The 72,089-nt window shown below is 31.9% G+C and overlaps 1 protein-coding gene and 1 long non-coding RNA gene across 2 annotated transcripts; one reads left to right on the top strand and one right to left on the bottom strand.

Annotated features, from left to right (window-relative positions):
- Positions 1-13,326: 13,326 nt before the first annotated feature.
- On the bottom strand, positions 13,327-51,169 carry LOC134692732 (uncharacterized). Its single transcript, XM_063553237.1, has 8 exons — positions 51,068-51,169; positions 43,320-43,441; positions 40,851-41,972; positions 37,991-38,168; positions 27,129-27,219; positions 25,805-25,919; positions 15,450-16,082; positions 13,327-14,380 (listed from the first exon to the last, which is right to left on the bottom strand). The coding sequence occupies exons 2-8, from the start codon at positions 43,372-43,374 to the stop codon at positions 14,160-14,162; spliced, it is 2,415 nt and encodes an 804-aa protein (XP_063409307.1). The 5' UTR covers positions 43,375-43,441; positions 51,068-51,169; the 3' UTR covers positions 13,327-14,159.
- Positions 51,170-51,338: 169 nt separating this feature from the next.
- On the top strand, positions 51,339-69,611 carry LOC134692731 (uncharacterized). Its single transcript, XR_010102260.1, has 9 exons — positions 51,339-51,436; positions 55,628-55,797; positions 56,973-57,104; positions 61,338-61,503; positions 62,679-62,758; positions 63,073-63,124; positions 65,066-65,175; positions 66,236-66,454; positions 67,452-69,611. It is a non-coding gene; the product is annotated as an uncharacterized LOC134692731 (long non-coding RNA).
- Positions 69,612-72,089: the final 2,478 nt, after the last annotated feature.

Below are 72,089 nucleotides of genomic sequence, written 5' to 3'. Positions count from 1 at the left end.
TACTCTGGATAAAACTTTTTGGTAGTATTAAAAGTACAATTTATTTTTATTCCATTATAAACGAGAGAAAATTCTGATTCTAATGATATCTAGTTTTATACAAGTATTTTTATTAACATTAACACCACTAAGGGTCAATTATAAATGGTCCCTCAAAATATGACGTCATAGAAAAAAACTGTTGATTGCACCCTATGTAAAACCATATATTTTTGGAGTCAGCATCAAGTGACATTCGTCTCAACTCGGCCGATTCCGTACCGAGAGTAGCGGATTCTACCGATGATTGCCGAATGCGTCAAGTGAACTATAAGGCAATACCGGAAGTAACATATTTTGAACCGGATGTAGAAAAGTATCTCCCTTATTCATATCTTTTTGTAAAAAAAAACTTATATTTTTGGAATCAGCGTACAATAAGCTGTCATTTGACACTGAAGTTAGTATTTTAAAACCAAATTTTAATATTTTCATATCAAAATAGATCCTTACTAGTTTGAAAGACCTTCATTTGTTCTCTAAACAATTGGTTTTTATATACCTTATTTATTTTCTGAGACAAGTACCTATTACATTTCATTGTGATTGGTTGATTATCAACAAACGTTATAGCCGTGGAAATTCAACTATTCTTTTATTAACATAGAATGTGTCCAAAAAAAAAAGGATTTTCAAACTCATGACTAGTCTAAATATATTTTGCCTTCTAGAAAGGCTATTTTTGATTTTGCTAAAACGTGTTGAAGAAAGGCGTCCAATTTTTTTTCTCTCAAAAAGTCTTACTCAAACGACATTATTATTTGAACTAACTCATGACTAGCTCTAGTCCAAATAATAGTAACTAGCCTCCATCCTTTCTTCTTTCCTCTATATTTTCCTCCAATATTTGGAGTATCACAACCTTATTACTATGCAATGGTTAGTCACTACCTGACAGGGGAGGAGCCAGTCATTTTCAGAAGGGTAGGGGTTCTGGACCATGGATAAAAGGTGTGTGTGTGTGTGTGTGTGTGGTGGTGGTTTGGTGGGGGGGGGGGGGGTCGAAACAAATGTCTTCATTCAAATGTATGGATCGTTCCAAAAAGGGAAAAGGGGGGACCGAAAGGGGGGACCTTGGTCCCAATCATATGTTCACAGTGAACGTTAAAGCTCCAAAATCAAAATAATCAGGGATATAAACATTTGAACCCTTACAAAAAATTAGAATAACATATAGAATGAAAGTAAATACCCTGACATAATACTCCATCCTCAATGATTAATTTTAAATCCAATGTATATATACGTAGCATGTAGCATTATTCATGTTATAAAAACTTCAATAGGAAATATAACAAATCTAATTTGTTAAGAAAAAATATGACAAAAATTTCATACACGGCCATTTTATAACTCAGCAATATGTATAACCGAAACAAAACAGGGCCCGGCACACACAGTACATTGTAACGGGAGCACCTGATATGACAGTTAAGAACAGTGGAGTAGAACTGTATATCTATGACAACAGTTGGTGTACGGTTTGAAAGAAATGCCTATATCCAGCTAAGTTGAACTTCAGAAGCTATGTTGGAAATCATAGAGGATGTTGTTATTTTCAATTTTGTTCAATAAAGGCTTTGTTACTATGTGTTCAATCAACTTATAACAGATGCAAGATAATGAAATAAGTCTGTAATATACTGATTTATGTTTGCTGGAGATAAGTTGGTCTATTTCTAGTCTATCCGTTTGCATGATATGAACTGGATTTTTTTTCTTGCCTGGTTGTTTGAATGTCGGTCTGGTCCGTTTAAATATGTAATATGTCACAAACCATAGTTTCAATGTATTTACAGTCAACTTCCCTTTATTCTTTTTGTATCAACTTGCCATACTATTGAAAAGTAGATTAGTTAATTATCTTATAAGTTGAGGAAGTCTTGCAACAACCCTCAGGGCTCTAGATGTTGCCTGTAAAAATTTCTAGCCTATCGAACACACCATCCGATATAAAAGTAGCAATTCAATTGGTGTCCAATTCATTCTTGCCACCCTTACATAACCTACACGTCATGTTCTGCATGATTTGTGATTTGTTTCTGGTTGCTCATATATATGCATGCCACACTTGCAACAGAAAATTATGCAGGCACCGGTGAACAATCTACCAATCATGAAATTGTTCAACAATATAAGCAGAGTCGATGTTGCGATATTCTATTATGACATTTCGTAAATGAAATCAACATGAATGATACAATTGTTGCAAAAAAAAATGAAACATACGAACATTTAGTGGCTAGTTGTATGAGTAACCTTGGAAAAAAAGAATCGAAAGGTACCTGAAGAACATTCAAACCCAAAAGTTGAAAATAAGCTGACTTCGCCATGGTTATAAAGGAAAAATACAACAAGACAAATAATAGTATACAAAACACAACATAGAAAACGAAAGACTAAGCAACACGAACCAGATCAAGCATAAATATAAAAAATAGTTTTCTGTAATAATTTAATTATAGTCCGGCCAAAAATTATAAGAAACAAATAAACAGAGGTATAAAACCCACTGGGATCAGGTTAAAGAAATATTTCCATATTTAAAAAAAATATGCCTGCATACTTCAGTGCTTTATTATCTCAACCCCGACCAACCTAGATGTAGCGATAGTTAAATCATGATTTTCCTGATATATGTTTCGTTGTCCGTTTTCACTTTCTTTCAATCATTTAACTTGACGTATTTTTTTCTTTCTTTATATTATGTATAGATTCCTTGTCTCTGATTCTTAATACTGTAGTTGTGTCACATACAATCAAATCAATCTCTTTATTTGAATATGTTCAATGTACACTTTCACATAGCAAGACTGGATAAACATCCCAATGCCAGCCGTTAGTACTATGGGTTCTTTATTTCGTTTCTTTTTCGTATTTTAGTTACTTGGTTACAGAAGTAGTATTATCGATGAGTCCAGGACTTTTCAATTGATATTTATGGTCTATATTATACTGTGCTTTTACACCACTGTACTAGGTTATTAAGATGCGGGGCGGTGTTTTCTCGCTGTGTTGAAGTCCCTTTGGTGGACTTGTGCTGTTTTCTGCTCACGTATATAACGAAAAGGCCCCGTTATGACTAAAATGCAAATATGAAAAAGAACAAACTGACAGCCTAAATTCACTCAAAACAATGAGCGTAAAACAATTATGGACGGCTGAAAGCATGAAATCTTCTGTATAATACGCATATTGTGTGGGTGTTATGGGGTTCAACAATAAATTTGAGAGTGGAATTGGGAAATGTGTCAAAGAGATATTCAGCTCAGTGTTCAGCTCAGAAGGCGATACGGTGATAATTGACACATTTCCCAATTCCAATTTTTTCAAGACGAACATCGGATTGTCGATGACATTTTTACATGTTTGACACATCATTTTTAATTTTAGAAATATATATAAAAATCATTATATATATGCACAGGCACTTGTCTCAACCCCCCCCCCCCCCCCGTATACCTTAATATATATATTAAGGTATATAGGGGGAAACAAATTTGAGACAAGTGCCTGTGTATATATGTTATAAATTCAAATTCAAATTTCATTTTTTAATTTCTTAATCACAAGGCACTCTCGGACATTACAAAATTTCACACAATAATTCATACTACTATAATTCCAATCTTTTTCACTCCGCTCTCTCTCATAATGTTGCTCAGTTGATTATGCCTGCATAAATCACAAAATTCCATTCTTGAATAAAGAGGGATAACCCTATCTGATTGTTACAAGACGCATTTTCTTTTTAAACATGTATAGTGAGTACAGTTACATTATAAGCAATGAACAGCAAGATTGTCTGTGTTGATCGATTTCACACCTTTTCACAGCTTCTTGTACAAACTATCGTGGCTGTTTTCTTCTTCCGCTTCGGGATTACTCGCCTCAACTTGCATACTAAACATAAGAAATATATTAATATATAAGAATTAGTTCATTTAAAAACAAAAATGGTGAAAGAATATCATAGTGATTAACAAATATCCTGCAATCGCTATTATGTCAGCGTGTCTCTGAATAAAAGCATTGGTACAAGATTCAAATTTCATAAAGGAAAGGAAAAATAATGCTTAGTATACACAACTTCACTATAGGAAAAAATTGTCTGAAATAAACATGATTAAGATGATTGATTTTGTTTTCTCATTAAACGATCGGAACCAACTTCTCCTATCATCTTCCTGCCGACTAGATCTTTTATTCGAAAAAAGCAGATTTGATACAGTAATAAAAAATGGCAAGCATTATCCTTTTAACTTCATGTATACCTCTATGTAAATGATGTCCTTTCGATAAATAATTCAAAGTGTGGTGATGTTTGAGAACAAATTTAACGACAGAAGAGAAAATTTCAGCCTTCTAATTGTGAACTTTTCTCTCCTATTGTTATTGGACTTTTGAACATGAAAATATACATTTTGGAACAAATTACTTTTTCTAGTAAACGGGAGATAACCCAATTTAAACAAATCCATTTACATGTATCTATGATAGTACGTTTGGTTTCAATTATTGATGATCTTATTTCTCCGAAAGTTTATAACGAAATATCATTTTTTTTACCGGTCAAGTTTGGAAGCACAGCGTTGTTCGTAAAAATGTTTTGGTGTATGCTTGTTATTCCTCTCATTTTTGTTCTTGTCACGTTTTTACGATTTAAGCGTTACACATACGACACATGCATTACTCTGGTACGATTATATTGCTTCATGTTACCAACCTCCGTACCTGACACATAACCATTTTTTTGGTGTAAATAATGAACTTCTCTTAATTAATACTTGTATAGTATACAAAGTACTTGACCTAGCTTCTTTGTTATAAATCGCATTGGAAGAATGCTAAAATATCATAAGACGGAGAGTAATTTAACTTCGAACGTTGTCCACCGTGACCGTTCCAACATAATATTGAAAATTATTAGATATTAATGTTACTGAAAATTACCTGTATCTTAAAAGCATGCCAAAACAGTGGTCTTCCAACTTGGATGAAAATGGCACATTCAAGTCAAATGATAGTAAAAAATTTTCATCACTTTAATCAACCATACACTATAAACAAAACTGTGTCTCAGAGTTTTGATATAGGCCTCCAGTAAGAAGATGTATTGATTTAACTGCTGGGTGCCAAACCTCAATTCACCTTTCATCTTTGGACACCTATAAATTCATTTAGAAACAAATTATCCAAAAACTTGGACACGGTATTGTAGAAAATACACCCTTTAATCAAATATATCAAAGTCAAACCAAAAGGGGTACCCATGAAGTTTCAATTTTTGCTAACAATTCTCATGAAACTTTGTTCTGAGAAATGCCATAAAAACTGAATTTCCCCCTTTGAACCCCTATAAATGCATCATTAATACAAAAGTTCCACTGATAACACCCCAGGAGTGTTCTGGCAGGATTATTTTATCCATAAAACCACACACTTTGCGTCTTTGATGCTCTAGCTAGCTAATACTGTCAATTTTGAATTATATGTGCACTGACCAACACTAACTTGGCATTTGGCGGAAGTTTTATGTCACAGATTTGACCAACATCTGTGATGTAGTAATTAAATATTGACAAAGCTCCGCCTCTATCCAGACAGTCTCAGACAATAGAATAACAGGAATGACCAGCTGCATATAATCAATATTTAACATTGATCACTATTATCACTATAAAGAATGATTTTCATTTGTATTTTAAAAAGAAATATAAAATGAAATTAGCTAGAACATTAAAATTATGCAATAAAAGACATGTTCCAAAAAAGACCAAGACCATCATCCGTCTGAAAATAGACCGTCCCACATGAATTTTGAGTTTTATGGAAAAATATCAAATAAACTTATAATTGGTTTAAGTGCCTAAAACTGATAGCAGAAGACAGATTCAAAATCATATTCTTCTTGTTTGTAGTAAGAACCTTAAAAGTTTAAAATTTGTCAGAGGCTTTAAAAGATACTTTTACACTCTTATCCTTATACAAATATATAGTTTTGTTCATTTTGGTTAGATTTTTCCCCTTTAGATTTTCTCCTTTTAAATAACTTTTCCCTTTTCTCTGTTAAATTCAAAGTTATATAAATAACTTTTTGTTGCACTACACATGATGCAATAAGATAAGACCACACTATTTATCTTGTGGTCAGTGATTAACAGCTGGACACTGCAATCAACAGATGATTGACATATTAGCCCCTCCTAAATGCCTATATATATTTAGACGGTGCTTTGCTTTTGCGCCAATTGGCATTTCATTTGCGCCAAAAAAATCTTTCATTTGCGCCACAAACAATATTTCATTTATGCCAAAATAGAACCTTTCAATTGCGCCAATATTACAGTAAAATACAGGTAAATAGTATAAAACATATATATTTAAAAAAAAAAAGACTATTGATAATCAAAGTTTGTATCATTGTATTCATGTCTGGAAAATTTCTACTCTCAAGTGCATACCATATTGATAAAATATACTAGTAGTCCGTTTTTTCATGAACTGCAGTCCATTTCAGTTGTTATAATTGCTTTGCAAGGTTTATTTGTATTTTGGGTACAACTACACGACTTGGTCTCCATTTTTCAGAACGTAAGATCTGATATTAAACTAAAAGTGTGGTCATCAAATATTACACACTTTTAAATTATTCTCCTGTTTTATGTCTAAATTGAAAATGTCAAGATTCTCAATCTTGACAGCTCGAACATGTGAACACTATATATAATTATAAACCTTAGTGACTCTCGGCTTCAGAAATGAGTGTGGCATTGAACTCACCCCATTATCCAGAGAAATACTGAACCTTTTAGAGCAATGCATATTTAACGCTTCCGTTATTGCTTACCTGAATTACCTGAAAAATGGTGCAAATGAAGTTTTTATTTTTTGGCGCAAATGAAATATTACCTTGTGGCGCAAATGAAAGATTGTAATTTTCAAAAATTGGCGCAAATGCAAATGCAGAATAATACTTACTTCAAAATCATGTGATAAAAAAATATCTTAAAAAATCACTGTTAGACTGTAGTGCTACCTTAAAACTAGCTTCTGCTAACATCGAATACTCTCAAATCTGTACTTTATATGCTGTGGATTCATTATTATTCGTGGAATACCAATTTTCGTGGCTTTCGTGGTTACCGGTGAACCACGAAATTAATTGTTCAATGAATAACAAATTTTCTATAGGCTTGTATTTAGACTTCGGCAAGACCACGGAATTAAATATCCACGAACTTGCAAGTTTTCCATAATCCACGAAAATTGGTACCCACGAAAATAAATGAATCCACAGTACACTAGTTCATTACCGCTGAACTAGTATATATCTTTATTTAGGGTCCAGCTGTAAGACGCCTCCGGTTGCGGGAATTTCTCTCTGCATTAAAGACCTAGTGTGACCTTCTGCTGTTGTTTGCTATATGATCGGGTTGTTGTCTCTTTGACACATTCCCATTCTGTGATTGTTACATTTTAATGTTGACTGTGTCGTTTTCCTCTTATATTTAAAAGAGTTTCCCTCAGTTTTAGTTTGTTACCCCGATTTTGTTTTTTGCCTATGGATTTATGAGTTTTGAACAGCGGTATACTAAGTTGCCTTTATTTATGTGCTTGCATCAATCTGATGAGTAAAGAAGTTGTCAACTGACTTTCATAGTTTGTATGTGTGTTTGTTACACCACTGTCCAAGGTTCTCTGAGTGTCTAATATTCAGTACACGTGGTTTTCGTTTGTTACTGTATATTGCAATGCTTTATTTTTTTCTTTCGAATATTATTTTATTCTTTAATCTTGTAGTTATATTTCTCGCCTGAATTGTTATACATTTGTCATTTCGGGGTCTGAAATAGCTTTCTGTGCGATATTGGTTTAACTTATTTTTTAACGCCGACGGTGACATATATCTGTAAAGTTTGATCTCTGGTAGAGAGTTATCTCCATGCCATGGAAGACAATGTTGACATTTATTTCAGTCCTTGATCCTGATTTTGATATAGAAAATCATTAAGATTATCAAAGCCTTTATAAAAATCAGCATCGAGACTCTCTCTTTTTCTTGTCTAACATATGTAAAAGTAAGCATGAAAATAAAAGTAAAAATCTCTCATTATACATGTGTTTGTCTAACGAATGTCATTTATGCAGGACCAGTAGATTTTTCAGTCCTTTGGTCTGGCTGGCCAGTACACATAAAAGCTTAAAATCGACCCCTGCTCAGTGGTCCATGGTGTTCAGGTGGTCAACTATTCGGACCAATGTATCATTAGCTTGTCAACACTGCGATTTAGAGTTCGAATCTCGCACATGAGCAAGATTCCAATTGTCATTGACTAGGCTTGTCAGTTTGGCTTTCTAATGTCGATTGTTTTCTCTTGGCATAGTGGTTTTCACCGCCATTAAAAACTGACCGCCACGAAATAACACGCAAATACTGAAAGTAGCGTTAAACACCAATTCATACATCAATTTATAAATTATTGACAATCATACCACATCTTCATCGAAAAATTATTTGTCTGCTGGAAAAAAATATAAAAAATTGAAAAGTAAACAAATTTTGAAAAGAACACTGAATAAATTCATTTAAGTAGGTAGGCATAAACATGTAGAATACAAAACTATATGTAAATTAATTGACTTATTCAGCTTACCTTCCACAACGAGTTCCATGGTAAAGACCAAAACGTTTATATTTCCTTTCTTTTACCTCTAGTCAACCAATCATGCATACATTATATACTCATCGTTCAATAAACAGCACTATTAAACTTATTTTGTTTTACGAGTAAAAAGATAACTGTACGTAAAATCGTTTAAATGTTTGCTGAGTTGTACTGAGGGAGGAAAGTAACTGACATTCAATACATATATTGGACATTTTGATATAAAAGACGCATCACAAAATACCTGTACTATGTTGATCTTCATGTTTCCATTTGGAGAATTGTGATTTAACCAAATAAATCAAATGTACCGTCTTAGCAAGCATCCCCCTTATTCTGGTCTGACTTTCACTTATTCTGCTTTAAAACTAGTGTTCTTATTGGATGCAAATAAAAAAAAAACAGGCTCGGACGCTTGACATTTGTAAAGAGTCAGCTATTTACGTACAGTTATCAGATTCAGGCGTTTGCCTTCCAACTGTCAATCATCAAATTCTAATAACACTTTACATGTATATATATTTATTTAAAGGTAAGTTACAGGTCGATCCATACCATTACAATCTTACTCAAAAAGTGCAGACTTTTTACTTGAGATCAGTATATATTTATTCGATATACTATGTTATTTACCTGTATTGACAATCGATACTGCACATGTCATTCATTTTTATACTAAAAATGAAATGAAAGTAGACAAAACCTTGACAAAAGATAGTCATTTTGATGTCACTGGTTTTTTTAAACTAACCAACACATTTGCAGATTTGAACCTTTTCGCAAAAGAAAAATATATTTACACCTTTTGTAGCTAAACATTTCTTGTCATTTATTTAGCGCTAAAACTTGATGATTGACAAATGATTGCGTAACGTTGCATACTTTAAAGTATTAAAAGATTTCAAGAAAACCATGGGTTATTTTTAGAAATACTACAAATATTGAAAAAAGTGGTGTAAAATTGTTACGTAAAATGGTGGTAGATGTAGAATTTAGGAGATTTCCTTGTTTCTATGAAGATTATCTTGAAATAACATATGTAGGACATTGATGAAATCACCAATAAGAAATACGGATAACTAAGAATTGGTCGTTTGACACCCAGAAATGCGAGATTTTTTATTGCTATTTTTACAATTCTACAATACCGATATTTTAAGTTGAACAGGAAATAGTACCGTATGATAATTTAAGTTGTTTTATAAAATGGAAAAAATCGATGTGAAAATTATTTGGGAGCAGGGATTTCATATGTTGAGAAATGTCCATTGTGTATTGATAAAGCAAAACAAAGATTTTCATTACCGTGTAAGGTCAAAATCGATCATGCCCGCTTGGTTAGTACCTATATCCGGTGTACTGATGATACACGGTGTTCATAGACAGAAAAAATATTAGTCATTCCTTAAATGTATCAATATCTGTTTAGGATAAAACTATTAGAATCTAGTCTATGCTATTCCAAGTACTGACATCAAAAACTGTACTGTAAAACTGTTCAAAACATTTCTAGGTTAGAACAGGGACTTTCTATACTAACGGGACTGGTGACTTATAACGATATCTATACAAATTATCAAACTGATCTCGGCCGTAGCTGATGTCACATGACTTTACGGCAAATCATTTCACATTTAAAGTACTGTAAAGCAAAATATTGCCGTGTGAGATAGTGTCCCCTAATTCTGTCAATATACAAACTATAGCACATAGATGGATAGTATAAAATTTTGTCTAGTGAAGGGAAGGGAGGTTATCCAAGGTTATATATATTGTGTATATTGAGACTATATTTCATAGATAGATTTTTATGAGATTTTGTCTCATGAAAGGGAGGTTATAAACATTTAATATTTTGGATAATTCTATCATTTGAGTGTTTTAATTGAATGATTATAACAAACAAACTTACATATTCAATAATCGCAGCATTTTGTGGTTATACACATAATTTTCATGAAAAATATTTTGAAAATTCTAGAAATGCTCACAATTTCATTGCAGATAATTTCTTAGTGAAGATATTTAATTAAGATTAAGAAATATTTTCATAGACAGTAGTTTTCACAGTGAATAATGGTCATGGACAGAATTCCACGGTGGAATATTGTTGTATTGTGTATATTGAGACTATATTTCATAGATGGATTTTCATGAAATTTTGTCTTATAAAAGGGAGGTTATAAACATTTGATATTTTGTATAATTCTATCATTAAAGTGTTTTATTTGATTGATTATAACAAACAAACCTGCAAACCTAATTAAATGGGCATTCAAAAAATCAGAATGTGAATACATATGTTCAAACTCTTTTAGGTCATTTTTTAGTAGCAATAAACAAAAAAACTATGTTAATTGGACATGCTTTGATACTATATATGCCCTTGAATTTTTACTAGATAACATTTTTGTTCGCTTTGGGGATTCCGTATATCGTCAGATTATCGGAATTCCAATGGGGACTAACTGTGCAACACTTATTGAGGACCTCTTTTTGTATTGTTATGAGTTACAATTTATGACAAAAATAAGCAAAGACCCATCAAAACAACATCTGATAAACAAATTTAATAATACTTTTAGATATTTGGATGATATTTTGGCTCTCAATAATGACGACTTCAGTATGTATATTAATGAAATTTATCCTGCTGAACTTACTTTAAATAAAGCTAATACTAATAATGACCACTGCCCTTTCCTCGATCTTGATATCTATATCACTAACGGAAAGCTGAATACTAAAATTTATGATAAAAGGGATGATTTTTCATTTCCTATCGTTAATTATCCGTTTTTAGATGGTGACGTATCTCAACTTGTACGATTCGCTCGTGTTTGTAACAATGTTTTAGATTTTAACGAGAGAAATTTATGTATTACTGAAAAATTATTACACCAGGGTTTTCGATATCACAAACTAATCAAAACTTTTACTAAATTTTATCATCGGTATAAAGACATCATTCGTAAATATAGCTCAACATGCAGACTTTTTATACGTTCAGTTATTTCACATCCATTTTTTTATGGAAATATTCTTTATAAAGCACAAAGGTGTCAGTATTCACCTCAGAAACTTACAAAACCTTTAAATAGACTGATTAAGAAGAGATATAATTACGATACTGTTGTCAAGTCATTAAAGATTGCATATTTTGGCGTTAATATTGAGTCACTGATAATGTCTTTGCGTCGGAACTAAAGACATTTATTCTAAAAACAGTTGTTGGCATGACACGGGTTATGTGCTTCTCATATATGTTATGATGGTATGATACTAAACCCCTAACGGGAAGGATTGTGCCTGATGTTCATATGATGAAATCATAATCTTTCAGTCAGTTTAATTGAAGTCTGGAGCTGGCATGTCAGTTAACTGCTAGTAGTCTGTTGTTATTTATGTATTATTGTCATTTTGTTTATTTTCTTTGGTTACATCTTCTGACATCAGACTCGGACTTCTCTCGAACTGAATTTTAATATGCGTATTGTTATGCGTTTATTTTTCTACATTGGTTAGAGGTATAGGGGGAGGGTTGAGATCTCACAAACATGTTTAACCCCGCCGCATTTTTGCGCCTGTCCCAAGTCAGGAGCCTCTGGCCTTTGTTAGTCTTGTATTATTTTTATATTAGTTTCTTGTGTACAATTTGGAAATTAGTATGGCGTTCATTATCACTGAACTAGTATATATTTGTTTAGGGGCCAGCTGAAGGACGCCTCCGGGTGCGGGAATTTCTCGCTACATTGAAGACCTGTTGTTGACCTTCTGCTGTTGTTTTTTATTTGGTTGGGTTGTTGTCTCTTTGACACATTCCCCATTTCCATTCTCAATTTTATACTCAATGAATGCAGCAATTTTTGATTATACACATAATTTTCATGAAAAATATTTTGAAAATTCCAGAAACGCTTAAATAGTCAATGCGGATGATTTCTTAGGGAAGACATAATTAGATTAAATATTTTCATAGACAGTATTTCATAGTAAAATATTGTCATGGACAGAATTTCACAATGAAATATTCCCATGCACAGTATGTCATAGTAAAATGTTGTTATTGACAGTATTTAATAGTGAAATATTGTCCAGATGGAGATGACAAGATTTCATGAACAAGGACATTATTTAATGTTACAGTTAAAGGTGAAAAAAAGATGCAGTAATGATAGGAATGATTTTTCTTCTAAACTGCAAACAATGAAAACTAAAAATAAAATCTTTTCCAGATTAAAACTATCATTTGCCACAAATGACAATGTGCTTTTGAAATACACATTAAATCTTTTCAGATTATTTATTTTAAGTTAGAAGAGGGCCTGCCACTTTTCGACTTTTTCTGTTCAACAGTCTGCAAGATAAAATTTTAAACTAAGATTTAATCGATTATTTGACTACAATTTTCATAAAAGAATGCACATCTGAATACAATATATCTTGTACATGTACAAATAGAATATATTTACATTATCTAATAAAGTGATATCAGATATTCATAAATTTTCAAGAACATTGTCTTGTTATCTATAATTTAAAACTGTCAAGAAATTTTTGAAAGTTCAAAAGCATTTCAAATACAAATATAGTTTGATAGTACATGTACATGATGTAGTAAAAACGTTTCTTTCAAAACAGCACATTTGAAGACAAAACTTAATTTACATTTTGATGTAATAGAAGCCTGAAATCCTCACCAATCTAACACATATCTTGTATTACTGGTCATATTTTCTGTTCACAGTTTTCACCAATCTGTTTTAGTATTTAGATCAAAGTAAATCCTCGTTATAGGTCAAAAACTTGTAAAAGGAGTTTGATGAAGAAGTGAAATGAGGCAGAACAAGATATTCCCCAAATAATTCTCAGATTTATGTTCCCTCTTAAATTCACAATTAACACTTATGAATTCCCAACTGAAAACATTTAACTCTTCCTTATTCCAAATAAAAATATTAAGCACTTATCATCTCCCACTTTAAATATACAAACAAGAAATTATTTGAATCTGGAATAATTTTGAATTCTGGAAAATTGATAAGTAATGTATGATGAAAACTAACCCAACTTTTGTGTTCAAAGTTTCTTTAACTGATAATTCAGTATGAACTTACTAACCCCCTTAGCCATGCATGCATGGCTTGTCGTATTTAGTTTGGTTAGATTTCATCATACATTTCTTATCAATTTTCTAGAATTTAAATTAATGCTAGATTCAAATAATTCCTTGTTTTTAGCACTTTAGCACTTATTATATCCAACGTAATATGTTTAGCACTTATTATATCCAACTTAATATATTTAGCACTTATTATATCCCACTTTAAATATCTAGCACTTAAAATGCCTAAATCAAAATACATTAGCAGATAACAATGAAAATCACAACAGGAACATATATTAACTTAAATTTCTCATTTGATGTAAAATAATTCTGTATTATTATTCCTATTCTTTATTTTGACGCCTTCTACTTCTTTGAAAAGATGTAACTTGAGTTAAGCCTTGCTCTTTGTCTAATTGCTCTGCTATTGCATAAGCCATTCCCCATTCACTAGTGACAATAATGATCTCTTGGAAATTTAACCATGATGACTGTGTTGCTTTCATGATTTCAGCTGCCAGAACTGATGAAAAGATTGCATATGGGGTCTCAAGGCCATCAGTACCTGAAGAATATACAGACTAAATAATTTATTTTAAAACATACTGGATAAAATTAATAGCATTTTTAAAAACCAATAATCAATGCAACCTGCTATCATGGTATTAATAGTATTACCATTATTGAACTCTTTAGTAAAGAGGGCATGAAAAGTTTAGCATAATAGAGCCATGGCATCATATCCTCAATCTAAGCTAGAGGCTCTAAAGATCTCAGCCTGTGGTGCTCACTCCATCTTCAACAATGGCTACTTTCTAGTTAAAATTATCATTAAAGACAACGACAGTGGTTTTAAACACATTGACTACCCATGAGGGTCTTGCACGGTAGGTATCATTAAAGAGGAATAACTCTATTAAGAGTTTACAAATTCGTAGATCTTGCATTTTACACCTATGTTTTATTTTTAGCTATGTCTGCCATCTCTGTTGGCACGCAGGGTCATCAGTTATATTTTATTTCAAACTAGATACCAAAATGGTTATTGTGGTCAACTTTGATTAAATTTAGACCACTAGTTTCAGAGGAGAAGATTTTTGTAAAAGTTAACAGACGACAACAGATGAAAAAAGCTCATTAGGCTTTCGACCAGGTGACCTTAAAGTGAAAAAGAATTCCTTTGAATAAGTTCAACTGTAATATTATAATTATATTTTACTTTAAAAGCATGAAAAGAATTTCTTTTAATACCACTTGGTGAAAATGTATTTAGGTTTGTTTAGCAATAGATATTAAATATTGCAAAATATTTAGGGGCTGTTCCAGAATAAGACCCAAATAATCAATAAAAAAAAAAAGATCATTTAACTTATAATTCTTTACATAGTTCTAAGGAAAATGCAACCCCCAACATTTAATCAAATTGAGTGCCTCTCATCCTCCATCTGATATATTTTGGAACAACCCTAGCCACGTATTCATAGACATTATGAAAATAGAGGGACATGCAGCATGTTTTGTGGACGTTGTGCACACATCTATTTCAAAGCAAATTTTCAAAGGCATTTCCCATATCTTCTTTTCATATCATGCATTTTTAAATATCAATGTTTCATTGTAGTAAATAAACATACCTATACCGAGGACAGGCACTGCTACAGTACTGATGTCCTGTCTGTCGTTGGATAACTTTACTATATTCTGTAAGGTTATCTGTAGTTCTCTATTAAACTTGGAACTGTCCTTTGCTGAATTTTTGTCAAATCTTGGTGGTACTGTGTGAAGGACATACGTAAATGGCAGTGTTTTAGGGGATGCCTTACATAATCTGACCTCACATTTCTGTATCATTTTCATTCCAGTCACATCTCTTTTGTATACATTATCATTTACATTCTCTATGGCTCTTGCTATCATTCCTCTTGACTGACACTGTTCATCTTGTGGACACACAATGGCATCTACTCTCAATTTTGTAATATCGCCTTGCAAAATTTGAACTTTAAACCCTACTCTTGTCATGTATTGTTTGTTGAATGTTGATTCTTTTGTCTTTGGTGTTTGGCCTACTGGTTCTGCTGAAGGCTTCTGTTGAATACATGTTAAGTGCTTACTGAACTCTTGCTGTACCATTGCTATCATATCTTGGTCTTTGTCAATAAAATGTATCTCTTTCAATGAGGTTAACTTCCCTTGCTTTTTGCTGTAACTTATAACTGCCTGACAATACATTTGGCGGCATATTTCTTTTGGTACACCAAAAATACCTGCAAAAGAAATAGGTATTAGAAAGTCAATATAAATAAATGTGGTTATTCAAATTTCAAAACTTTTCAAGGCAGTTTTTGCTTTTGGTTTTGAAATATTGTGTTCCGCTGATTTGATAGTTTTTTTCAACTTTTCAAAGCGTATTTAGCTTTTGGTTTTGAAATCTAACTGTAGGGCTAGACTTTTTATAGCTGATTTCGCTATTGGTTTTGAAGGTTTTTGGGTTTTTTTTTGTGTATATGATCGTTTTTGGTATTTCAATAAACATTTCAAATCCTTTGAAGGTTGTATTAGCTTTTAGGTTTGATTTTTTTCAGACGTGAATAATATTGTATAAACCGTGATTTAAGAATCGTGTTTAGACATAAAGAATAAGACTTTTTAATTTGAGTGATAATAATCTGCGAATTTATATTCCTTTCGAAATACTACGAAAATAACAAACGAGAAGTTTGTAAGAAACAAATAAATTTTTCATTCAAAGTCGTTTCAAAATAGATATATAATTTCGACGTTCGTGTAAAAGTATACATTTGAATCAGAATGATGCTCAGAAGTCGTCAGTTACCTACTGTATGGTTGAAAGACCTAGAAGTTTATATGAACCAAGGAGTTGTTTAGGTTCAGAATCGGATTCATACATATTGAATAAAAATCGAGAAAAACGTACCACAAAATTCAGCAGCAAATGAAATTGAAACAATGACCTGTGTTTCGGCAGGTAATTCACCAATTTTCGCTGATGAAAGTACCATGCCAAGACAGAATGATAGTTATGAATGAAGAAGAAATAACCACAATGAGAAAATGGGATATAATTCCTAGATTAGAAATAAACAGAGAGGCTCATCAAAGTACTTTAAATACTAACAATTCAATTGACAATAGGTGACCAATAAATCAAAGTACAGAGAAAACTGTTCCATCTGAAAATAGAGGAACATATCAAAGTACTTGGAGTACTGGTCACTCAGATAACAGAAATGCATACCAAAGTGCAGGGAATACTGATCACTCCGACATGAGGGACAATCCAAGTACTTGGAGTACTGATAACTCTGGAGGACGATAATTAAACAGAACATCTGGTCAAAGCAATAAAGAACATCAAAGCACTCATAGTACTGTTGAAAGGAAGAGGTGTGAAAATGATTAGACACGAAGAACAGAGCATGGACTATTCTGAAGTGGGCAGATATCAGTATGTTGATACTTACCCTGATCATAGACAGTCGACATTTCGAAATTCTGATATTACGCATCATGAAAGATTTACGGAATACCCAGAAACTTACAAAAGATATTCACAATTTCTTAGAAATATGCCTGACTATACTCATACCAAAAGTAATTGTGCTGAACCTCAGACAAATTTTCCACCAGAAATTATACAAGCAGATTGAGGAACAGAATATCCAAGAGCAACTGCTGATAATATGTACTCGAGATATGATAGACATCGTTGACCAGAAAACACATATTCCAAGGTATCAAATATAGGTCGTATGTCATCAAATGAACCACAACATAGACTTCCTGTTTATAATGGCAAAACTGAATGGGAATCATTTTGGTGTCAATTCAAGTTCATTTCAAGAAGCTATGTTTGGGACAATCAGAAGCAAGCAACACAACTGTTATTATGTTTGCAAAATGAAGCTTTAAACTTTGCTTAAAGGATCCCAAATGCAGTACAGACAAATATTTTTAGTTTGTTTGTTGAGTTGAGGAAGAGGTTCGGTGACAATATTTTACCATCAAAACACAGAGCAGCACTCCAAGATCTTCACAAGCAGAACAAAGAAAGCCTACAAGAACTTGCTCATAGAGTTTTAAACCTGATAAGTAAAGCTTACCCAGAAATTAAAGGGACACAGCTATTCGAGGAATTGACTGTTGAGCATTTCCTTTATGGTCTTTATGATGAAAATATGACGTAAGATGTTATAAGCAAGCAGCCCAATTAAGCAAAGAAAACGGAGAGTAATAACAATGGTGTTATAATTGTTATAGAATTGGTCATTTCAGGCGTAATTGTCCATCAAAACAAGATATATGGGAACCAAAGAGAAATAGCCATCATGGAGAAAACCAACAAAGAGATGTATATGCACCAGTCAAAACAAATTTCGATCCTTTAAACTAGAAAGGGATGTGCCTGTAGGCCAAGCACTAGCCCCAAAGAGTAATGAAGTAATTATTGAGAAAAGACAACAATCAATTCCAAAGAAGAAAATTGAATGTTCAGAAGAAAATTGTTTAAAAAGAAAATTTGCAACCTCAGAGAAAAACTTTTCTGAGAAACATCTAACTACTAAAGGTTTAGGCCTTTCAAGCAGTGGTGTTGAAATTATCAGTAAGCAATCAGACCAATGTAGCAAGAATAAACATATTGAAAAACCAGTTTTGTCCAGGGTTGATGCTGTGAATCAGTATATAATTGATATGAATGAGAAAACTATTGTTTTAACTTCTGGAATTTTAACAGAGAAACACTTTGAAGACAACGAATCTTCTGATGATAGTGTTGATGGAGGAAATAGTGTATGTATTGACAGAGTTGAATCAGCAGTTATTCAAACGTATGTTAGAATAGATGATTATGAGTTAAAAGCGGTAATTGACACAGGTGCTGAGGTCACTGTGCTCAGTGAAAAGGTTTATAGGAACCTTTGCAAAAGAACATCATCTTCAGTTGAAAACAGCAACACGTGGATTGTTAGTAGCTGAAGAGGGGGAAAAGATGTCAGCAACTGGTATTTCAGAGATATAAATGAGTTTGGAACCACTGCGTTTTACTTGGCCAGTATATGTAGCTCGTTTAAATGAAGATTTGCTTATTGGTTGTGATATTATTGATGAAATGGACATCACGGTAAATACAAAACGTGGAATTCAAATAAAAGACATTTGGTATCCATGTGAAGTAAAGAGAAGAGAAGAGAAGTATTAAGGATTGTTCTTAATAAGAGCATTTCCATAAAATCTCAATCAGAGATGATTATACAAATACCAGTACCAGATACAGAGATATTTAAAGTATTTATGCCGTGCTTGAACCAGTAATTTACGACAATCCCAAAATTCTTGCTGGGAAAGGATTGGTATCTACACAAATACCGTCTATACCAGTGCGATTCATAAACTTGGAAAATAGTCCATTGAAAATTGAAGAAGGTACTTTAATAGGAACTCTGCAGGGAACTGTGGATGAAGTGACAGACTTTGTTGATATGACAGATGTCCAAATGACGAAAATACCAAAAATTTGTTGATAACATGATCCCGTAAAAACACATGACACATCTGAAAACGTGTTTACATCATCAAGATAAAATACAGTAGATGAATTTTGTTCAGAACTCCAAGAATATATTTCAGAACAGTTGTAAAAACATCAAAAGTAACACTGGCAAACGTTCTCGTAAAACACAGAGATGCCTTCGCTAAATCGAAAACAGAACTTGGATCTTGTTATGTGCTTAAACAGAGAATAGACACAGTACATGCAGCACCAGTCCGCCAACCTTTACGAAGGACACCACAAGCTTTCAAAATGGAGGAAGAAAAATATTTAAGAGACCAAATAGAAACTGAAGTTGTTAGACCATCTTCATCTGCCCGGTCATCACCTGTGGTTTTAGTCCATAAGGTTCTGTCAGATGGTGCGTTGACTATAGGGAAATAAATGATTTGACTATAAAGGACACGTATACATTGCCAAGAATTGATATGTGCCTTGACTGTCTGTCATCTGCAAAGATATTTTCCTGTTTTGACCTTCAAAGTGGATTTTGGCAGATAGAGCTGAATGAAAAAGACCGTAAGAAAACAGCATTTACAAAAAAAATATGGGCTGTTTGAATACACCAAGATGCATTTTGGTTTATGTATATCCCAAGTCAAACTGAACTGCTATTATTAGCTGTTTTTTAGCTGTTATTTACCAGTTTTTCATATTTTTAGCAGTCCTTTAGCTGTTCTAATCATTCAATCTAATAGCAGTTTGAAAAACTGCCACATTTCACCATTTCTTAGCATTCGTCTTAGCATTCCTCTTAGCATTCGTCTTAGCATTCATCTTAGCATTCCTCTTAGCAGTCGGGACAACAGTTATGACAGCAGTTCGATAGCAGTTGACCTATTAATCTTTGTTATAAAAATGCTTGGATCTGGCTATGTTTTCAGCTTGAAGTTAAACATTTATTTGAAGATAATTTGATCATTTTCAAATGTGCATTTTGACTCCATGTTGTGTGCATGGAAATACTTGCTAGTGAAAAAGTGTATTTTTGTCAATATAAGCTTAATTTTGGATGAATTGAATACTTTTACACACCTGCAGTACAGTAAGTTGAAAGTTATAGTTAATTCTTGTGTATATTCTTAATTCTGACATAACTTTGAAGGGGGAAACAGAAATCATACAGAAAGCCCCAAAAAAAGGGGGATTGTTGTTTATTTAAATAGAATATCTGATGTTGACAGGATTGTAATAGAATGTTAGCATATATATATATATATACTTACAGCTCAAGATGTTATTTGAAAAAAATAGATATGAATAATATTATTTTAATCTATTATTTTGTTAAAAAAAACAATCTTATCATATTCAAGAGTTGAAAAAAGGGGGAGGTAAACCATTAGACTGTGAATAGCTGATTGGTTAAAATTGTCCAAACAATCCATTTAATGAAATTAATTTATAATATATAATTTTACTTTAATTTGTTTCAGAAAAAAAGAAACTTAATATATATTACGTACATGTATCAAGAATTTATTTGTTTAAAATTCCAAAAGAGAAAGAGGATATAACTGTTGTCTTTTGGTCCACATGTAATAGAATAAAAACAGTACATTTGGCATGTTTGGTAATAAAATAATGATAAATGAAATAACTTCTAATTTGAAAATCACTTAGTCAAGGTAGTAATTATTAGCCTCTTAGCAGTTAAATATCTCTTCAATAAGTTGCTTTTTAAAAAGTCTTGATAATAATTTAAAGTGCTTTTTTAATTGTTCCTATATCATTACGGACACTAACATAATTAATAAGGGGTCTAAGACCAGCTAAAGTAAGTGCTTCTCACATTTTTGTTTACATTCCTTTAAAATTAAGTCGGTTATTAGATTGGATAGTTACTGCTCTAATTACAAATATAAGTTTCTTAAGTACAACTTTTTGAAATTTCACAAAGACTATCAGTAAAATATTAGAATTTTAATAATTTTTGCTTTCGTATCTTGTACACTGTATATTGATTACGGGTATTCATGTGTCACCTTTTTGTATTGCAACTTTTGGCAGATCTGATAGCATTCCACAGCAGTTATTAGCAGTTTATAAAACCATATTAGGATGTATAACTTAGCAGTTGCCATGAATATTCATTATGGACAGCTGTTATTATAGCAGTTCTCATGAATATTCATTATTTAATAGCTGTTTTTATAGCAGTTCTCATGAATATTCAGATCTCATTTAAATTTTTCGTTAAAAATAACTGCCAAAGAACTGTGAAGGCTAAATAAACTGCTAAGAAACAGCTACGGAATGCTATTGGAATGCCTTTATGCAAATGAATCATTGCCTTATATTTGGTAACTGTGAATGCTAATAAACTGCCAAATAACTGTTGTCAAGTGGGAACTGTGAATGCTAATAAACTGCCAAATAACTGCTGTCAAGTGGGAACTGTGAATGCTAATAAACTGCTAAATGACTGAAGTTCACTTTGACTTGGGTAATACTTCTAGTACTTTCCAAGGATGCATGGAATTAGTATTTACTGGACTTCAATGTAAAACTCTTTTAATATATTTAGATGACATCATTATATTCAGCTCCAATTTGGAAGACCACTTCAAACAATTAGACGAAGTTTTAAATAGACTTAGAGATGTTGGACTGAAATTAAATTCTAAATGTGACCTTTTGAAACCAATTGTACTGTATTTGGGTCATATTGTTGGTCAAGATGGAATTAAACCGAATCCAAAAATTACAGAATCTATTTCAAGTTGGAAGATTCCCTAAAATTTCAAAGAAGTTCAACAATTTCTTGGTCTTTGCAACTACTATAAGCGCTTTATTTTACATTTTAGTGAAATTGCATCACCGCTGATTCAGCTCACAGGAAAAAATGTCAAGTTTGTATGGACAAAAGATTGTGAAGCAGCTTTCACTAAACTAAAGAATGCTTTAATTTCAACACCAGTCTTACCATATCCACATCCACAGTTACCATTCATTTTGGATAGAGATGCATCTAATGTAGGCATAGGAGCAGTTTTGTCACAAGTACAAGATGGACATGAAAAAGCCATTGCCTTTGGTTCAATGAAATTAAATAAAGCAAAGCAACGTTATAATGTCACGAGGAGAGAACTTCTGGCAGTAATCACATTTGTCCATCAGTTCAGACATTTTCTTCTAGGGAACAAGATTTTACTACGAACTGACCACAGTTTTAAAGATGGCTGTTCAATTTCAAAGATCCCCAATGCCAGTTAGCCAGATGGCACGAAATTTTGTCACAATACAACTTTGACATTCAACATAGAGCTGGAATAAAACACAATAATGCCGATGCACTGTCAAGAAAAGACTGATTCTTTTCCTGTACACGAAGACAAAACAGATGACTGGACTGAGTTCCATGAAAAAGTTGACAATATTAAGGACATTGGATCAATTCGTGCAGTACATGAAGTAGTACTAAACAAGCAAGAAAACCTGCCAACTGGTTACAGAAGTATACTACTTCTGAAATGAAAGAACTACAGAGGATAGACAATGAAATTGGCCCTTTATTTACATGGAAGGAGTCAAAAGAACTAACAACAAGAGAACAGGTTGTTAGATTTAGTCCTGCCACAAGGAATTATTGGCTTAACTGGAATAATATTATTATGGATGGTGTAGTGTACCAAAGATTAATTCCAAACTGATATTGATGTACCTAAAATCAGTTGTCAGTTCCTGAGATTTTAAGGTCTGAAAAATTGACGCGGTGCCATGATTCTATATTTTCTGCTCAGTTTGGCATCAAGAAAACAACAACGAAGATAAAGGAACATTTTCATTGGTACAGAATGAGGAAAGATATAAAGCAACATATCATCAGACAGTGTTCATCATGCTGTAAACTTCGGAAAGCAATCAATAAAAACCATGCAGCTATGCAGAATTATCATGATGGATATCCAATGGACAGAGTAGCATTGTATGTCATGGGACCATTTCCCAAATCCAAAACTGGCAATCAGTTTATATTAGTGATCGGTGATCACTTTAACAGATGGATGGAAGCCTATCCATTGCCTAACCAATATTGCCATAACGTTGCCGAGAAACTTGTTAATCAGTTTGTTTTTAGATTCGGAATTCCGCTGGAAATCCATACTGATCAAGGGACTAATTTTCAAAGCAATTTATTCCAATAATTGTGTAGGCTCCTTGTTATCCATTAAACGAAATCAACCCCTTTTCACCAATCATCTTACCCTTCCGGGGCACCTGAGATTACCCCTAATTTTTGGTGGGTTCGTGTTGCTTATTCTTTAGTTTTCTATGTTGTGTCGTGTGTACTATTGTTTGTATGTTTGTCTTTTTCATTTTTAGCCATGGCGTTGTCAGTTTAATTTCAATTTACAAGTTTGACTGTCCCTCTGGTATCTTTTGTCCCTCCTTTATGGCTTAATTGAAAAATTTAACCAAACATTAGGAAAAATTATTAATTTTATGTAGATGAAAACAATAGAAAATGGGATTTCTATATTCCAATATTAATGAGTGCATACAGAAGTACTGTTCATCCCTCCACTGGTTTAAGTCCAAATAAATTAATGTTAGGATGAGAAGTGAATCTACCCCATAAGTTACTGTATCCAATTACCCCGTCAGAATGCCCAGAAACCTGTAAATGAATACGTTGATGATTTGAGAGTTCATATGGAAGAAATATACCATGTAGCTCGAGAAAATCTTAAACAGTCAGTGGAAAAGCAAAAACTAGACCATGATACGAAAATAATTGATAAACCATTTTTAGTTGGATCTCTTGTATTAAAGAAGAAACCATTTTTTTAAAAGCTTGAAATTCCATGGAATGGTCCATTTGTAGTGATTAAACAACTTAGTCCTGTAGTGTATCAAATCAGAGATTACAGAAAAAGTTGTAATATCCATTTTGATAACCTAAGAGCATATGAATCTTCTGCTTTTCCATCCTTGGTTAAAAAAGTGAAACAACAGTTTTATCATGTAACTGATAACTTGTTCAACACTTTTCAAAGTAACCGATAATTACAAAAAAATGTGTTTTGTATTCTGTTTATTGCAGATAGAAGATGAAAAATGACCAAGCCTCCTTTAACTGTAGGAAATGTAGAGATGAGATGAAATCTTTAAAAGAAGCTATCTGGCATGTTCAATTCAATCAAACAACATATAATAACTGTCCTTATTTGTGTACCATATGCCATTTCAAATGTAACAGTTTAAACCGTTTGGAGAACCATGTAAAGAAATATAAACTCCATGCAAAACTAGCAGCTGACGTTCCAGATAGTAAAGTTAATACATTTCTAAAGAAGAACAAGGTGCCTTATAATGTAACATGGGGTAATCTTGGTACAGAAGATCTTACCATCAACTATCCCCGGACCGTCGTTGATGTACAAGAAGAAGTTGTTGAAATTATAACAGACACAGAAACATCCATCTAAACCAAAGATGGAGATACTCAAACGGATCAAATAGAAGATTTTGAAAAACAACTGAAGGACCAGAGAAAAGAGGTATTAAAACTAAGAGAGGAAGCAAACAGAGTTGTTAAAGTACAATTTACATGACATTAAATTATATTCATTCCCGTACTTTTACTTTCCCATTGTTGACGTCAACTTCCACCCAGCAATTGATTATCTAGTTTTGAAGAGAGAAGCTGTTTCATGTACACGTTGAAGAATAAGAAGATTGATAGTTAACTTGTACTATATTTTATAAGAGGTAAACTGCATACATTTTACACACTATTTTACTGATCTCCGCATCAAGTTCTAAATATATACTTTGCCCTATATATAGATCCTAGTTTCCCCTGTTAAATATAGCGCGATCAGCAATTCAAACACATTAACGTTGATTGTTCATTTGTTATTATTTATTCGCGTATTCCTGTGTGACTAAACTTGTTGTATATTTATTGTGTATTGATAATAAAGTATTGTATTTTACATGTTGTTTGCACAAAAGGTAACTGCCGTGTATAAAGTCGTGGTAATGAGACAAACACTTGTTGTGAACACCCATGTAATATTTTACCCACTCGGACACGTTTGTATTATAAATAAGTAAGTTCACAACATAAACCATAAATTTACACACCTGCAGTTATAGATGGAACAGCAACTGATATTAAACCATTAGTTTCTGCTTCATGTTAACAATTTTCAATTGTTCTTTGTAAGATAAAGGCACACTGCCGTTTATCGGTAGGGTAATCATACCATCTTGGACCAATGGCATGTATAACACACTTGTACTGAAGATTGCCAGCAGAAGTTGAGCAGCACTCTCCATCTTTTAAAGGGCCGTTTCTTTGTATGTATGCATCACTCTCCTGTTGAAAATCATAACCTGCTGCCCTACATATAACATCAGCAATTCCTCCCCCATGAGATAAATTTCCATTTGAAGCATTTACTATACCTTCCACATTAAGTTTCAGAATACTTCCAACATACACTCTGATGACTATCTCTTCTTTTGTAATGAAAGATTGGCAGTTAGTTGATTGTATGAAACTGTCAGATAGTTTTTTTGCCTAAAAACGAAACATTAATATAATAATTTTCTTAAAATAAAATTGAATGAAATATAAAATTTGAAGATTGATTGATTGGTGTTTAGCACCACTGTTAGTATTATTGCCTTTCTCTTAGTGGGCAGTTTTTATTGGTGGAGGAAGCCAGAGTGTCCTCAGAATAACCTTTGGCAGGAAAATTGATGATATCACAAACCTAGTAAATTATAAAATGCTTTCTGAGCACAGCTTGATACAACCACAGAGGTCGAACCCTACACAATTTGGGCAAATTTGGCCACAAAATTCAAGCTTGATACTGTCTGAATTTGGATGATGATCAAATTTTTACAAAATATAGGTTTCTAACACAAAATAAATGTGGGCAAAGATCTTTTTAAAAAATATCTATTATGCAAATACCACAAGCACTTGTCTCAGAAAATATCCTTTATACCTTAATATAACACAAGGTACTTATCTAAAAATTTTGAAAAATGTCACCAGGTCGAAATTCCGTACTTTGCCAATTTCTCATTTGCTAAACCTACTTGAACTTATTATGCCGTAAATCTTAATTGATTTATATACACAATGGTGTATGACACGACTTAACCATTGTTGTCAGGATCATTTGTAGCATGCCTCAGAAGCAGGTCAACGTGAGGTTTTTTTTTGTATGCCAACACCAAATTGGAAACACTACATCCGCAGTGATTTATTTATTATTAAAAATATTTACAAATAAACTGTCAGCTTTTTTCTAAATAGAAATTATTTTTTTTATTGTAAATTCGTAAAAGATTATATGATACAAACCCTTATAAGAGTTATTTGAGGTATGTCTAATGGTCTACGTTAAGACAAGAGAGAGTCTGAATAATATCAATGGAATGGGAAAATGGTTACAACCTCAGTGTTGACAAGCTAGTGATACAGTTATTAGACTTTACTTAGAACACTCAGCCACTGTGGCCCCTTAGATGTTGAAAAGATACACATCTGCTGGTTTCATAAATTTCTTTATTTGTTTTAACTAGTATTAAGTTCATATAAATGCAGTTTATGACATATAATTTTTAAAATCATGAATTCATTTTACATCTCTCCAATTATATGCCCCTTTTGAAAGGAAGAAAATTTTGATCCTCATAGTTAATGGCACACTTTATCATGGAACATACTGCCAGACAAAAACAGGACATCATGCAAGAATTTTATAAATCCTACCTTGGGCATGGCAACCTGAGCAGCTATGTCTCCCATTTTAGTCTCTGTTTTAACTTTACTGTCCTTGTTCATGAAAGTAGCATGTGTGTCTCTGAAAGAAATGCCAATCATCAAATATTTCATTTTAATAATAAACAGAATATTCTGACAATGTTTTTACTCTTAACAAGAAAACACAACAGATGAAGATCTAGGATTTTGAAAAAGGGGGCTCTCCTAATGGGAACCATGAGGAGTGGGACTTGTTAAAGTCTATTCATTAACCATAAAATTATATGTAGGTCCATAAGATAGGGTCCAGGCCCCTCCCTTATTAACCTGCCTCTGCACAGTATTATTTTTAAAATTATTGCTTAAGATAGGTGAATGGTTAGAAGATGTCCAGCAACAGATGTTACATGCATTTTTATGAAAAGAAAAATTTATTAATGTTAACAAAATAAGGTCAAGGTCAGATATCCTCAGACGAACAGACAAGTTTACCTTACAATTATTCCATGCACCAAATGTAGATGACTAATCAATTGCTTACACTAGACACAAAAGGACCTAACCATTAAAACGTTATGTAGATCACTGATCAATGAAGTGAGATTAGGTCAGAAGAATGGTTCAAGAATCTGTCCAACGAACATGAAAACCTTGCAATGATTCTTCATACCCTACTCTTGTCATGTATTGTTTGTTGAATGTTGATTCCTTTGTCTTTGGTGTTTGGCCTACTGGTTCTGCTGAAGGCTTCTGTTGAATACATGTTAAGTGCTTACTGAACTCTTGCTGTACCATTGCTATCATATCTTGGTCTTTGTCAATAAAATGTATCTCTTTCAATGAGGTTAACTTCCCTTGCTTTTTGCTGTAACTTATAACTGCCTGACAATACATTTGGCGGCATATTTCTTTTGGTACACCAAAAATACCTGCAAAAGAAATAGGTATTAGAAAGTCAATATAAATAAATGTGGTTATTCAAATTTCACAACTTTTCAAAGCGTATTTAGATTTTGGTTTTGAAATCTAACTGTAGGGCTAGACTTTTTATAGCTGATTTCGCTATTGGTTTTGAAGGGTTTTTGGTGTTTTTTTTGTGTATATGATCGTTTTTGGTATTTCAATAAACATTTCAAATCCTTTGAAGGTTGTATTAGCTTTTAGGTTTGATTTTTTTCAGACGTGAATAATATTGTATAAACCGTGATTTAAGTATCGTGTTTAGACATAAAGAATAAGACTTTTTAATTTGAGTGTTAATAATCTGCGAATTTATATTCCTTTCGAAATACTACGAAAATAACAAACGAGAAGTTTGTAAGAAACAAATAAATTTTTCATTCAAAGTCGTTTCAAAATAGATACTTTCTAAGTATATAATTTCGACGTTCGTGTAATAGTATACATTTGAATCAGAATGATTCTCAGAAGTCGTCAGTTACCTACTGTATGGTTCAAAGACCTAGAAGTTTATATGAACCAAGAAGTTGTTTAGGTTCAGAATCGGATTCACACATATTGAATAAAAATCGAGAAAAACGTACCACAAAATTCAGCAGCAAATGAAAATGAAACAATGACCTGTGTATCGGCAGGTAATACACCAATTTTCGCTGATGAAAGTACCATGCCAAGACAGAATGATAGTTATGAATGAAGAAGAAATAACCACAATGAGAAAATGGGATAAAATTCCTAGATGGGAAATAAACAGAGAGGCTCATCAAAGTACCTTAAATACTAACAATTCAATTGACAATAGATGACCAATAAATCAAAGTACAGAGAAAACTGTTCCATCTGAAAATAGAGGAACATATCAAAGTACTTGGAGTACTGGTCACTCAGATAACAGAAATGCATACCAAAGTGCAGGGAATACTGATCACTCCGACATGAGGGACAATCCAATTACTTGGAGTACTGATAACTCTGAACGACGATAATTAAACAGAACATCTGGTCAAAGCAATAAAGAACATCAAAGCACTCATAGCACTGTTGAAAGGAAGAGGTGTGAAATGATTAGACACGAACAACAGAGAATGGACTATTCTGAAGTGGGCAGATATCAGTATGTTGATACTTACCCTGATCATAGACAGTCGACATTTCGAAGTTCTGATAGTACGCATCATGAAAGATTTACGGAATACCCAGAAACTTACAAAAGATATTCACAATTTCTTAGAAATATGCCTGACTATACTCATACCAAAAGTAATTATGCTGAACCTCAGACAAATTTTCCACCAGAAATTATACAAGCAGATCGAGGAACAGAATATCCAAGAGCAACTGCTGATAATATGTACTCGAGATATGAAAGACATCGTTGACCAGAAAACACATATTCCAAGGTATCAAATATAGGTCGTATGTCATCAAATGAACCACAACATAGACTTCCTGTTTATAATGACAAAACTGAATGGGAATCATTTTGGTGTCAATTCCAGTTCATTTCAAGAAGCTATGCATGGGACAATCAGAAGCAAGCAACACAACTGTTATTATGTTTGCAAAATGAAGCTTTAAACTTTGCTTAAAGTATCCCAAATGCAGTACAGACAGATATTTTTAGTTTGTTGAGTTGAGGAAGAGGTTCGGTGACAATATTTTACCATCAAAACACAGAGCAGCACTCCAAGATCTTCACAAGCAGAACAAAGAAAGCCTACAAGAACTTGCTCATAGAGTTTTAAACCTGATAAGTAAAGCTTACCCAGAAATTAAAGGGACACAGATATTCGAGGAATTGACTGTTGAGCATTTCCTTTATGGTCTTTATGATGAAAATATGACGTAAGATGCTATAAGCAAGCAGCCCAATTAAGCAAAGAAAACGGAGAGTAATAACAATGGTGTTATAATTGTTATAGAATTGGTCATTTCAGGCGTAATTGTCCATCAAAACAAGATATATGGGAACCAAACAGAAATAGCCATCATGGAGAAAACCAACAAAGAGATGTATATGCACCAGTCAAAACAACTTTCGATCCTTTTAACTAGAAAGGGATGTGCCTGTAGGCCAAGCACTAGCCCCAAAGAGTAATGAAGTAATTATTGAGAAAAGACAACAATCAATTCCAAAGAAGGAAATTGAATGTTCAGAAGAAAATTGTTTAAAAAGAATATTTGCAACCTCAGAGAAAAACACTTCTGAGAAACATCTAACTACTGAAGGTTTATGCCCTTCAAGCAGTGATGTTGAAATTATCAGTAAGCAATCAGACCAATGTAGCAAGAATGAACATATTGAAAACCCAGTTTTGTCCAGGGTTGATGCTGTGAATCAGTATATAATTGATATGAATGAGAAAACTATTGTTTTAACTTCTGAAATTTTAACAGAGAAACACTTTGAAGACAACGAATCTTCTGATGATAGTGTTGATGGAGAAAATAGTGTATGTATTGACAGAGTTGAATCAGCAGTTATTCAAACGTATGTTAGAATAGATGATTATGAGTTAAAAGCGGTAATTGACACAGGTGCTGAGGTCACTGTGCTCAGTGAAAAGGTTTATAGGAACCTTTGCAAAAGAACATAATCTTCAGTTGAAAACAGCAACACGTGAATTGTTAGTAGCTGAAGAGGAGGAAAAGATGTCAGCAACTGGTATTACAGAGATAGAAATGAGTTTGGAACCACTGCGTTTTACTTGGCCAGTATATGTAGCTCGTTTAAATGAAGATTTGCTTCATGGCTGTGATATTATTGATGAAATGGACATCACGGTAAATACAAAACGTGGAATTCAAATAAAAGACATTTGGTATCCATGTGAAGTAAAGAGAAGAGAAGAGAAGTATTAAGGATTGTTCTTAATAAGAGCATTTCCATAAAATCTCAATCAGAGATGATTATACAAATACCAGTACCAGTACCAGATACAGAGATATTTAAAGTAATTATGCCTTGTTTGAACCAGTAATTTACGGCAATCCCAAAATTCTTGCTGGGAAAGGATTGGTTTCTACACAAATACCGTCTATACCAGTGCGATTCATAAACTTGGAAAATAGTCCATTGAAAATTGAAGAAGGTACTTTAATAGGAACTCTGCAGGGAACTGTGGATGAAGTGACAGACTTTATTGATATGACAGATGTCCAAATGACGAAAATACCCAAAATTTGTAGATAACATGATCCCGTAAAAACACATGACACATCTGAAAACGTGTTTACATCATCAAGATAAAATACAGTAGATGAATTTTGTTCAGAACTCCAAGAATATATTTCAGAACAGTTGTAAAAACATCAAAAGTAACACTGGCAAACGTTCTCGTAAAACACAGAGATGCCTTCGCTAAATCGAAAATAGAACTTGGATCTTGTTCTGTGCTTAAACAGAGAATAGACACAGTACATGCAGCACCAGTCCGCCAACCTTTACGAAGTTGTTTGTCTGTTTGTCTTTTTTCATTTTTAGCCATGGCGTTGTCAGTTTATTTTCAATTTACAAGTTTGACTGTCCCTCTGGTATCTTTTGTCCCTCTTTAATGGCTTAATTGAAAAATTTAACCAAACATTAGGAAAAATTATTAATTTTATGTAGATGAAAACAATAGAAAATGGGATTTCTATATTCCAATATTAATGAGTGCATACAGAAGTACTGTTCATCCCTCCACTGGTTTAAGTCCAAATAAATTAATGTTAGGATGAGAAGTGAATCTACCCCATAAGTTACTGTATCCAATTACCTCGTCAGAATGCCCAGAAACCTGTACATGAATAAGTTGATGATTTGAGAGTTCATATGGAAGAAATATACCATGTAGCTCGAGAAAATCTTAAACAGTAAGTGGAAAAGCAAAAACTAGACCATGATACGAAAATAATTGATAAACCATTTTTAGTTGGATCTCTTGTATTAAAGAAGAAACCATTTTTTTACAAGCTTGAAAGTCCATGGAATGGTCCATTTGTAGTGATTAAACAACTTAGTCCTGTAGTTTATCAAATCACAGATTACAGAAAAAGTTGTAATATCCATTTTGATAACCTAAGAGCATATGAATCTTCTGTTTTTCCATCCTGGGTAAAAAAAAGAAACAACAGTTTTTATCCATGTAACTGATAACTTGTTCAACACTTTTCAAAGTAACCGATAATTACAAAAAATGTGTTTTGTATTCTGTTTATTGCAGATAGAAGATGAAAAATGACCAAGCCTCCTTTAACTGTAGGAAATGTGGAGATGAGATGAAATCTTTAAAAGAAGCTATCTGGCATGTTCAATTCAATCAAACAACATATAATAACTGTCCTTATTTTTGAACCATATGCCATTTCAAATGTAACAGTTTAAACCGTTTGGAGAACCATGTAAAGAAGTATAAACTCCATGCAAAACTAGCAGCTGACGTTCCAGATAGTAAAGTTAATACATTGCTAAAGAAGAACAATGTGCCTTATAATGTAACATGGGGTAATCTTGGTACAGAAGATCTTACCATCAACTATCCCGGGACCGTCGTTGATGTACAAGAAGAAGTTGTTGAAATTATAACAGACACAGAAACATCCATCCAAACCAAAGATGGAGATACTCAAACTGATCAAATAGAAGATTTTGAAAAAACAACTGAAGGACCAGAGAAAAGAGGTATTAAAACTAAGAGAGGAAGCAAACAGAGTTGTTAAAATACAATTTACATGACATTAAATTATACTCATTCCCGTACTTTTACTTTCCCATTGTTGACGTCAACTTCCATCCAGCAATAGATTATCTAGTTTTGAAGAGAGAAGCTGTTTCATGTACACGTTGAAGAATAAGAAGATTGATAGTTAACTTGTACTATATTTTATAAGAGGTAAACTGCATACATTTTACACACTATTTTACTGATCTCCGCATCAAGTTCTAAATATATACTTTGCCCTATATATAGATCCTAGTTTCCCCTGTTAAATATAGCGCGATCAGCAATTCAAACACATTAACGTTGATTGTTCATTTGTTATTATTTATTCGCGTATTCCTGTGTGACTAAACTTGTTGTATATTTATTGTGTATTGATAATAAAGTATTGTATTTTTACATGTTGTTTGCACAAAAGGTAACTGCCGTGTATAAAGTCGTGGTAATGAGACAAACACTTGTTGTGAACACCCATGTAACATTTTACCCACTCGGACACGTTTGTATTATAAATAAGTAAGTTCACAACATAAACCATAAATTTACACACCTGCAGTTATAGATGGAACAGCAACTGATATTAAACCATTAGTTTCTGCTTCATGTTAACAATTTTCAATTGTTCTTTGTAAGATAAAGGCACACTGCCGTTTATCGGTAGGGTAATCATACCATTTTGGACCAATGGCATGTATAACACACTTGTACTGAAGATTGCCAGCAGAAGTTGAGCAGCACTCTCCATCTTTTAAAGGGCCGTTTCTTTGTATGTATGCATCACTCTCCTGTTGAAAATCATAACCTGCTGCCCTACATATAACATCAGCAATTCCTCCCCCATGAGATAAATTTCCATTTGAAGCATTTACTATACCTTCCACATTAAGTTTCAGAATACTTCCAACATACACTCTGATGACTATCTCTTCTTTTGTAATGAAAGATTGGCAGTTAGTTGATTGTATGAAACTGTCAGATAGTTTTTTTTGCCTAAAAACGAAACATTAATATAATAATTTTCTTAAAATAAAATTGAATGAAATATAAAATTTGAAGATTAATTGATTGGTGTTTAGCACCACTTTTAGTATTATTGCCTTTTTCTTAGTGGGCAGTTTTTATTGGTGGAGGAAGCCAGAGTGTCCTGAGAATAACCTTTGGCAGGAAAATTGATGATATCACAATCCTAGTAAATTATAAAATGCTTTCTGAGCACAGCTTGATACAACCACAGAGGTCGAATCCTGCACAAATTGGGCAAATTTGGCCACAAAATTCAAGCTTGATACTGTCTGAATTTGGATGATGATCAAATTTTTACAAAATATAGGTTTCTAACACAAAATAAATGTGGGCAAAGATCTTTTAAAATATATCTATTATGCAAATACCACAAGCACTTGTCTCAGAAAATATCCTGTATACCTTAATATAACACAAGGTACTTATCTAAAAATTTTGAAAAATGTCACCAGGTCGAAATTCCGTACTTTGCCAATTTCTCATTTGCTAAACCTACTTGAACTTATTATGCCGTAAATCTTAATTGATTTATATACACAATGGTGTATGACACGACTTAACCATTGTTGTCAGGATCATTTGTAGCATGCCTCAGAAGCAGGTCAACGTGAGGGTTTTTTTGTATGCCAACACCAAATTGGAAACACTACATCCGCAGTGATTTATTTATTATTAAAAATATTTACAAATAAACTGTCAGCTTTTTTCTAAATAGAAATTATTTTTTTTATTGTTAATTCGTAAAAGATTATATGATACAAACCCTTATAAGAGTTATTTGAGGTATGTCTAATGGTCTACATTAAGCCAAAAGAGAGTCTGAATAATATCAATGGAATGGGAAAATGGTTACAACCTCAGTGTTGACAAGCTAGTGATACAGTTATTAGACTTTACTTAGAACACTAAGCCACTGTGGCCCCTTAGATTTTGAAGAGATACACATCTACTGGTTTCATAAATTTCTTTATTTGTTTTAACTAGTATTAAGTTCATATAAATGCAGTTTATGACATATAATTTTTAAAATCATGAATTCATTTTACATCTCTCCAATTATATGCCCCTTTGAAAGGAAGAAAATTTTGATCCTCATAGTTAATGGCACACTTTATCATGGAACATACTGCCAGACAAAAACAAGACATCATGCAAGAATTTTATAAATCCTACCTTGGGCATGGCAACCTGAGCAGCTATGTCTCCCATTTTAGTCTCTGTTTTAAGTTTACTGTCCTTGTTCATGAAAGTAGCATGTGTGTCTCTGAAAGAAATGCCAATCATCAAATATTTCATTTTAATAATAAACAGAATATTCTGACAATGTTTTTACTCTTAACAAGAAAACACAACAGATGAAGATCTAGGATTTTGAAAAAGGGGGCTCTCCTAATGGGAACCATGAGGAGTGGGACTTGTTAAAGTCTATTCATTAACCATAAAATTATATGTAGGTCCATAAGATAGGGTCCATGCCCCTCCCTTATTAACCTGCCTCTGCACAGTATTATTTTTAAAATTATTGCTTAAGATAGGTGAATGGTTAGAAGATGTCCAGCAACAGATGTTACATGCATTTTTATGAAAAGAAAAATTTATTAATGTTAACAAAATAAGGTCAAGGTCAGATATCCTCAGACGAACAGACAAGTTTACCTTACAATTATTCCATGCACCAAATGTAGATGACTAAATCAATTGCTTACACTAGACACAAAAGGACCTAACCATTAAAACTTTATGTAGATCACTGATCAATGAAGTGAGATTAGGTCAGAAGAATGGTTCAAGAATCTGTCCAACGAACATGAAAACCTTGCAATGATTCTTCATACCAACATTAGCATTCTGAGAGTATTGCATGGCAATACATAGTCATCTACCGGGTAAAAATTCATTTTACTGGAACAAAATGTTAACTTGTTCTATAAACTGTCATGATGTAAACAAAAAGAAAATATCAAGTCAATATCTTCAAGCATGACTAAAAACAGTGTGCAAAACTGAGTATAAGAGTGATTTTTATAAGTCTGAAGATCATAACTCTGCAAAAAATTATCAGACTGAAACAAAAATTTGAACTTGATCTGTAACTTGACATGATAAAACAATATATTCCAATTATCAATCAATATCTTCAAGCATGATGAAAACAAGAATGTGTCCAAAGTACATGGATGCCCCACTCGCACTATCATTTTCCATGTTCAATGGACCGTGAAATTGGATATAAAATCTAATTTGGCATTAAAATTAGAAAGATCATATCATAGGGAACATGTGTACTAAGTTTGAAGTTGATTGGACTTCAACTTCATCAAAAACTACCTTGACCAAAAACTTTAACTTGAAGCGGGACAGACGGATGAACGGATGGAAGGACAAACAAAGGAACGAACGGACGCACAGACCAGAAAACATAATGCCTCTCTACTATCGTAGGTGGGGCATAAAAATCAAATCAATATCTTCAAGAAAGAAGAACAAAAGTATGGAAAACTGGTTTGCCGGACTCCATCTGGATGGAGCAAGGGACAGACAGACAGACAGACAGACAAACAGTTTTGTTCATGAAAATGAGGACAAGAACAATTACATGTTGTTTGCTCTGTTCCATAAATAGGTCAAAAAGATATATATTGATACAAATTTGGTTGTTAGATTACCAATCAGGATAAAAATTAGCAAAGGTGGCCAATGTTTTTCAAGTTCAAAAACTTTGTTGTATTTTCTTGCTGTATATAACTCTAAGTTATAAAAGTTTTTCAGTCTATTTTTTAATTCAATACGATTTGGAAGCTTTTCTTCTAGCTTGCATTTGTAGATGTGTTTTTTTAGGCAAAAATTACAAGAAAATTTAAAAATAAGCTTTCTTCTACAAAACCAAGAAAAAAGTTCTTTTTGTTAAATTCAATGTTAACATAGAAATTATTCAGACAAGCACAAAACAAATATAAACAAAAATGTGTCCATAGTACACAGATGCCCCACTCACACTATCATTTTATAGGTTTAGTGGACCGTAAAATTGGGGTCAAAACTCTACCTTGGCATTAAAATTAGAAAGATCATATCATAGGGCACATGTGTACCAAGTTTCAAGTTGATTAAAGGGACACTAGCTGTCACATTCATGGTCACCGATTTGACTCAAATTCTCATTTTTGATTTATAACAATGTAAAACATTTATCCAAACTACCAAAAGTCGAAAATAAACAGTATACAAAGCATGGTATAGATAATATGTAGGTTCGTTTCGTGTGTATGTTAGTCCAGACGCCATCTAATTAACTATTGATTGGACCTCAGATGACCATATAAGCGATGTAAATATAAATAACGATATAAATAGATTAAACCAACACGTGCAATTGGATTTTTATAGGTCTGTTTGATTTTATCTTATAGAATAAAAATTTATGTGTCTCATTGTGTTTAACCGTATACGATTGATTTTGTATAGATCGAATCAGTAATCAAATGATTTACCGTAGTTTCTTTTTCATTGTTGACATTCTTTTTCTTTAAATAACATGTACACGTATAATGCATGCGTTGTCAATCTCTAGCGAGGGGTTAAATTGAAGTTCACATGAATACGGATTTAATGAGGTCGGCTAATTCACTTGCAAGTGTAACAGTAATTATCAATGTTTCATCGCTTAATTTGACAAAATTAAACCATTTTGGCTGCTAAAAGCGAATGATTATTTCACTATTTTACTTTCATTATTGATTGAACAAAAAAAATCTTACTTAGATTTTTTATATAGACGGACGGAAGGATGGACAGACGAGCGGACGCACAGACCAGAAAACACAATGCCCCTCTACTATCGTAGGTGGGGCATAAAAAATTGATGTCACTTGACAATCATAATATAAATGTCCAATAGTTTCATCTTCACATCTACAAAAAGAACAATTGAAGCTTAACAAGAGAAGATATCTGAGATACAAGATATGAGCTAAAAAATGTAAAACTAGATGGGATGAGAGGCTTCCTGCTCTTTTACTTGCTCTAAACTCTGACACTGACGTGAAAGGTAAAAGTGATTTTTAAAAATGTTTGGTTTATTGTTGACCCTATCTTCCTGCATAATGCATAACAATGCATAAGTTTAATGTTCAAACATCTTTTGAAATGAAAGTTTTTTATATTAATTTATTTGTCTACATTTACCTGGCTATTTGTTGACTTGTATCAATATGCAGAATCTGCTCTTGATTTTCAGCTGTAGTATTGGTAGCCACAACATCTTTTCCTACTAATTTCAATTTCATTTCAAGGTGTTGAATATGTGTCTCTAATTCTGCCTTTTGTGATTTCAGTTTTGACACCTCCTCACCAATAGTATCAACTGCAAAGATATATAATTAAATAGGTTTTATACCCTATTATGCTAAATTTGAGAATGGAAATTGGTAATGTGTCATTGAGACAACAAACCAACAATAGAGCAGACACTGACCATAGACCAGACAACAACAGAAGATCACCAACAGAAAGCGAGAAATTCCTGCACCCGGAGGAGTATGGGTAAGGTTTATCATTGTTGAAGGCCATACAAAGCCCTATACTTACTTACTACGACATCATTAGAACTCTGCTGGATAGCTGTCTCATTTGCAATTATACCACAAAAACAAAACAAGAAGCTTAAGTGAATCTGTAGCTATTATTTGAAAAATTCACACGAGAGAAGATACAATTTAACTTCTGACAAAGGAGAGGTATCCGATATACAGGTAAGAGCCATTAGTTGGCCTCAGAAATAAAAAAAAAATATCAATTTTCAAACCTTTCAAAATTATGTTCATTTTTTGATAAATTAACAGCTTGATATAATCTAAATACTTTCGCACAGAAAGATCAACTGCGTAGTTATTATGATGTCATATACATGTTGAAATGACACAGTTCATCTAAAACTGCAATTTTATACAAAGTTTCTGGAAAAAATAGATATAAGCCAACGGTGACTTGTTTACCACCCAAACAACATTTAATGTTTAGGACTTCCTTGACACATGAGTTATGAACAACTGCTAATCCTAAAACCTAAACAGTAATTAAAACTTAACAAGAATAATCTATGATATACAGTATTTTTTTTCCATCCTCGCTAGCCAAGGGTAACACGCCCCTTCCCTCCTCTCCATCCTTGTCAGATTAAGAGATAATTTCAAATCCATGAACTAATGATTTTCATTGGTTGCAGTGGTACCTGGCTGCATCCAATCAAATTTCCTATTATAACATGTTCCCCTGTAAATGTCGAAAATGCCGGTAAACAATTGCCACTTGCTGATTGTACAACAAGTCATCACCTTCTCCCCCCCCCCAAAAAAAAACCACCCTTTTGTGACAATCTAAATGTTTTTCATCAGCTAACAAAAGTTCCTTGCACAAATGTTGGAATGTCAATGTATATTTTTGTTTCCTGTTTCAATAACTTTGCAAACATCAGGGATGTTTTCACCTCCGCACTGAGGAAAAATCAAATACTACCATTGATGAAAATATTAGGTATTTGGGGAATGGGCGTGACTTTATCCAACCAATAAATGGCACAACATTGTTATCACAAATGTTGGCTTAATCTGCCTAGGGTGGAAAGGAGGGGAATTGATTGGCTAGGAAAATTGTTTTTTTTCAGGATACAGGGCATTAATACAAAGAAAGTGACAGTTTGAAATCTTTTTATAAAATACAAATTAACTGTAAACCAGATGCTCCGCATGGCGCAGCTTTATACGACCGCAGAGGTTGAACCCTGAACGGTTGAGGAAAGTATGGACACAACATTCAAGCTGGATTCAGCTCTAAATTTGGATTGTGATTAAATAGTTGACACAGAATGAATGTGGTCTAATGAACTTAAAAAAAAACATTTGCCTTTGAGCAATTCACGATGCTGTTGAATAATAATCCTCTCAAAAAAATATTTGAAGAAATCTTATTTTTATTTATGAAATCTGAAATGAGAAAAACTTTCCCTTCTTCCAAAACTGATCTCAATTCAAATTTCTAATGGAGTTTGCAACAATAACTGCTCATTTAAATACATCATAAAATATTAAAATGTAAAAAAAAAAACTTATTTTAATTTTGGACCCTTTGGACCTTAATGAAAACCAATTTAAAAACGGGACCAAAAATTAAGAATCTACTAACACAGTTAGATTTGGCATATCAAAGAACCCCAATTATTCAATTTTTGATGAAATCAAACAAAGTTTAATTTTGGACCCCGATTCGGACCAACTTGAGAACTGGGCCAATAATAAAAAATCTATGTACATTTTTAGATTCAGCATATCAAAGAACCCCAAGGATTCAATTTTTGATGAAATCAAACAAAGTTTAGTTTTGGACCCTTTGGGCCCCTTATCACCAAACTGTTGGGACCCAAACTCCCAAAATCAATCCCAACCTTCCTTTTGTGTTCATAAACCTTGTGTTTAAATTTCATTGATTTCTATTCACTTATACTAAAGTTATTGTGCAAAAACCAAGAATAATGCTTATTTGGGCCCTTTTTTGGCCCCTTATTCCTAAACAGTTAGAACAAAAACTCCCAAAATCAATCCCAACCTTTTTTTTTGTGGTCATAAACCTTGTGTCAAAATTTCATAGATTTCTATTTACTTAAACTAAAGTTATAGTGCGAAAACCAAGAAAATGCTTAGTTGGGCCCTTTTTGGCCCCTTATTCCTAAAACATTGAGACCAAAACTCCCAAAATCAATCCCAGCCTTCCTTTTGTGGTCATAAACCTTGCGTTATAATTTCATAGATTTCTATTCACTTTTACAAAAGTTAGAGTGCGAAAACTAAAAGTATTCGGACGACGACGACGACAACGACGACGACGCAGCCAACGTGATAGCAATATACGACGAAATTTTTTTCAAATTTTGTGGTCGTATTAAACTACAACTAACACTGACTAAGATCAACATTTGGATAATTCCCTTAGATATTTATCCAGCGAATAATGTAATCATATTCATACAAAATCTTGATCTTATATTTTTTACCTTGTATAGACTTTGATATGCAAGTTTTTTTTCTGAACAATCTTTCCTGGTGAAATAGATCTTTAATGATTTCTTTAGTAGACGCAATCAATATTCCTTTGTCTGTATATTTACAAACTAACAATTTATTTCTATTTTTTGCAATGATATCTGTAAAAATTTGGCTTTTATGAAAAGCATTTGCATTTTCACATCCTTCATCTGAGGTTGATAGCCCAGTGGAAAGAAAGTTTTCATAAATGGCAGATTTGACTATGCACACATTTATATCCTGGTTGCAATAAAATTGCAGACCTTCAGCGCCAGATTTATCTACTTTCCAAACCAGTTGGATATTTTCCTTTTCAAGTATTTCACAAAATAGAAGAGAAGCTTCACTGCATGTTAATAGCTGAATAACTAAGGGATCAAATTGAATTTTCTTCATAAGAAGAGAAGATAAACATTTGTTCATTGCATGTATTGCTTCTTGAACCTTGATATCCTGGCCTTGAAAATACACACAGTTTTGCTCTTCTTGTAGTCCAATGTTAACATCATAAAATTTCTGTGATAGTTGTTCTAACAAACCAAACCTTTTCAAAGCCATTGTCTTCCATTTTTCATCTAAAGAAACTGCTTTTTTGACAGATGAACTTGTGATTTGCTCAATTAGTTTGTTTATAAGACTCTTGGAGTCGTAAAACCCAATTATGAACATTGCTGTGTTATCCTCTACCAGATCTATGCTCTTTGCTGCAAGTTGTTCCTGTAAAACCTCTTCTGCCATTTGTAATGTAAAAGGTAGCTTTGGTACTGTTTTCAGAATTACTTCATCAAACTCATTGGTCAAACAGTTGACAATTTCTGAAATGACTGCAAGTGGTGGTTCTGATTTCACTTTTACTTCTAGAAATTCCTCGGCAAAATTTATTTTGCTTATTTGTAGACTTGAGATTGCTTTAATTACTGGCTCCAGTCTATCCCTATGATGTGTCATTAAGAACTGCATCTTAACAGGCATCAATGTTCCTGTTGCGTCTGCAGTCCCTATTTCTTTTCCATTCTCTAAGGTAACTTTGATAATTATTTGTTTCCATGCAGATTTCCATGATGATGTGAACTGATTGTCAGGGACCATGTCTGAAATTTATTTAGACATAAATTAAAATACATAACAGAGTTCTCAAAAAGAGGTGGTTTGAAGTTTTGAAGCAGATCGAGGTAAGAAACTTTTAGGACCATTTTATGCACAAAAAAAGTTTTTTTTTTTTTTCGGTAAATAGTAAATTAAGGTTGTGTTCATGGGACTTATAGACAATTCATTGAAACAAAACTAGTCAGAATTCTTTTGATTATGGTACATTAAAGATACATAATCAACACATATATGTCAGATAGAATTTACTCAAAATTGTACAAAATCTGCTCTTTGGGTCTTAGGAATTTAGGACGCCCCTCTGCCTAACCTGAAATCCATACATTGGGTCTAGCTGCAAATAGAACTTTATAATATTTTTTATGAAACTTAGCATGCATTGTGTATAAGTTTTAAATCATTTGGTTGATGCAAACCGAAATTAGAGAGCAGAAACCAATTTCGAACGGGTACAAGGATGTAAATGGGTTAAGTCTAAAGGCCCTGTTGCTGTTTTGCAGGGGGCATAAAAAAAATATGATTAGGTCAAATGAACATCATAAAAGAATGAATAAAATACTTTTAAATTCACAGAAGTTTGGACCTACGACTGTAGTTTAGTGATGACAAATATGTTAGGCTAGCTAAACCCGATCTATTAGATAGAAATTGTACCCCGTTTTATAAACTCTTTTTAAACATAGAATGCTGAAAATCTTAAATATTATTTTTTTTATCAGCATACCCATGATACCAATGTGCATGCACATGTGTGTTGGCTTACAGGGAGCTAAGCCCCCTGCTTTAAAAAAGAAAGTATGAAAGAGGTTAAGACAATCTAATCTGTTACTTTTGAGAGCTGCGTCTTTGAACTATCCCTGCATGATAAACTTGGAGGTGATAAAGCAACCATATTTGTGATAAGGTTCTATCATTAAGTGAACCTTTACTGGTTAATTTATACTAAATAACATGATAAATATAGATTCTACAATGAATTGAGTGTGATATATTTAACCCCTCGATCGAGACAGTTAACTTTTCAAAGTTAAAATGTGAGGCTTGCCAAGCATTTTAAATAGTTAACTGTCGAGAGTGGATAAATATTGTCTTACATGAGATTTGGTGGTGGAATATATTTTTCTAATGATTCTCGAAAAGCAAAAAAAGTGAGAAAATTTGACGTCATAATTGAATTTTATTCAATAAAGAAATGAGATCAAACAAACCACACAGTGATTAATTTTTTTTATACAATTGGTGCAGAAAGGGATAATTGATGAAGAATAAAGAAAATCAAATAAGATAAACTCTTTTTTTCTTCTTTTTAAATTAGTAACAGCTTTACTTACCATCTGGAGGTGTCCATTCATCTCCATTATTTCTATCTTGAGTTTCTTCTGTCATATTACAATGGTTTAGAGTAATATAAATGCAATATATGTTAATGACTGCAGGGATACTTAATTGACTTCTAAAAAATAATTGTGGCCGTTATTTAATGGTATATAAGATAAGATATATTTTATTTTCAATAGTGGACCCATTACGGGCATAATCAGTACATTGATTTTTTATCACACAATTGCAATAGACAACTAAAGGCTCTAAAGAGCCTGTGTCACACACCTTGGTCTATGTGAATATTAAACAAAGGACGCAGATGGATTCATGACAAAATTGTGTTTTGGTGATGGTGATGTGTTTGTACATCTTACTTTACTGAACATTTTTGCTGCTTACAATTATCTCTATCTATAATTAACTTGGCCCAGTAGTTTCAGAGGAGAAGATTTTTGTAAAAGATTACTAAGATTTACGAAAAAATGGTTAAACCATGACTATAAAGAGCAATAACTCCTAAAGGGGTCAACTGACAATTTCGGTCATGTTGACTTTTTTGTAGATCTTACTTTGCCAACATTTATTGTTTTTGACAGTTTATCTCTATCTATAATAATATTCAAGACAATAACCAAAAACAGCAAAATTTCCTTAAAATTACCAGTTCAAGGGCAGCAATCCAACAACAGATTGTCCAATTCATCTCAAAATTTCAGGACAGATAGATTTTGACCTGATAAACAATTTTACTTCATGTCAGATTTGCTCTAAATGCTTTGGTTTTTTGAGTTATAAGCAAAAAACTGAATTTTACCCCTATGTTCTATTTTTAGCCGTGGCAGCCATCTTGGTTGGTTAACCAGGTCATGCCATACATTTTTAAAACTAGATACCCAAATGATGATTGTGACCAAGTTTGGTTTAATTTGGCCACATGATATCAGAGGAGTAGATTTTTGTAAAAGATAACTAAGATTTACAAAAAATGGTTAAAAATTGACTATAAAGGGCAATAACTCCGAAAGGGGTCAACTGACCATTTCGGTCATGTTGACTTATAAGTAAATCTTACTTTGCTGAACATTATTGCTGTTTACAGTTTATCTCTATCTATAATAATATTCAAGATAATAACCAAAAACAGTAAAATTTCCTTAAAATTACCAATTTAGGGACAGTTACCCAACAACGGGTTGTCCAATTCATCTGAAAATTTCAGGGCAGATAGATCTTGACCTGATAAACAATTTTATCCATGTCAGATTTTCTCTCAATGCTTTGGTTTTTGAGTTATGAGCCAAAAACTGCATTTTACCCCTATGTTCTAATCCTTCTATTTTTAGCTATGGTGGCCATCTTGGTTGGTTGGCAGGGTCACCGGACACATTTTTTTAAACTAGATACCCCAATGATGATTGTGGCAAAGTTTGGTTAAATTTGGCCCAGTAGTTACAGAGGAGAAGATTTTTGTAAAAAAATACTAAGATTTACTTAAAATGGTAACGTAAATCAGTTGAATACTTCGGGCCAGGTGAGCTCAAAAATGGAACGAAAAACAAATATGTAACACATAAATGTAATGTAATGTCTTTGTAATTTCTGCTCCCATTCTTGTTAAAAACAATTCTTTATAAACTTACTATTCTATTTAGTATGTTTTGGTTGTTCATTGGGATAGCAGACTTAATAATTTTTAATATCACATTGAGATTCCCCATTTCCATTCTCAATTTTACCATACCATGAAGTTTTTTTTGCATCAGATAAAATTATTGATTCATGAAAAGCACTATCTAGCAGTGGAGATATAAACTGATTAATGTTACTATAACCTGTTATAGTATTTAACCATAGCTTTTACAATATTGAAATATAAAGGAAAGTAGCTTTTACAATATTGAAATATAAAGGAAGTAGCTTTTACAATATTGAAATATAAAGGAAGTTTGCCCAATTCAGATAAAACAGCTATAGTTGTTGCCTTTGAGGATGTTGAGTGGACACCAAGAATATATTTACAGAATTTTAAATACAATTTTTCTGCTTGACATTTATCATAAATTTGATGAAAGGTAAAACAAGCCATTCCTAAATTTAGATGTGAATGGATTAAACATTCCCTACACCTCACACCCATATAATAGAATTGGTTTAATTGTATGATGAAAAACATGCATACTAGTTTTAACAGAAGGATTCAGTGACAATAAATCTTTTGTTAATATGGAGTATGTTTTTCAGGCTTTTTTATACAGTTCTTCTTGCCCAAAGGTAAATGATCCTGATGCACAAAAGTGAATACCAAGATATTTGTATCTATTTACACATTCAAGCAGCACATTATTAAATTAAATATATGATGGATATGTTTGCCTGCCTTGTTGAATATTAATACTTTTTTTTTTTTTGGTATTTACAGTAAGACACCATGCACTCATTACATTATTGATCAAGTAAATCAAGTTTCTTTTGAAGTCCTTTTGGAGAACTTGATAGTAAAATTATGTCATCTGCATACATTAAACAATGAACCGAACGGTTGATCAAGGTTATAGTACGTTGATCAAGGTTTTAGTACGTTGATCAAGGTTATAGTACGTATCATCTATAGTCTGTATGTATTTTGGTAAATCATTAATAAAAATATTAAAAATATAAGGACTATTTAATTTAGGTTAACTATCCCCTTGTTTAACACCAAGCTTGACACCATTACTTTCTGTTAAGTCATTATTTATCTTAGTATAGATTTGCTCAATGCATACATATTCTTTATGATGTTATAGAATAGAGATCCATTACACAGATTTCCAAGAGTTTCAGTTGAATACCAGTGTGAATAACAGTACCATATGCTTTTTGAAAATCAGCAAAGCAGGCATACAATCTTCCATTACCTGAATTACAATACTTATCAATAACCGTTTTCAAATCAAACATATGGTCAGAGGTTCTTGTTTTCTTTTTAAAACCAATTTGACACTCATAGGTTGCACTTTGTAAATACAGCTGTTGCTCAAAACACGCCTCTTTTGGGAGTAATTGAATATTCATAGAAAATTAATTTTGTTTACATACTGGTTCCCAGTTATACTCTCTATGTGTTCCATATCGCAGAGACAGAACTTGGGAATGTTACCAGTAAATAAACACGTGCATATTGTTTACATTGAAATCTGTGGTAACCTTTCATTCGAGGTAGGGGTAGTTAAGAAAGTCAGTGTAAGTTTAAACTCTGAGACGTTCAGGGCATATTAACTTGGAAAATATGCCGCACAGCCCTATATTTTGACCTTTGAAAAAATTGTGGTGCAAAAAAATTATGAACTTTCAATTCTAGGATAAGATTTTTTTCAAAACTTCATAGTAAAAGTGGTACAGTTTTAGCCTTAAAGGAGTTCCTATGGGAAATTGCATTGTCAATATTATTTACAGAAATGCAACCTATAATATTAAATTTAATTAAAAATTTGTCAAGACGTGAATTTAAAACAAAATTAAATAATTTGCCTATCGAGCTTGTAATGGTCAATCCACGATTGTTGTTCGGATCATGAATATCATGTGATTTATGTAATGGTATTATGTAACCCTCTGCCCAGCTTGTAGGGTATATTCCTGAGTTTAAACAGGCATTAAATAGCTTCTTAAAACATTTTAAGAGAGCTGACCGACTATATTTTATAATGTTATTTGTGATTTTATTTAAAATGTTTTTTTATTCAAAATTTAAACTCTGACACAACTTAAAATGAAGTTAAGGGGGCTCGCAGGTCTAAATCAACTTTTTTTTCTAATATAGGATTTTGCCATTTTTTCTATGATTAAACTTTATCTTACCTAATATAAATATAGAATAAATATATGGGGTCACCATTCATTTAAGCTTACAATCTGCCTCCTTAAGAAGCATACATTTTTGTTAATATCCTTTTTTTCTGTTGAACTAATAGGAGAAATATTGGTGATATCGACATAAAAAAACATCTAAATTAAAGAAATTGCTTAAATTTTATAATTATTTAGCTTATGTACAGCAAGGACTTAAAATAGATTATACGTTTCCTGTGTACAGCTTGTTTACAAAGAATAATAAAATATATAGGTCACCGATGAGTTAAAAAAGATATTTCAAGTTAAGGGGGCTTGTGGCTATAAACAATTTCTTTAATTTAATATAGGATTTCTCTATAATTTTCTATAAATGAACTTTATCTTATACTTAATAGAAAAATAAAATAAAAAAATGGGGTCGCAGTTCATTTACGCTCACAATCTGCCTTCAAAAGAAGCATACATTTTTGTTAATGTCCTTTTTTCTGTTGAACTAATAGGAGAAATAGCGGTAATATTGAATAAAAAAAGAACTTAATTACAGAAATCGCTTATATTTTACATTTTTTAAGTTTATGAACAGTTTATTCGAAAAATAAAAAAATATAGGTGACCGATGAGTTAAAAAAGATAATTCAATTTTATTGCCAAAAAATGGCATTTTTGCACCAAAGGCAGATAATTTGGAGCTTTTTCAATGATACATTATCAACATTTAAAAGTCACCTGGGGCCAGCACCAATTGATTTTTGAAAAAAAAATGTTTAATTTTTTGCTGAATTTTTTACACCAGCAAGCCTCCTCAAAGCAATTAAAAGAAATTAACAAAAGAACAGTTTCAATGTCATCCCTGTTGTTCATATATTGGCTATTCAAGGTACACTAGGACAATAACATAATAAAACACTTTTCTGCCTCTTTGTCTTTTAAACAATTTATAAATGTTGTAGATAAATGTAGGCTTCAGAGTAAATACGATGCAAGTTTAGTAATAATAAATTTGTCCAAGGGGCATAACTCATTAAAAATATTTGATAAGCACTGATTTCAAAAATTTCTAAGACATTGCTGTTATAAACCTATGATATATGTTTGATAAAATTCTGTCAAGAATATTACACATGAGAGAACTAACAAGGCAAGATTACACATAATCAATATATCCAAGGGACATAATTCTAAAATAAATTTGGAATTTGTCCATGGGACACTGTGGGTGAGATGATGCCCCCAATTGCATATCAGATTATAAAGGAAAATAACTCAAGAACTATAATAGTGACAATTCCAAAATGTGTACTTGATCTGTCATGTCTGTGTGTTGAGGTAAGTAGCATTGTGTATAAGTTTCATAACATTTGTTTTAGGCAAACTATCGGTAAAGATAGAGAATGGAAAAAAAATCCAATTTTTTCTTAATGTAAATATATAAACCTGTTATATGTTTGAAAAATAGGGGTCCTTGTATCATGTGTTTAAATGGTCAAAAACATCCCATATTTATGTAGCATAAGCATTTTAATTTCTAATAAATAACAAAAAGTTAACATTTTAACAATTTTAACATTTGGGAGCCAAAAAGGGTCTTACTGTACCTATACAGTAAATCCTTTGTCTTCTTTTGCTAATCTAAATTATTCTTCTTGTAGTTCTTGTCGCTAATTAGTGAGATTGCAAATGGGATGTTCATTATATACCAATTTGGATGAGTGATTTGTTTATAGATTTTGAGTCCAGAGATTTTCTGATTTATCTCTCCACTTTCACTGAGCAGAAAAGGATAAGCATGATCAGTTTGATTCCAACCTGTATTTACTTAAGATGAAATGCAAAAAAAAGGCACTGGCTACAGTTACATGGAAATTTTACAATGATAAAAATATTATTGTTACATTGGAGACTAAAAGCCGGAATGCATGGTTGGTTAAGGACCTGTATAATTACGAATGTAACAATAATTATTGAGGCTACGGTTACTTAGCGTTGTTGTTACATGAAAAACAGCAATGTACGATGGGGCTAAAAATATGTACTAAATAATAAAAGTTGAAGACATTTATTTTATATTTACAATACATATATCTTTATTACATACAATATATTTACTGTAATTTTTTATTTACAATGACAATTTCTACAAATCCAGTAAGTGTTTTTTAAAGTCTGACACATTTTTGATGAACGGATATGTGCACACACAGAAGTTCTTAGTATTTAAGTTACAGTTAGCAAACTTTCCTTTGATGTATCAATTTGCGTCAAGTTGTATATATCTGTATGAACCCAAGTTTTAATTTGTTCACCCTTAACAAAATTGGTTCAAAGTATAATGACAGTAATAAGAGTAGGTGTGCAGTTAAATATTTTAAAAAAGTGAAACCGTTGAACTATATTTTTCACCTTTGACACTACTAATCTTGAGTATGTTACGTATCTTTAAGAACATCAAAACCATTAATACTTAAAACTATTCAAGTTATACACCATTTGTTGAATAATAATATTCATTATTCATCAGTATTACAAGTATTGTTTGGTACAACTATAGAAGATTTAAGTTTAATAAATCTAGCATACATTGCTGTTTTTCATGTAACAATAACCACAGGCGCTTGGGTCTATGATACAGTTTTTTTTTTTTTTTTTTTTTTATTAAAATTTTCAATTTTCTTTATTTATAATACATATCTATCACTTCTGTGCATGTCTCACCTAGTTTCGAGTGATTTAAACGACCCAGAGAAAATACCAAATTTTACTATCCATACTTTGTTCCTTAGTATGGATAGTAAAATTTGGTATTTTCTCTGGGTCGTTTAAATCATTCGAAACTAGGTGAGACATGCACAGAATTGATAGATATGTATTATAAATATAGAAAATTGAAAATGTTAATAAAAAAAAAAAAAAAAAAAAAAAACTGTATCATAGACCCAATTAGCGCCTGTGACAATAACGTTTACGTAACCATAGCCTCAGTAATTATTGTTACATTCGTAATTAATCGGTTCCTCACTATTTTTGCATTCCAGCAATTTGTCTCCAATGTAACAATAATATTTCTATTATTATTACATAATTTCTATGTAACCTTAGCCAGTGCCAAAAAAAATATGTGGTTTGGACATCCTTTTAAAAACATATATTTTTAAAGGAGCACTAGCTACGATATATATAAAAAAAATAAGTATATATTTTTTTAGATTAATCATTAATTAAATTGGAATAATGAAATAATAATTTGCTTTTAGCAATCAATTTGCTTTAATTTTGTTGAAATAAGCGATTATACATAGTTTTTGACTGATTCACTTGCAAGCGAAAACGTCATCATCATTCTAACCGGTATTCATGTGAACTTAACTTAACCCCCTAGCTAGAGACTGACAACGCATGCATTGTACGTGAACTGGTTATTTAAAGAAAAAAAATGTCAACAATGAAAGTGAAACTACGGTAAATCATTTGATTTCTAATTCGATCCACATAAATTATTTCTTATACGGTTAAAAACAATGAGTAACTTATATTTTTAATCTATAAATTCAAATCAAACAGACCTATAAAAATCCAATTGCACGTGCTGGTTTAACCTATTCATATCTTTATTTGTGTTTACATCGCTTATATGGTCATCTGAGGTCAAATCGATAGTTAATTAGATGGCGTCTGGATTTAAATACACACGAAACGAACCTACATATCATCTACCCCATGCTCTGTAAACTGTTTATTTTCAACGTTTGATAGATTGGATAAATGTTTTACATTGTTATTAATCAAATATATGAGAATTTGAGTCAAATTGGTGACCATGAATTTGACAGCTAGTGCCCCTTTAAGGCCTTTCTATTTTAAATGAATTTTGTTTTAGTTTTCAGCAGTCGCTTATATGCTGATTTATTACATTTGTACACTTTACCCTTATACAAAACTCTGCATCATCTGCATCATCGAGCCACCATCATCTAATTTGGCTTAAAACACAAAATATCAGCCATTTTAAATGATTTATTTCAATTTTAAAACGAAAGTAGAATGACGTAAAATCGAAAGTAGATATGAAATTTGTGTTAATGTTTTTTTTAGAATTAAACAAAAGTAGACAATTTTTTTTAAATATCCTTTTTCATATCTCAACCATTTATTTATTTTAAATACGTTCTATGCCTAATCACTATAAATAGATACATACGGCATTGCATGGAAATCACCTACGCTAAATATAGAGATGAAGGTGTGGTTCTAGAACAGTCATCTAGTCACTGGCAGTATGGTTGGCATTTGAAAGGTAAGGTTTACGGGTTTTAGATCAATGCCAGTGGATACGTGACATTTATTCATTTATACATTGATATATTTCTTGGCAAAAACTTTTTTTATCTGACAAAACCGGCTTGGCTATGTATAACGTGACGGTGTTATATAGTCATTCTTCCCCCATGCCAGTTTTTCCCCGGGGGGAAAGACTGGCATGAGCCAATCTTTCCCAGGGGAAATTTTGGATCGTTGTGATTCTTCCCCTGCGGAAAGTTGACAATACGTATACATATAGTAACTTTTCCCCCATGCCAATCTTTCACCCATCATAGATTTCACTATGTTTTTATAGAGTCTGGAAATTAAACCGAACAGTGTTAGAATTAGATTTATTTATAAATATACAAATTTGTTGTTCATTTACATTTACACAAATCTTTCTACAGCCAATGAATCAACTATCCACAAAAGACAAAAATGACACAAACATTAACAACTAAAGGTCACAGTACGGCCTGTCTTTGAGTCAACAAGTCTGTCTCTCTATTCAATAGTCTTTATATGTGACCTCTAGTCTTTTTACATTTTTAAATGACTGTCTATATGTCCACATGCAAGGAAAAGTACTAGTAATTGTATTTATTTGGTCAATGATACCAAGGGTCCACTAAAGAGAATGGATGTGATCAAAATGTACTTCGTGTGAATAAATATATATATGTATATAGATATACAAAAATGTGATATGAGTGACAATGAGACAACTCTCCATCCAAATAACAATTTATAAAAGTAAACCACAATAGGCCTTCAATACGGAGCCCTGGCTCACACCGAACAAAAAGCTATAAAGGGCCCCTAAATTACTAGTGTAAAACCATTCAAACGGGAAAAACAACTGTCTATTAAAGTTATATAAAAAACGAGAAACGAGAAACACGTATTTTAAAATTACATAAACAAACGACAACTACTGTTCATAAGATTCGTGACTTAGAACAGGTGCATACATTTGCAGAGGGCCGTTAAAAGTTTTAATGGTGCCAAACCTTCTCCCTTTTTCTGAAACAATGTTATACATCACAACATAGAAAATCACATATAAATACATATCAAATGTATATTCACACGATGAAGCTTTGGTAACTATAAACTGAGAAAAAAGTTACTATCATTTAAAAAATCTTATCGTGACGTCGCCGACGTTATATTACAAGGCGGAAAATTTAGCTTATCACGCTACTCACGGGAGAAAAATTGGCATGATCCTAGTTTTCCCCTTACAACGCTGAAGGGGAAAAGTTGGATCGTGCCAATTTTTCCTGGGGGAAATATTGGATCGATCCAGTATTTCCCCCAGGAAATTTTGGCATGGGGGAAGAATGGCTATAGGACACCGGTACACAAATTGCACCTATTTTGACAGTTTTTTCAACTACGTTTTTTTTTAGTCCAAATAATTATGACGTCTTGGAAGGCTATTATATTTTTTTTTTTACGCCTTACTTAGTTGATGTAAGGCGTCAAAGAAAAAAAATATAATAGCCTTTCAAGACGTCATAATTATTTGGACTAGTTTTTTTTATGATCAAGACAAACATTTCCATTTTCTGTTTATTTTGTAGCCGTATCCGTCTTATCGGATATATTTCTGATAATTCACTACTAATTGCCAATAAATACAGTTTAAAATTAAGGGGCCAATATAGGGGCCAAAACATGCAATTTTTCTAGTTTCCAGACAATTTCTGTGTCATTTGGTCTCTTATAAAGAGTTGTCTCATTGGCAGTCATACCACATCTTCTATTTTATAATATCTTGTGATTAAGTGCATGGATCTCTCAGAAACTCAATTATTGTTGTTGATAATGAGATGCTAGATCTTGTTGTGCATTTATTTTTTTTATTTTTGGACACTATTTTCCAATTAGTCCATACAGTAAGGGATACTACTTGTACAAGTTATTTCTTTTTACTTGAAGAAGTACAAAAATTTATTCACATAAGTAGATAAATAATGTTTAAATAATCTCCCCTTAATTTTCTCAAAAATTTACTTGTATAAGTTGATTTTTCTTACAATCCCACAAAAGTCCTCAAGTTTAGAGATGTAAATTCATGCCTTTAATGATTTTTCCCAGGTTTGCTAATTTTTTTTTTATTAAGAGTTCAATGTTTCATCACATTAATTCAACAAGGAAACTGTGATTGCGCTAAGTATTTGGGCAAGGTCTTCAAAAATTGCTCCTTGGGGGCTTGTAAATGACCAGTGTTCTGAAGTTAACTGACAAATGGGATTTTCATTGTCCATGAACTTACACTTAAATGTGGGTCTCATTGGGGTCTAATTGTGACGCGGGATTGCCGTTTTTTGTAAGCCTGACACGTGAAAGTTGAATTATTGTGCCGTGAAAATGGGAAATTTGAGTCTAGCGGGACTCAGGAAATTACAAAAAAAATTGTAATGGTTCCACGGAACCCAGTGTCTCGCCTACTTTTGCTGTTAATCACAGGCTCAACAAAAATGAGGAAAAAAATCAATAAAATGATTCCTGTTGATCATACTATCTTTTGATTGTAAGAAGCTTCTTCGTTTATGATCTAGTAAATGTTTTAAAAACTTTAACTGCAGACTGTATGTAATATTAACTGGAAGAAATATGAAGTCCATTTATAAGTAAAATTCAGATACACAGGGACAAAATTTTAACAAAATTTCCTTCCAGATACAAGCTTTTGATCATAAAAAAGCTTCTGTCCAAGTTTGGTACAAATCCAAAATGGTATAGGAAAGTTATAAAAAAACAAAAATGTGTCCCCAGTACACAGATGCCCCACTTGCACTATCATTTTCTATGTTCACTGGACCGTGAAATTGGGGTCAGAACTCTAATTTGACATTAAAATTAGAAAGAACATATATCATAAGGAACAGATATACTAAGAGGTCGATTGGACTTCATCTTCATGAAACTACCTCGACCAAAAGTTTTAACCTGAAACTGGTCAGACGAAAGAACATATGGACGAACAGAGGAACAGACCAGAAAACATAATGCCCCTCTACTATCGTAGGTAAGGCATAAAAATAAAACTTTAACCAGAGAGTGAATGTAATGTTTCCCGGCAGAAAAACTTAGTCCATTTAAAAGTAAAATACTGAAAAAATTGAAATTCATTTTTACAAAATTTACTTCTGGGTACTATCTTATGATCATAAAAAAGCTTCTGTCCAAGTTTTGTAGAAATCCAGTACAGAGTGAATATTTCTGGACAATGCTGACAACACCGACGGAATGTAGGATAGCTATGTCTCGCTATTTCGACTATAGTCGAAGGCTTGACAAAAATGAGTACGCTTAAGTACATAGTGTCAGCGGGTTACAGGAATCTGTCAAAACAGTAAGCGAAATCCGGGATCGGAGCCCCCCAATGAGACCCCCTTAAATGATTAGTAAAGACATCTGCAAAGGACAAATAATTTAAAATTCTATTAGAGCAAAGAAATCATAAAATTTCAATAAAAGAAGATAGGATGACTTTTTTACTTCTACAAGTAAAAAAATCTGAATGTCTAAGGGACATAACTCAACCATTTTTTTTTTTTTTATCTATGTAAGTAAATAAAATTTACTTGTATAAGTATCCTACAAGTTTACTTATATAATTGTATTAATATTACTTCTTCAAGTAATTAAAATTAACATGTACAAGTAGTACCCCTGACTGCCATATTTAGGGTTTGATTGGTACAAAAAATATACTTTTCTTGATTTTTAATTTTTTTTATAGTCAAATCAAATCAAATCATTCTGATCACTTTTATTTTGAGTGAAAAACTCTTATAAATGAGGCTGTTTGTTTCTCAATTAAATTGTTTTATATTTTTCATGTCATCCACTTATATTGATGACCATGCAGTATGGATTTTTTTCATTGTTGAAGGCCATATGCTTGATATGGTTGTCTATAATTGCTTATATTTACTTCCTTTGCACTTTTTTTTTTATAGTTTTCTCATTGGTAGTCATTATACCATATTTCCTAATTTTTATGATGACAGCTAGTCTGAAAATGAATTGAACATGTAGTTAAGGGAAATTATTTTTTATAACATTGATACTAAATCCTCGACCCCTTAAAAATAAAGATCTCATAATATCAACCAAAGGTAAAAAAATATGTATAAAAATTTATAATTTTTATTTTATGGATTTTTAGGGCAATGAATGCTTTTTGGTGTGTTTTTTGCTCAACATGTTTACTTGGTCACTGTATAGTATGTCTTCCTACCAGTTGTGGTGATGGATATATACAAAGATATTTTTGGACAGAACAGACAGAAAGTCACTATATTTGCTGCAGAATTCTGACAGAGAATTGCCAACAAGGTAATACATGTTTAAAAAAATATGTTATGTATATATGTAAGGTGTTTGTCTAAATATGTGCAGGCATTATTCCATATAAAAAGAGACAAAAGATGATACTATTTGTTCGTATGAGATGCATCACATCTAGCTGTCCAATGATAAACTGGGTTAGGGACCAGCTGTAAACTCTTGTAGAGATCCTGACTTCTACAGGCATCATGGTAATACTTTGATAGTGGATGGTTGATGCTTCATTCCTTGATTAATGCATCAACTGAAGATTTACAAATTCAAGAAAGGAAATCCTACGGCTTGATATATGCTGACACAAAGGCAAAATAAATAGGGCAGACACTAGCATAACCAGTGACAACCACTGAATGACAGGCTCTGACTTGGGAAAGCCACATAAAGAATGTGGAGGAGTTAAAAAGGTTTAAGAGTGCTCAATCCTCACCCTAATCTGAGACATTATTGTGTAACAGCACAACTTAAGAACAAATTATAAAAATCAGTAATTTTTGTAACTGCTACTTCCTATTTACATTACAAACTATTGTTTTGTTCTATGATTCAACTTAAATTATTGTCTTCCATTAGATATTTCTTTTTAAACTGTATTATCTTACTTGCTAAACACTTCTATATTATAAACATGTGGATATAATTATACATTATCATATATATACCGTACTTAGACTAAAAAACATATGATTTTTACTGTATGATATATTCAGATAATAGCACTAATTAACGTTATTTCCATATTTTTTCAAATTGGTGCTTAGCGGCTGATTTAAAAAGTTTATCACATGCTTTGATTGTTATCACATGCCTTTCCGTAACATTATCACATGGCATTCCGGTGGTACTCAGCAAATTCCTGAAAATACACCTCAATGCCATGTTTCCTATGAAAAACATTACAAAGAAGTGTACAAAACAATTATTTTCATACTGGAAAGACATCAGCCCTCGTGCCATGCGACCCTTGGGTGGATATTGAACCTAGGGCTGATAATACATGGGATATGAAAATACCATGTAATTAGCATCTTAATAAATGCCTTTATTTCAGCATAAATAATAGAGTTATTACTTACTCAAACTAAACTTTAAATTTCATTATTTGTGGGATTTTAATTCCAACAATAGAATAATTTGATTATGCTAAATTGTTTCTTTATTTGAAGGATACAGAGTAAAAACATGCAAAGAAAATTTCAGACAAGATTCCTGTGAAGAATGTCCTAAAGGACAGTATTTAGCAGATCGAACAAATTCAACGAATATACACGCTTGTGTTCATTACAGTTGCTCATTAGGTAATTTTTTTAAAGCAAATTATGTTTCATAAGTTAAAAAAAAAAAGATGCACATTGAATTTGATTTCAAAATGTCTAACCATTTGAACAATATAATTTGGCAATGGCAAATCCATAAATTTTCGTAAGTGGGGGCCCACTGACTGCCTAAGAGGTTGCCTGCTCTGCTCATGCTTCAGTGATTCCCTATATAATCAACTTAATTTTTCCCAGAAAAGGTGGTGGTGGGGCCTGGGCCCTTCTCTAAATCTACCTCTTTTTGATGCAATTGGGTCAGAACTTTGATTGATCTGCAAAACATGCAAAAGGTGGAAAGAAGCATGTAGTCAAATAAAATAAATAAATAATGAAAGTAAATTACTTTTAACATGTATATAAACCTGTTTATCATAAGTGGTAAGACAAATAGAAAGTTTTGACCCCTGATCAAACAATTTGATTACTAACCCTAAATCAGTATTACTATCATTATAATACACATGAGAGGGGGAAGACACCTAAGGATATTCAAAGGGGGTCTCATTGGGGGGTTCCGATCCTGGATCCTGCTTATTGTTTTGTCAGATTCCCGTATCCCGCTTACATTATGAACGTAAGCAATTCAAATTTTTTTGTCATTTCCCAGATCCCGCTAGATCTCATTTCCCGTTTTCAGGACACTATAATTTGACTTCCATGTGTCGCGCTTACAAAAAAATCTGCAATCCGGCGTCACACTGAGACCCCAATGAGACCCACTTCGAAATCATAAGTCTGAGACAAACTGACAATGCAATGGCAAAAACAAACATGATATACCAGTAGACAGTAGACAGTCTACATAACATAGAATACTGTGGATTCATTCACTTTTGTGGGTTCCAATTTTCATGCATTAAGGAAAAGTTACATGTTCTTGGATATTTAATTTTGTGGTTTTGCTGAAATCTTCATACAAGGCCATAGAAAATTTGCTATTCTTTGAACATTTAATTTGGTGGGTTACATTGTTCCCACAAAATCCATGAAAATTGATACCCTAGGATTAATAATGAATCCACAGTTGTAATTTCAATGTGTAACAAAAATTTCAACAAAAAACTTTTGGTGATGTCAGGTGCTATGGAAGGGCAAGTATTTTCTTGCACCACATATTGTACCCACAAATGGATTCATAATTTAGGAATTCAGAACAGTGGTAAATTAGATTCTTTTTGAGGAAAAAGTATACAGTGCAATAAATTTTCTGGTTCTCAGTATTTACAAAAAAAATAGCAACAGATACATTGAAAAACTTGATGAATACTCCTATGTATCTACATTAAATATCTACAAAACTGAATTATCTCCCCTTTTCTTAATAAAATACACAGGTGAACTTGAAAAAAGTCAATTACATTTACATGTTAGTCTAAAATACTTAAACTTGATTATAAATGACATCTTTTTTAATCTAGAGTTTTCCTCAACTGCTTCTAGATTAGAAACCTTTTCAGATTCTGGATATTTCAAAAGGGGAGATAATCCATTAAATTTTGAAAATTGACAGTGTTTATAGATATAGGAAGATGTGGTATGAGTGCTAATGAGACAACTCTCAATCCAAGTCACCATTCATAAAAGTAAACCATAATAATTCATTTATACAATATTTGATTTCAACTAAATTATATATGTCTAACATGTCTAAGGACTCGTTTAAAAGAATTAAAATCATCATACAAATATATGCAACATTATTGAAAAATGAGAGTGAGACCCTTTCTTCACTCATATATTCAGTTTAATGCAAATTAAAAGGTGAAATAACAATACAGGATATATTACATGTCATAAATTCTAAGGTTATTAGGAAGTTTGATATAATAACAATGAAGCCTGTTTAGGCTGGCCTCATTTTTAATCTTCCTGTCCCATTTTTATACGAACGCAAAAATATAAAAAAATTTGGTCATATATTGGTATGATGTTGGCCTTGTCATCGTTGTCGTCCGTAGGCATTTGGTTTTTGCACTATAACTTTAGTATAAGTGAATAGAAATCTATGAAATTTGAACACAAGGTTTATGACCATAAAGGGAAGGTTGTGGGAGTGTTGGTACCAACAGTTTAGGAATAAGGGGCCTAAAAAAGTCCCAAATAACCATTTTCTTGGTTTTTGCACAATAACTTTAGTATAAGTAAACAGAAAATTATGAAATTTCAACACAAGGTTTATGACCACAAAAGAAAGGTTGGGATTGATTGTGGGAGTTTTGGTCCCAACAGTTTAGGAATTAGGGACCAAAAAAGGTTCCAAATAAGCATTTTTCTTGGTTTTTGCACAATAACTTTAGTATAAGTAAACAGAAAACTATGAAATTTCAACACAAGGTTTATGACCACAAAAGGAAGGTTGGAATTGATTTTGGGAGTTTTGGTCCCAACAGTTTATGAATTAGGGACCAAAAAAAGGTCCCAAATAAGCATTTTTCTTAGTTTTTGCACAATAACTTTAGTATAAGTAAACAGAAAACAATGAAATTTCAACTTAAGGTTTATGACCACAAAAGGAAGGTAGGAATTGATTTTGGGAGTTTTGGTCCCAACAGTTTATGAATTAGGGACCAAAAAAAGGTTCCAAATAAGCATTTTTCTTAGTTTTTGCACAATAACTTTAGTAGAAGTAAATAGAAATCTATGAAATTTTAACACAAGGTTTATGACCACAAAAGGAAGGTTGGAATTGATTTTGGGAGTTTTGGTCCCAACAGTTTAGGAATTAGGGGCTAAAAGGGTCCAAAATTAAACTTTGTTTGATTTCATCAAAAAAAGAATTATTGGGGTTCTTTGATATGCCAAATCTAACCGTTTAGTTAGATTCTAAATTTTTGGTCCTGTTTTCAAATTGTTTAACATTAAGATCCAAAGGGTCCAAAATTAAACTTAGTTTGATTTTTAGAACATTGAATCCTTGGTGTTCTTTGCCAGCTGTATCTAAACATGTACTTAGATTTTTTATTATGGGCCCAGTTTTCAAGTTGGTCTAAATTGGGGTCCAAAATTAAACTTTGTTTGATTTCATCAAAAAATGAATTATTGGGGTTCTTTGATATGCCAAATCTAACTGTGTATTTAGATTCTTAATTTTTGGTCCTGTTTTCAAATTGTTTTACATTAAGATCTAAATGGTCCAAAATTAAACTTAGTTTGATTTTAACAAAAATTGAATCCTTGGGGTTCTTTGATATGCTGTATCTAAACATGTACTTAGATTTTTTATTATGGGCCCAGTTTTCAATTTGGTCCAAATTGGGATCAAAAAATAAACTTTGTTTGATTTCAACAAAAATTGAATAAATGGTTTTTTTAATATGCTGAATCTGACCATGTAATTAGATTTTTAATATTTGGGCCCGGTTATCAAATTGGTCCACATTGAGGTCTAAAGGGTCTAAATTTGAACATTATTTGATTTCATAAAAAATTGAATTCTTGGAGTTCTATGATATTCTGAATCTAATCATGTATTTAGATTTTGGATATTGGACCATTATTAGGTAAATGTCCAATTTAAAATTTTTAAGTTTTTAAGTTTAAGTTCTTAGAACACATTCATTCTGTGTCAGAAACCTATGTTGTGTCAACTATTTAATCACAATCCAAATTTAGAGCTGTATCAAGCTTAAATATTGTGTCCATACTTGCCCCAACTGTTCAGGGTTCGACCTCTGCTGTCGTATAAAGCTGTGCCCTGTGAAGCATCTGGTTGTCATATTACATATAAAGCTATTTTCACATTTAAAATTTATATTATTTCATCTTTTGTCATTGTACAGCCTTTTTAATAATAGCCAACTAAATGATATGGGATTTACTCATTGTTGAAGGCAAAAGACAATCAAACCACATCTCCTTAATAAAACAAACATCAATTATCAACTCATGATCCAAAGAACCAAAGTTAGTGGTACATGCCCAAGCATGATGACCATATACTAGTATATAAGATATGTGCTAAGTCAGATAGAAATCAACTATGTGCAAGTGTACATATACATGTACATGTATCAGACTTTTGATTTATATTGGAAAATTCAAATCAAAATAAAAGTTGAATATTGGTCTGTTTTCGTCAGGTTTTTATATAAGTCAATTTTTACTGTTTTTGAGATTTTTTCAACCTGAATTAGGTTACCGTTAACAAATGTATCAATATTCATTTGCATATGGTTGATTTCTATCTGATGCAGCTCAAAGCTATTTTTTTTTCAGAATCAAGACAAGTAGACTACTTAACACAGACAGGATGTCATAAACCTTGTATATGTAATACAGACCTAAACTTTTATGGTTTTGATAGTTGTAATTGTTTGCCATTTAATGGTAAATGTATACCTGGAACAGTATTAGCTCTAAATGGATCCTGTCTTACAGCTGAGTAAGTAGCATGTAGGTCTTTATCTGGTTGGTCATACATATTTAGAGTTGTATGTTGTATGACATGTCTTTGATATCTTTATAAATATATGGCTTTTCCAATACAACATCTGTATTACCCCTTGACTCTAATATGATACCAATAGCTCAGGTGGAGGAATTATCATAATATGTTATATGTATTGCTTTGGGGGGGGGGGGGAAACTATGTGAATTAAGTTTTTTATCCTATATTGAACTATATTGAACTTTTGATGTAGTCCCTAAATTGTATTTCACATTAGAACAGTAGCATGATAAAGAAATAATAGAAAATATTGAACACTTTTATTTTTTTTTGCATCTGAAGGGCTATTCTGTATTCAACTTCATCAGGAATGCCCAAACAAATTTTTTTTTATTAACCACTCATGGTGCCCAAAATTTGAGCACTACCATCAAATGAGTTATTACACAATAAAACACAGTGAATAAATTGATTGAAGTACAAACAAACAAAAACATGAATACATATTTTTCAAATTAACATATAAACAGTCATTGACAAAGCATTAAGTCTTTTGTCCAGTTTATAGACCTAGGGTATGGGAGACAACTCCTCATAATATGTTTAATTTTTGTAAATTAAACATGGCATACATTAGTATAAAAGTAAAGTATTATATGATATTAATTTATACGACTGCATCAAATGTTAGAAAAATAATTTTGATTAATGGGAATATTCTTCATACTGTCTTATGGGAAATCACATTTCACCTTTATAACCATGTAATCCATGCAAATCTTTTTCTAACAAATAGCTGTGAATCCACATTACTGTAAACCAACTTATTTTCACGAGCTATTTATTTTCACGACTGTTGCGAGTAGAAATAACGCGAATATAAATTGTCGCGAATATGTAAAACTTGGATTATTCCTTATTCAACCTCATCGAGTATTTAGTCAGAAAAGCGCGAATTTCAAAGTAAATATCTGCGAAGTGGTAAAGAAAGGGTAAAACGTGAAATAAAGTATCCTAGAAAAGTAAGTTGGTTTACAATATATTGCAACTGATTATGCAGTAAAATTTTCGAACAATATAAAGTACTTTATAAATATATGTATTTATATTAGGATATTCTCTTTTTTTGTCTAACCATATCAATAACCTACAATTTTATATTTTTCTAGGGAAGCTGTAGCCGTCGAAAGTTTAACAAAATCTGATATTTCAGTGCATATTCCTATACCTATAGAGGAAACTACAGCAGGTATGCTACTTCCTTTTGATATGAATTCTAAAAAATGTGATTGTAAACACTATGAATTTATTCTTGTTAGCTCAAGTGAGCTTTTCTCATCACTTGGTGTCAAATGTTTGTTTGTCCTTCGTCGTCATTACTTTTTACAAGAATCTTCTCCTCTAAACCTTTGGGTCAAATGTAACCAAAATTGTCCACAATCATAATTAGAGTATCTAGTTTAAAAACTGTGTGGGGTGACTTAGCCAACTAACCAAAATGGCAGCCAACTACATAGATAATGTTTATTCATAATATCTCAATTTTATCTTTTTTTTCTTAAGGCAATAAAACAGATGATAACATATAAAATGATGGCAGTTTAAATTACGAGAGGTAAGGTACTTTCTATTAAAAACTGAATGGAACGACAGGCATTGAGAATTTGTTTGATTTTGTTATTGATTTTTGCAGCTTGTACTTATATTATAAAGGAAGATGTGGTATGATTGCCATTTGCCAATGAGACAACTCTCCACAAGAGACCAAAGTGACACTGAAATTAATAACAATAGGTAACGATATGGCCTTCAACAATAAGCAAAGCCCATACGGCATAGTCAGCTATAAAAGGCTAAATTGAATGTAAAACAATTCAAACGAGATAACTAACAGCCTTATTTATATAAAAAATGAATGAAAAACAAATATGTTACACATAAAGGAAGACAACCACTGAATAACAAGCTCCTGACGTGGGACAGGCGCATATATACATAATGTGGCGGGGTTAAACTTGTTAGCACGATCCCAACCCAACCCCTAACCTGGGACAGTGGTATAACAGTACTGTGTCATGTAAAAAGAACATGAGTAAAAGGGAGGTGAGGGTATACAACTATGAGATAGCAATCGGGGGGGAAAAAATGATTGAAGAAAACCTATTTAGGATGCAATGTGCAGTCCTCTCCAAAAGACAAGTGTCTGTAAAATTATTTAAGCTCTCATTTGTTGTAAAAGTTTTGACTGAATTTACAGTGCCTTAATGACTGTTAGTGTGGCTGTCCACCAATTGCAACTCATTCAAAATTTTGACCAAATTGCAATTTGTTTTATTAAACCAAATTGTTCAACTGGTCAGAATTTTGAACAAATTGTTCAGTCAAATGGTACATGTGAAAGTGCAAGATGATAAAATAAAACATACTTACTTCTTTTTGAAAAGTATTCTTTATTCATAAGAATTAGATATCATTTTTAAATAAAACATCATATATTTGGTAAAATATGTGTATACTATTGATAAGTTTCCAAGGGGAAATAACCTAAAACATCATTCTTTTGAATAAGGAATTTTTGAGAGAAAAAAAACATGATTCATCTCCCCATAGAAACTTCTTACAAACAAATTTGTAATTTCATCCATATTTTACTGAATATGAAATGTTTTAATTCACTTTTAAATGTTTGATTCTTATAAATATAGGTTACTTTTCAAAAGAAAAACTATATGAAAGCTTAGTTTGGACATTTTTATTAAGCAATTCAAAATAACAACATTCACCTTGAGCATAGTAATGACTACAATATACCTATACAAACTGATAGACTTTTTATTAGAATGTGACCAAGCGAGGGCTGAAAAGCCAGTCAAGGTCGGTTAAACACTTCCATATATATATATTAAGTCACAACAACATTAAGTCACAACAACATTAAGTCACAACAACATTAAGTCACAACAACATTAAGTCACAACAACATTAAGTCACAACAACATTAAGGTGGACAGAAATCAGTTAGGATTGTAAGTACTGTAAACTCAGAAATTATTGCGTGCATTTATTATTGCGATTTTGTCATTTTAGACTTAAATGCGATTTAAATTTTTACGATTTTAAGAAAAATCCTGTTAAATTCATATAAAATATTTCAAAATGCGAGTTTAAATTATTGCGTTAACAACTCAGTCGCATTCTTCGCAATAACAAAAACCTCCCATTAATTTCTGAATTTACAGTATGTTTATTTTATCACCTTGCACTTTCACAATTTGACTGAACAATTTGTTTAAATTCTGACTAGTTAACCATTTGGTTTAATAATGAGTTGCAATTGGTGGAGAGCAACACTATAAACAGTCAAAGTCACTGTAACAGAGAATATCAATGGTATCCAAATAACACCAAATATTCAATATAACTAAAAACTAAACATCTCATAAGTCATTCAATAACTAGGTTTCTGATAATAGGACAATATGTGAACAGGTCATATATTATGAGATATATGAATTATTATAAATGATATATGAATAAAAGATAGTTCTTTTTACAGGTGGATTATAACAGGTTGTAGTTTAGGAGCTTTGGTTGTAATATTGGTTATAGTTTGTTGTATCTGTCAATACAAAAGAAGTCGTCATAAAGATTCAAGTTTTATAGGAGGTGAAGATTATTCTTAATGTGCACAAATCAAATTTTACCATCATAAACTTAAACTTTTAAATTTTTGATATTGACTTTATTAGTTAAAACAAATTTATTCTTCCAACTATATTGATAAAACAGTTATAAGGGTTTTTTGTTCAATAACTTGATTGTCTTTTGTTAAAGTTTTAGAAAAATAGATTATTTTTTTTACATTGATCCTGATTTGATTTTTTCACAAGGTTGAAGAGCAATACACAAAAACATTATGCCACATAGACTTAATTTCATTTTCACTAATCTATTCATATGACAACCTGACCAATATCTTGTGGCATAAACTTAAATGGACAGTATTTTATAGTGCAATATTGTCATGGAATTGTTTTTGAAATGACATATTTGAAAGGAGCTGACAAAATTTCATGGACAAGAACTATATTTCATAATGAAATATTGTCCTGGACAATATTTTAGTTTAAAAAAGTGTCTTTGGACAGTATTTTTATGTGAAATTTTGTCCAACAGACAATATTTTTTGTTACAATAGCAGCACTTAAGAATATATTACCTTGTTATAGGTATACAATATATGTACATTGTCAGAACATTTTAAATCTATTTGTACATGATTTGGAAACAATAGGAAAAGCACTGAGCTTATCTCTTCTTTCTTAGCAAATACAAATACATGTAAATTTAATATTTCCTACAATAAAACAATGAAAATACATTTTTGTAATCCTGTAATTCACACATCAGTTGTTTTCATTGAAATAGATGTCTCTGATTTTTCAAAGAAATCTACATAGTTTCAATACGGAATGGGAGGAGGACTCAAAAATGTACTGTCACACAAAAATAGATATTCTCATTAACATTTCCTCAATATGTTAGCAGAGTAACAGGCGACTTTATTTTTATCAATACAATTTGTATAGCAAAATTTTTTTTGTACCTCTTTTTTTGTACAATAGTTATTATCAATAAACGGTTGGCCGTTTGAAGAATGAGATATGGTCAGAACAGATTGCTTTCTTATATAATCACAATAAAATTCTTATTGTTTGTCTTTCAGATCAAACTATTCATATTAAAGTAGATAAAATAGAAACTAATGAACAAGAAGATAATATTACAGAACACCGTCCAGTGATTAAAAAGTCTTCCATTGCAACAATATCATCCGATTCAGGAGTTTCTTCTGCTCAAACAAACTCCAAAGAATCTGTAAGCACAGATTCTGATAGGTCTTCCAGAAAAGTGGCAGCAATACACCCATATCACCATAGTGAAGGTAAATTTATCTATTTACAAGATCTAAAGCAACTCACTGATTAACACAAATTTAGGTTAAAGTATCCAAATGAACCAATGTCCGTCTTTTTATGCATTTGCATGCATGCTTCTCACAAGCTTATGTCTAGGTCACACATTCACGGATCACCTCCCTGAATCAACAGACGGACTAAATCTCACTGATGATCCCAGAAATGCAGTTTCCGTAGTTCGATACAGATCTGATACGGGGATACAGATGCACAAGGTTGTGACTACAGGTTTTATACTGCAACTACCGGTCAGTTTCATCATGGAACACTTTCTCACAGTCAGGGGTTAACCCTTTCCTCCATTGACATTTTTTTTGGCATACTTGATTTGCATAGGATTTTTAAATAAAAGGCTAAAAATATGCTTTAAAGTATAAACAAACTGCGAAAAAACAACTATTTCTTCAAATAAATTCAAGTCGGATATTCTTATGAATATACTTTTCATATTGGATACAAATTTTATTAAGTTTGAAGCAGACACTTTGTAGTCAAAAAGTTCCAACTGAAGTACTACACAGGCATCAAAAGGTGTTACTATGGAGGAAAGGGTCAAGTGAGGGAAATGAGTTTGACATTTGTGTAATGATTTAAAAAGCTATCAATTTATAAATATAAGCTGCAGTATAAAAACAATATAAGGTCAATGTCATAAAAAAATATAAACTTTTTTGTACTCAGCCCCAAACTTGGGAAGGGCTCAATACAAAAAAGTTTATATTTTCCTGACCTTGACCTTATATTGTATATTTATGTTACAGCCATGGATAATGAAGGACAAGGTCATTTGGCGACATAAGTCATACAGGTTCTTACAGTATTTGCAATTGTAAGAAATACAATGTCCTACCACAGAAACCTGTTGAAAATAATATTCTCCAGAATCAAAATTCTGTAATATGAACATAGTCTATTAAAATGTTATTTTTGATGAAATTAAATCAAAATATTTTCAACTTTCAGATAAAGAATTAAACATTCATTTACTCGATGAACGGAATCACAGATTGTCTTCCTCATCAGATGCTATTTTGTTAAACAGACCTCAATTTGATCTCGACCATGCTGATACAACTCAGGATTATTTTGAACCTCAAACTCCACTCCATCATAGTTTCCCAACTCTATTCACCAACTCAGAAGGCAACTTGACACAAATAGAGTCTTAATGATCAATTAAGCTTGTGGATTTAAAAAAAAAAAAGAAACACAAGTAATCAAAATGTCAATTTTAAATGTTTTTTTTTATACTGACTGTATAACATCTGTATTGTTATGTTTTAAGTGTTAAAGGGCCATATTAGCAACGAGATAGAAAACAAAGATTAAGATATGATTTTATTATTTTACAATCAGTAATAAAAAAGAAATAATGATTTGCTTTAAGCAGCAAATGAGTTAATGAGTCAACAAAGGTCATAGCGTGCTCTAAATTTGACTCAAACTTAAGTTTATTACCAAATTTTTGTTAAAATTTTACCTCACATGACCAAGGTAAAGAAGAAGTTTGAAAATTAATGCCAAAAAGAAACAATAGTCACATTAGACAAGCTATTTATGTTATAAAAGTATGATGGAATGAGAATATTTTGAACATTTCTTAACTTCCCTTGTTTTGTATACAAAAGTGTAAGACAAACTAACTTTAGTAAGTAATTACTTTATATTCCATGGGATCATGTTGATATTAAGAAAGCTTCTCTACGATTTACTCTTGCAATATGTTTGAACATGATTGTAAAAAAAAATGTTGAAAATGAATACTAGTAGTAGTTTGTATTCTATCCTTTAGTGGGAAGTTTCACAAAAAATCTTAATGAGAAAAACATCTTGTAAGTCATTATCATTATTATCCTTTTCAGTTTAATTTAAAACAATCATTATTTATGAAAGATTTTTTGTAAAAAGAAAAGGTTTTACACTAGTAATTGTGGGGTTGATAGCTTATTGTTCGGTGTGAGCCAAGGCTTCATGTTGAAGGCCATACCTTGACCTATAATGGTTTACTTTTTTCAAAATTGTTTTTTGGATGAAGAGTTGTCTCATTGGCACTCACACCACATCTTCCTATCTACTTAGCTTTTGACAGTTTTATGCAACTTCTTAAAAATTTCAATTTCTAACAACTAAAACTATAGAGTTGAAAAAAGCATTAAGATCTTGTCTTTCTGGGGTACATTATACTTTTATACTCAAACATCCATAATCCTGATAATTAAAAGGTGCTTTCAAATTGGTAGCTTTTAATATATAATTCATGGAGTTTTAATATGATGTTTGTTTTTAACATTTGTAAATTTATAGGGTAAATATTGTTTATATTTATGTATATAATTGTAAATATTGATATCTGAATGCTGTCAAATGAGTCATAGAAACTTTTTAAGCTGCTGTTCTCAAAAGGGCACTGTGAAACAATCTCTGGCGCAGAGTTCATATCTGTTCCATACATGCTCTGCAATACTACACTACATATATTCAGATTCAAATAATTCCTTGTTTTTACATCATCCTGTTTGTTTGGCTCTGTTGGCTACTTTTTTTACATTAAGGTAACATTTTAAAACCGGTTGGCTATTGCAAAATGACTATAAAATTTCTTAACAATAATAAGTTCCTCTGCTTAAATTTAGATTTTGAGATCTTTCAGCTGTGTATATTGTATATATATTTTTATTTTAAACTATTATTTTCTCAGAAAGATATTCCATTTAACTTATTGTGAATGAAATTGATGCATATATTTTATAAGAGCCTTTTATAGTATTGTTAAGATTTACATAATGTCTTTCATTCATATTAGAGTGGTTGGTGCTTGCACAAAGTCAGTGCATGAGTCTTTCATTATTCTATTGATCTGTATTGTTGTTATTTATCTTTATCACTTATTTACTAGGTGTTCACTTATAACTCTTATAGTATTGTTAAATTTACAGGTTGACATTTCATAATTAACATAGCAGTCAAATTTAAATATAAATAAATATAAGTAAGAAAAAAATATTTAAGGGGGCATAAATCATTTTTTTTTTTGTAATATAGGATTTTGCTATAAATAAACTTTATCATATACTTAATAGAAAAATGAAATACAGAAATGGGGTCACCATTCATTTAAGCTCACAACATATATTTTTGTTGATGTCCTTTTTTCTGTTGAACTAATAGGAGAAAAAGAGGTAATATCGAAATAAAAAAAGAACTAAATTACAGAAATCACTTAAATTTTACAATTATTAAGTTTGTGTACAGCTTATTTGAAAACATTAAAAAAAAAATATAGGTCACCAATGAGTTAAAAAGATATTTCAATTTTAATGCCAAAAAAATGGCATTTTTGCACCAATGGGAGATAATTTTGAGCTTTCTCAATGATTTAAACATTTTAAAATTCATCTGGGGCCAAACTGAATCATACCTGCCAACTTTCACGATTTAGGCATGTACTACACAGTTTTGACCCTTTGTCACGATTGCACGTGTTCCTGAAAAACCCTCTAAAACACGATTTGGTGAAAATCTACACGCAAAATATGATTGGTCCCGACTGTGTCCAATGGAAGAAAACCGTGTTCAGCCAATCAAAATGTATATGTTTCTCATGATCAAATTAATCAGTCAATCAAAAATGTTTTCTCTCAAGATTATTTTAACATGCTAGATATTGAACGTGTGTTGTATTCCTCTGTTGGTCAGAATAGTAAAATAGTGAACATGGCAAATGATTTTTCACCTGCAAGGAGGTTCTTACACAGATTAAGAATAAAAGCATGGCTGATTGTCAAACTTCAATGATGCAGTACTACCATAAAGATAATAAATAGTAGTTTATTCACTAATTTATTGACATTACACTTGCTGTAACATAATTTTATTTATGTATTCAATTAAATTACCAAATCATTTAAAGTTTAAAGTCTAGTGTACTATTCTTTATTTTTCACATGGACACCCCCCACCCCTCTACATCATCATGAGGAATCCCTTAAATGAGGGACTACCCTTAGTCAAGGGGTCATTTGACTCTTGTAAAAAATAAGATAGAAAAATGTAGATTTATTAACTTAAAAATAGGATATTCTGACATTATATTTGGAACAGCTTTTCTAAATGAAGGGTCCAATTATTTTGAATAATAAAGAAATATAAGGCCAAAAACATATCAAAATGCTTGGACATGTGTTGACCATATCATACCAGATAGATCATAAGATGTATAGTTCTTTGGGAAAAGTTTCTTCAAATAATATGAATGTGTGCTCATTTGTACTAAAAAAGTGTTTTTTAATGTCCTAACATTGAGGGGTATACCTAAGTGTTGTTCCCAACCTGATAAAGGTCCTTCTTTGTGTATAATTTTAATTTGGAAAAGTCAACAACTATTTAGTATCCTTACTCATGAAAATAATTCCTGGTCTTACAGCTACATATTTTCTGCTGATATAATAACTAGAATTATGCAAATAAACTTAAGAAAAAGGCATGTAAGCTCATCTTACAAATATGACACTTTGTCTAGAGTCGTTGCAAAGAATTTGTCGCGCACTAAAACACCCATGGGCACCTTCAAAAGTTGTCTGGTTTGCTGAATCGTTTTCTTTGGTTGATTTTTGTACCATATCATAAAGTAATAACTAATAGTGTAATAAATAAAATTTGTAATTTTGCTGAAATTATAGTACCTGTGAGCCTCCTTAAGTGTTATGTTTGAAGATACTAACAGTAAAAAAATTAACAACTAACAATCAAGTTTGTTGAAGCTTTTATGCAATCATGAAGTACATAATTATGAAAATTATATTGAAGTCATAGACAAACATTGTAATGAAATAAGTAATGTTTTAGTTTGATCACCAAGTATTTATATGTGTATGCACAAAGATAGACGTTCTAGACAGAAGCGGTGTTGTTTTTTTGTATATTAGTTTATATGTCCTTTAATATTATGAGATGGTTGTCACATGTGTATCTACCTAGTAAGCTTTCATACAGTTGAACAGAGTAATCATTGTTTTACTTTCATCTAATATTTTCATACTGTATATTAAGAAATTATTGCTTGCATTTATTATTGTGATTTTGTCATTTTGGACTTGAATGCGGTTTTAATTTTTGAGATATTGAAAAAAATCCTGTTTAGTTAATATGAAATATTTCAAAATGCGAGTTTAAATTGTTACCATTATAACCCTGTCACATTTTTCACAATAATAAATACAACCCAATATTTTCTAGATTTACTGTAATTTATATTATACCACTGTAAACCAACCCAATTTTTCATTAATTTATTAATGCCATTTAAAAAAATAATGAATATTTATTTTGCAGAAAACAAGTGAAATTGAATCTTCTTTCTTTATTGATTATTTAAAGATAGAATGATAAAATAGAAAATTTCAAATGCAAAAATTATTTTTTGTGAAAATAATTTATTTGGAGTATCTTTTTACTAAATAGATAATGTGTTTATTATATTTTTACTTTATTTGATTAAGTATTTGTAAGTTCTTTTCTTAATAAAGACTTTAAACATTCACTAGAAGAGGGACGAAAGATACCAAAGGGACAGTCAAACTCGTAAATCTAATACAAACTGAC

Source organism: Mytilus trossulus, chromosome 12, assembly GCF_036588685.1.
Source record: "Mytilus trossulus isolate FHL-02 chromosome 12, PNRI_Mtr1.1.1.hap1, whole genome shotgun sequence".
Lineage (NCBI taxonomy): Eukaryota > Metazoa > Mollusca > Bivalvia > Mytilida > Mytilidae > Mytilus > Mytilus trossulus.
This window is presented reverse-complemented; position numbering and strand designations above follow the sequence as displayed.

What these genes read in the sequence shown, in the direction of transcription:
- LOC134692732 (XM_063553237.1), bottom strand. Translation starts at nt 43,374, where the DNA reads ATGACAGAAGAAACTCAAGATAGAAATAATGGAGATGAATGGACACCT. An exon ending in CATATCAAAGTCTATACAAG is followed by an intron (nt 38,169 to 40,850) that starts GTAAAAAATATA and finishes ATATCTTTGCAG; the next exon opens with TTGATACTATTGGTGAGGAG. An exon ending in CTCAGGTTGCCATGCCCAAG is followed by an intron (nt 25,920 to 27,128) that starts GTAGGATTTATA and finishes TTTCGTTTTTAG; the next exon opens with GCAAAAAAACTATCTGACAG.